Source organism: Armigeres subalbatus, chromosome 2 (assembly GCF_024139115.2).
Source record: "Armigeres subalbatus isolate Guangzhou_Male chromosome 2, GZ_Asu_2, whole genome shotgun sequence".
Taxonomy (NCBI): Eukaryota; Metazoa; Arthropoda; class Insecta; order Diptera; family Culicidae; genus Armigeres; species Armigeres subalbatus.
This window is the reverse complement of record NC_085140.1, coordinates 388,158,749-388,230,837: the sequence shown is the minus strand read 5'-3', so window position 1 is coordinate 388,230,837 and position 72,089 is coordinate 388,158,749. Positions and strand designations below refer to the sequence as shown.

Sequence of the window (72,089 nt, the reverse complement as noted above, 5' to 3'; positions counted from 1 at the left end):
TTTCAAATCTTCCTTAAGCAATTTCTAGAGATTTTTTTTCCGGATAATCCTTTGAAAATTCTTCCAGTAAATTCTTTAGTTACTTTAGGAAGCTACGCTACCTACAGACACTGACAAAACTACCTCGGTAAGGGGAAAGGTCGTTTGGCCGAAACTTATTCAGCCGAAAGTCATTTGGCCGAATTCCACTTGGCCGAACAAACCATTAGGCCGAAAGGGTCATTTGGTCGAACGGGTCATTTGGCCGAAAGGGTTATTTTGCCGAAAGGGTCATATGGCCGAACAGTCGTTTGGCCGAAAGGGTCATTTGGCCGTATAGGACATTTGACCGAATAGGTTATTTGAAAAGTGAGAAATTAGGAGTGAGAAGAGAGACGTCTCAATTCTTATTCCTCTGAGTGAGAAAAGAGACGTCTCACTTCACACCAAAAAATGAGAAGCGCGAAGTGAGTAGTGAGACGTCTCACTATTCACTTCGCGTTTCTCAATTTCTACAGTGAGAAGAGAAAAATGAAGAAAAAGAAGTGAGACGTCTCACTACTCACTTCAATTTCTCACTGTTCCCTGCAAAAAGTGAGAATTGAGACATCTCTCTTTTCACTCCTCGCTGTAAAAAATGAGAAGCATGAAATGAATAGTGAGATGTCTCACTACCCACTTCGTACAACTCACTTTTCACAGTAAAGTGAATAGTGAGACGTCTCACTTCTCACTCTTTATTTTTCTCTTCTCATTGTAGAATGTGAGACTTGAGACGTCTCGCTTCTCACTTTTCACTGTGAAAACTTAGTAGTGCGAAGTGGGTAGAGAGACGTCTCACTACTCACCTTATGCTTCTCACTTTTTACAGTGAGAGGTAAGAAATGAGGAATGAGAATTGAGACGTCTCTCTTCTCATTCCGCATTTGTCACTTTTCATTCGGCCAAATGACCTATTAGGCCAAATGTCTTATTCGGCCAAATGTTCTATTCGGCCAAATGTCCTATTCAGCCAAATTACTCCTTCGGCCAAACGACCTTTTCAGCCAAATGACCCTTTCGGCTATATGACCCTTTCGGGCAAATAACCGTTTCGGTCCAAAGGACCGGTTTATCCAAATGGCCCTTTCGGCTAAATGACCCTTTCGGCCAAACAACCTTTTCGGCCAACCGACCCTTTCGGCCGAACGATCCTTTCGGCCAAATGACCCTTTCTGCCAAACGACCCTTTCGTCCAAATGTCTTTCGGCCTAATGGTCTGTTCGGCAAAATGGTATATTCGGCCAAACAACTTTCGGCCAAATGACATTGGCAAAAAGATGCAGACTACCGCCATCGGGGGTGACAATGTGTCTGGGGGTGAGAATGGGTCATCGCTCTCACCGGCAGCCTAGAGGTCGTAGAGCAAAATCGTTCAAAAAGGTTTCTTATATTTTAGTCTTCTTGCCCTCAGACACATTCAATCCATTCTACAAGCATTCTAAGTAGTTGAAACAGTGACCCATTCTCACCCCCATTTGACCCATTGTCACCCCCGACGACGGTATCGAGTTCTCGAAGTATTTGAGCAGAAAATACTGCGCGGTGGAGAATAGTAAATGGCGCAGACGAACGAATGAATCACGGTTGCACCAAGTTTATAAAAATGCAGACCAAGGCAGGCTGATAAAATATGGCAGATTACAGTGGGCTGAACATGTACTGTGTATGCTGGAAGAGAGACCAGTAAAAAACCTTCCGAGAGCCTGGAAGAGGACGTTGGCTCCGGGGTAGACCCCGCACTGGGTGGCAATGCGCAATCGAGGAAGATGCTCGTGCAGCCGGTGTGCAGGGAGACTGACGACTGGCGGCCCAAGAACGAGCAACCTGGAATAGGAAATTAAATACGGTTTAACCAGAATAGATATAGGTAAATATAGAATGAAATTTTTGGACATTTTCCTCAGGAATTCCTTCACGATATTCCATATTTCTTCTATTTTTTTAGGGTACCTTCAGATATTCATTCAAAGCTCCTTAAAAAATTTATTCGGAAATTTATTTGAAATTATGTTAGGAATTACTTTGAAAATGTCTGTGAGGATTTCTTCGAAATTTTCCTGAAGGGTTCCTACTGATTTTTCTTTAGGAATTCCTTCAGTTCCCAAAGTTTTTTTTTTCTTCAAAAATGTTGCCGGATTGTCTTCATAAACTTGTTCCGACATTACTTCAGGAAATCCTTTGGAAATTCCATTGGAAAACTATTTTAGGAATTCCATCGGAAATTAGTTCATTGTTGAATAAATTTCCGAATGATTAGCTCTACTAAAGGAATTTCCAAATTTCTGTAGGAATTCTCATAGAATTTTACGAAGGAATTCCTTATGAACTTTAATAAGAATTGTCTGTAGAAATTTTCTTAAAAAAATTTAGTTTCCTCCTGAAATATCTTCAGGGACTACACCAAGAACTTTTTTGGCATATTTAACCAAATTTCAGGAAAAATATTAAATTTGGTTGGTCATCCCCAGTCTTACTCAGCTAGTATTTATTTTTATTCATGTTGAACATAACTTTTTAACATAAATAACATTTTAAAATCAGGTATTGATCATTGTCGCCGGCAATTGACTATTTTGAATGTAATTACTATGTCTGAAACTTGATTATGCATATGTACAACATGTGATAGATTTAGTTCGGAAAAGGTATTGGAGGGTAACCGCCCCTTCGGTGGGGTTTGATCCCACGACCCCAGTTCGCATGACAGGTGCTTTCCCTACTAAGCTACGAAGGACCTCCGTCGTCCACCGCAGCTTAGCGGGTACTGATGGAACCAAATTCCCAGCACCAGGTACCAGCCGATCTCTCGCAATACATTTTCAGAACTAACTCTCTCAAATGTATTTTTGTACACATCATGTCAACCAAGTAGGATGAGTATTTAGTATTGTCCGGCTCCTACACACTTGCTTCATCAGCAACGGCGCTCAATGAAGTAGGGTTGTGTGAGGTTGTGCCAGTTTGGTCGTCAGATCCCAACACGACCACACAAGCGAAGAGAGATCGCCACTCGAGGTCAGTACATTCAAAGTTAATTGCTTATATGCCGGTTATTAAGCCACTCGGGTATTAAGCTGCGGTGGACGACGGAGGTCCTTCGTAGCTTAGTAGGAAAAGCACCTGTCATGCGAACTGGGGTCGTGGGATCAAACCCCACCGAAGGGGCGGTTACCCTCCAATACCTTTTCCGAACTAAATCTATCACATGTTGTACATATGCATAATCAAGTTTCAGACATAGTAATTAATTTCCACCCGGGTGGCTTAATACCCGGCATATAGGCAATTAACTTTGAATGTACTGATCTCGAGTGGCGATCTCTTCGCTTGTGTGGTCGTGTTGGGTTCTGACGACCAAACTGGCACAACCTCACACAACCCTACTTCTTAGAGCGCCGTTGCAGATGAAGCAAGTGGGTAGGAGCCGGACAAAACTAAATACTCATCCTACTTCGTTGACGTGCTTAAAAAAATACATTTGAGAGAGTTAGTTCTGAAAATGTATTGCGAGAGATCGGCTGGTACCTGGTGCTGGGAATTTGGTTCCATCAGTACCCGCTAAGCTGCGGTGGACGACGGAGGTCCTTCGTAGCTTAGTAGGGAAAGCACCTGTCATGCGAACTGGGGTCGTGGGATCAAACCCCACCGAATGGGCGGTTACCCTCCAATACCTTTTCCGAACTAAATCTATCACATGTTGTACATATGCATAATCAAGTTTCAGACATAGTAATTAATTTCCACTCCGGGTGGCTTAATACCCGGCATATAGGCAATTAACTTTGAATGTACGTATTTTGAATGTGCTGGTTAATGATCGGCAAACGTAGAACTGGATTTTGTTTTTACACGATTTACACTTTCTTAATTTTTCACCCATCCTAAATGCTTAACGCATATTAATTACCATGTGATTTTTCTTTGAATTATTTAGGATTTTTTGAAACATGTTGCAAAGATTTTGGTGGCAAATTGAAGTCACACGAACAAAAATACGAGCGAAAAAAAATCCTGTGTATTGCAATTTTAATCCACTGAAGTCGATTTGTATACGGGCGATTCCTACCCCGTGAATCAAAACCGCATGAATCCAAAAATCCGCTTTTAATTGATTTTTTCATCCATTGATTTTTTCATTCAAGCCGGTTCACGCCGCCGCCGGTAAAAGCAAACGGTGCGCTGCCGTGACGCCGCCGCCGCCGGGGCAAAAGTGACCCCCACACCGCCGCCGCCGATGATATGACCGGCGCACAGGTCTAGCCAAAATACTATTTTGTATAATGCACGAGAAAGGCACCATCATCGCTAGGTGGATTAATCAGGATTTTTTTTATTTTAGGGTCGTGAAAAAATCATATCAAATCAAGTGTAACAAAATCAAGGGCGACAGAATTTGAACATGACCAAAATCGGTTCATCACTTTATCTTGTACATATTCATTTATGGAACGATACCATGGCAAATTTGAATGCAAATATTGAAAATAATCTTATTTAAAGTTGAATTATACATAAATAATTTATCACAAGCCTAAATGCGTGCATTTTTTGAAAAAATAGAAACCTAAAAATAGTGTTATTACATATGTTGCAAAATCTGAACAAAATTCACAGTATGTTAAAAAAAAAACTATTGAAAATGTAACTAAAACAATTTTGAGAGCCTACATTCCAACAGCCTAGATTCCAACTACAATCTTTATCAGGATAAGGCTATGATAACGAGTATCTTGATGTCGAAGTTGTTGTTCAACATTATATCAAGTTATAATTCTCATAACCTAAACAAACTATAAGCAGCATTATTACTTTCATCACTTTTTTAGAAAATCAAGAATGTTTAAACATGTGTAGAAAGCCTTTTTGCAAACAATATCCTATATAAATTATTATTTGGCTCTTCTTTATCATCATCATATAATAGTAAAAGAGTAGAAAATTAGATTACCTGATAACATTCCCTGAAAACCACAAATGCTCATTTCGATTTTTTTTTTTTAAGATAATTAAAACTACGGACAAATTTTTAGCTCAAATCACATTCACGGTTGTATATGAGAAGCTAGGAGTAGATAGATGTGGATTACACCGGAAACTAACTGGGTGACCAGATACCGCTTAGAAGAAGAGACCCCAAAGCACCCCCCGAAGCAACACGCCTTTTGTGGTTTCCCTCATATTGACCGTCATTAAGATATCCGTGACAAAACTAGATCTAAAGTTATGTAAGTTAGGCGAAAAAAGTTTCAAAATAGTGTATGGTAAGGTAGGAAAAACCGAAAATTTCCACACGCCCTAGTGGCACTAACCTACAATGTACTTGCGTCTCCACGCACTATCCATACCAGAATGCTGATTCGCCGACGCGTGGTGCTTTGTTCCCTAGGAGCTGCCAGCTAAAAGGCGTTTTGCCTCATGAGTTTTCCGGCAACAGAATATTACCACTTTTTTGAAATGTGAATATTATCAATATAATTGAGATTTTTGACAATTTTTGAATGACATCAGCTAGCTATCTTGAGAAAAAATATTTTAAGCTCTTTTTAGTGGGGCATATTGCCCCAGCTAAGTCTTAAATATGTCCAACGGACCGCCATCGGGGGTGACAATGGGTCTGGGTGGTGCGAATGGGTCATCGCTCTTACCGGCAGCCTAGAGGTCGTAGAGCACAATCGTTCAAAAAGGGCACATATATATTTTAGTCTTCTTGTCTTCAGATACATTCAATATATTCTACAAGCATTCTGTAGTTGAAACAGTAATCCATTATCACCCCCGTTTGATCCATTGTAACCCCCGACGACGGGAATTGAAAAACGCTCACTTCCACGAACATTGAAATAGCTCCGCCTTTTGCGTCAGGCAATATTCCTGTGCATGTGACTTAAGAAAATCTTCAATCTGTATTTGTCGATAACACTTGATATTTTATTGAGACTTCACTATAAAAACTTCAGCCAAGTTACGAATCCACATTTTTTCTATATTCATGGAAAAATACGTGACAACAGAATAGAACTGTTATCGACATCGCGGCCTTGCCTACTCAGATCTCTATTTGTGCTCGAAAAATAAGTTAGTTTTTAAAACCTAATATTTTGGCTATAACTTTTAAGATCATTTTCAATACAAAACAATGGGACAGCATCGTCAAATGCAACTTGTTGCAATAAATCGATAAGTTTTTGGCAATCACTTCTGAGCACTATATATGACCTATTTCTAATAAGAAACAATGTAATAAAACTCCTCGTGCTATACAGAAGGTTGTGAGTAAAAAGGTTGAGAAAGGTTATGCCACAGTCTGATCAGCCCGATTTTTTATAGGAAATTATGGGACAGCGGGCTGCAAAATGGTGGGTTGACATCAAGGAAAGAGCGCCCAAGAGAGCTCTGGTCCCACAAGTTCCTATCTTACGCTTCCACGGGTCGTCCGATGACAAAAGACCGCCAGCTAAGGGTTGTGTACTTAGCTGGTAGTGCAGCCTGGGCACGGTTGTCCTTCTGACATCAGCTAGAGTGAGAAGGTACGCCTCGAGCGTCTGTTCACTGGAGGTGCGGCTCAAACAGCGTTTGCCTGGTACCCAGCGGCTAATTAACGAAATACTGTATCGCGTCAGCTATACCTAAGGTGGCAGCCCCACCAGCCCGATGTAGGTAACGCGACCCCGGTAAGGTAGCTTACTGAAGCCTCTCAAATACCACGAAAAATGGAGATAGAAGAAAAAGAGAACGTTATTTTTGGCAACCGACCCGGCAACGAAATAAGGACTATGATTGGAAACTCGGTACCTGGAATGTCAGGACCCTAAATGAACCTGGACGAGTGAGCCTTCTGGCTCGTGAACTGCAGAAGGTTGGAGTGAACGTGGCCACTATTCAAGAAGTCCGATGGCCTAGATCCGGAGAACGTGAATTCCGAGCCGTGGACCCCACGACCAACACTGCATTCAAGTATAACATCTATCACAGCGGCGGCGGAAAAGCAGAGCATGGAGTTGGTTTCGTAGATATGGGCAAGCAGATGAAGCGATTGCGAGTGATGCGGTGGAAACCCATTAGCGAACGAATCTGTGTGTTGAGGATACGGGGCAAATTCTTCAATTACAGCCTAATCAAAGTTTACGCACCGACAAACGATAAATCCGACGACGTGAAGGACACGTTTTATGAATGTCCTGATAAAGCCTATGGAGAGTGTTCAAAGCATGACGTGAAAATTGTTATCGGAAACGCTAACGCTCAGGTCGGTAGAGAGGACTTTTCCCGTCCCATAATCGGTAGGGAGAGCCTTCACTCCGCTACCAATGACAACGGCCTACGGCCTGATGGGATGGCCATCAGTAGCACCTATTTTTCACTAAAGAATATCCGAAAGCACATCTGGAGACATCCAAATGGTGAAACTTGCAACAAGATAGACCATGTTCTGGTGGATGGGCGCCATTTCTCGGATGTTATCGATGTGCGGACATTCAGAGGTCCGAACATTGACTCTGATCACTACCTCATTGTCAGTAAAATTCGATCACGGTTGTCAACTGTATCGAACGAAAGATCACAGTGAACGATGCGTTCGTATCCAGCGATTGTCGGCGCAAGGAGTATCGGCTGAGTACCGCCAGAAGCTCGACGAACGGATAAGTGCAATCAACGTTAGCGACAACATCAACGATCTATGGGAGTCGATCCATGGAGCGGTGAGCACAACAGCACGAGAAGTGGTAGGCACTGCACAGATGTGACCCAGGACGGGTTGGTTCGATGTGAAGTGTCAGAGAGTGACAGACGAGAAGAACGTTGCCAGAAGCCGGATGCTGGTGTCGGATACCCGATCGAATACAAGGAAGCAAGATCGGTACAAGGAAGCAAGAGCAGCCGAAAAACGAACCCACCGCAGGAAGAAGAAAGAGTACGAAGAACAAGTTATTAGTGAGGCGCAGGAAAAAATGGAGCAGAACGATATGCGGAGGTTTTATGAGTCTGTCAATGGCGTGCGGAGAAAGTTTACCCTGAGACAAATCCTTGATAAATTCCGGGAGTACAACTTCAAGGCGGCGTACGATTCAGTGAAACGGAATGAATTATGGCAAATTATGCTTGAACATGGTTGGCAATCAACGTGGGTTCATTAGTGGTGGTGGTAGCGAAATGGTGCTGGATGGTGAAAAATTTGAAGTGGTAGAAGAATTTGTGTATCTTGGAACATTAGTGACGTGCGATAATGATGTTACCCGCGAGGGGAAAAGGCGTATTGCAGCTGCAAATAGGGCTTATTACGGACTTCGTAACCAGCTTAAGTCCCGTAGTCTGCAAACGAAAACAAAACTCGCGCTGAATACTACTCTGATTCTTCCGGTGGCTTTATACAGCCATGAAACGTTAAAGGAGGCTGATCGGAGAGCTTTCGGAGTGTTTGAGCGTAAGGTGCTGCGAACAATACTCGGCGGTAAACAGGAGAACGTTATCTGGCGGCGCCGCATGAATCACGAATTGTACCAGGTGTATAAAGGGCTGGATATTATTAAACTTATTCAACACGGCAGACTACGGTGGGCTGGTCACGTTGTTCGTATGCCGGAAGAACGCCAAGCGAAGATAATATTTAGTAGAGAACCCGGAACAGGCCGCAGGCTTCGTGGAAGGCCGCGTACGCGATGGCTTTTTGCAGTTGAAGAGGGCCTGAGGGCGCTCAATGTTCAGGGCGACTGGAAGCGATTGGCCCAGAATCGAGTCCAGTGGAGAAGGATACTCCATTCGGCGTAGGTTCATCGAAGAGCTGTAGTCCATCAAGTATCAAGTATCAAGTAAGCATGGGACAGCATTTCTCGTCGAATACAACTTGTTGTGATCAAATCGATTAACGATTAGTGCCTGAAAAGTTGGCGAGACGTCGGTGTAAAAAATATATATTTTGGCCATCACTCTTGATCCCATAGTCCGATCTGGCCAATTTTCAATAAAAAAAACCCAGATTAATCCACCTAGCGTTGGTGGTGCCTTTCTCGCATTTAGTGAAGACACCAACCTTATATATGGGGTTTATATGGTCCGATGTACCATTTTCTTCATAACTTTTAAACGCAATGACCGATCGTTATAAAATTCAATAGTGATCAACAAGGTTTTGTCCCCTGTCGAATGAAACTTGTTGCGAGAAAATCGGTTAAGGATTTCTATACGAAAAGTTGTCTAATGTTTTTTATAGCTTTTGTGCACACACATACACACACACATACACACACACATACACACGGACAGACAGACATGTGCTCAGCTCGTCGAGCTGAGTCGATTGGTATATAATACTATGGGTCACAGAGGCTTCTATAAAAAGTTCGTTTTCGGAGTGAAATGATAGCCTTTCGGTACAACTTAGTTGTACGAGAAAGGCAAAAAGGAACAGGATTCCCCATCGAAGGCAGCTTGTTATGAGTAAATCGGTCAACGGTAAGTGCCTGAAAAATTGGCGAGACTTTTTGCGAACACACATACATACACACATACACACACGCACAGACGTCACCTGATATCGTCAAGCTGAGTCGATTGGTATATAACACATTAGCACTATGAGTCTCCGGGCCTTCTATAAAAAGTTTAAATTTATTTTTGGAGTGATCATCTAGCCTCCCGCATAATCATGGACCATACGTAGACCGCATCTGTTATAATTGAAGAGAATAAGTGGTATTGTAGCGATGGTCTCACTAATAGTAGTCAACTATAAATGGACAGTCTCATATACTGTTTCAACAGTAGCTCAGATGGTAAACGGCCAAACTACCATATGAGTAATGGGCGGTTAAGTATAATTAACATTTAAATCTGGTCGTTTTTTTGAACAAAATTTTCGAAGTACCATACATCAGTTGATTCAAGACAGATTCAAGAAATATATAATTACACATCGACAGCATGTTATGTATTAACAGTAAGTGTTGATGTAGGCTTGGTATGGTGAATCAAGCTTAAAATTGTATGCTAACAATGAAGTGAATAGTGACAATATATCTTATAACACATATGTAATTTTGACTGCATGGCATGTCGTTTTTCATTATGCGGGCTATACGTACACTTTGCATACGAGAAAGGCAAAACTAGCATAAGTGCATTTGAGCAGGTTTGGATTACATTTCGATAGTTTCCATATTTTCCTGTCTACATTGGGGAGATTTGATCGCACAGCATATTAGGCTAAGGTTTGAGCCATATACCATTAGTGAACAGTTTTTAAGTTACCTACACGTGCATACGCACATACACGTTCACGCAAATAGGAACACATACATGCCACGCCACATGCACATGCATGCGTGTACACATAATATTCTGCTGCGGATTATATACGACAAAAGCTCCATTTCCGCAATCATCAAATACCTATTAGGCATTTGGCAAAAAAATTACCCAAACGCCAACATCGCACATAAAAAGCGCAAATTGAAAACAACCAACTGTTTTGAATGAGGATTGAAATAAAGCGGAAACGGAGCAGTTCGGTTGTTTCGTTTGCTCTTTGCTAAGCGGATATTTAGTAACGGAAGCAACGCTTCGCTATCTTATTCTGGAGAGGTCATAGTAAAACAAAATTGAATTTAATAATGAAGAAAATCAAAGGTGTAAAGGCCTCACTAAACCTATGCGATAGCTGTAACCGACACCGTAGTACTATCGCAAAACAAAAAGAATAAAAAGTAGACAACGCAAAGCATGCAGAGCCGCAGCGACAAGGTCACAAAGATGAAAAGATGACTATCGCGTAGGTTCGATTATACCTTGAACATGTGCTGGCAAATCGTTGCGGCTTATTACAGGACAGTTAGGGTGACCATTTGGAATGGTCTAAACAATGAAAAAGCTTCCAAGTAGTAACGAAATACGTCTCTGTTGAAGAGTTTTAAAATCTTATGAACACTCGATTTTTAGGTGAATTTGCTTTTTAAGGTGATTTTTTAGGTTAATTTTTAGGCCCGCCATTGCCTGAGTATGTATCTTGTGTGGCAAATTCAATAGATACACTATACTATCCCTAGGGAGTCGAGAATGATTCCCACCCAAAACCGGACCGAGAATCGAACACGCCATCTCCCGATTGACAATCCTACGCCTTTGCTCGCAAGGCTACTGGAGACCCCAGAAAATGTATTTATCTACATATTGAACACACGCTTAATAAGATACCACGCAGAATGATTTGTGGTTTGATTCTAGCGAAAATATGAACAAGATGTCCAACATTGGTAATCATCTTAAAATTTTGAAAAAAAAAATTAAACACTATAGTTCCTATATACAGTCTCTATCCAAGCTACGCGTACCTACCACAATTTGTAATCAAAGTGTATAGTATAATAGTGAGTAGCCACGATACAGATTTGTTTTGAAATGTGGAAAAATGCTGTTGCCTATGTTTTTAATAAGTTGATTGAGGATGATATTCAAAGCAAACCGAACGACGTCCAAAGATGGCAAAGGTTTTCTTCACCTAATTGAGGATACTATATGGTAGCCCGATGACTGATAGAATTGAAAGGACGGAAATTTTCCTTCCTTCGTAGCAGATCTCCAGCTAGCCCACGCGAGAAACCTACACACTTCTCCACCACTGCTTGTGAAAACCCAACCCAAGCACCTAACACGTAGCCCAAAAAAAACTGTTGCGAAGAGCAGATCACGCTATCAATATTAATTTTTAATGTTCTTTCAGTAGCACCTCAAAACAATCTCTGATTCGAGATTTACCTGAATTGTGAATGAGACAAAATGGAACGGATTGGCAAAGATTGCACGGCCACTATGCCGTGCATTATCGAGGCTACGAGAATGGGGCGAGTGCTTATAGTGCTTACTCAACAAACCACTTCCTTTTGAGCGGTATTTCCAACAACAACGCCACGATGTATTTTCTTCAATAGTTGATAAACCGATAAAATGGTTCGTTTCAACTGATAATGCTTTTCAGAGTAGAGAGTAAATCACCAAAAAATGAATGAATAAAAAATAAGGAGTTAATACATTGTATCGCGAAGGTTGTTAGTAAAACATAATGCTCAAGGCTTCTGGGTGTGCTTGGACAAGGTATCATTGGTGAGAAACAGACTAACATATGGAACAATCGACCAAACAGTCAATCGCCCGTTCATGCTAGGGAAGATCCATTAATTACGTAACGCAAAAATTGGGCATTTTCAACTCCCCTCCACTGTCACACCTTTTGTATGAAACATCTCAAAATTTTGTATGGATCGTCACACTTCACTTAACCCCCTCCCCCCTCTAAGCGTTATATAATCTGTGGACGCTCCCCTAGGTATTCACATTGTAATTCATGAGGCTATTGACTAAAGCTAAGAGTGAAATCAGTAGTGATTCAGTTTGGTTGCAAATTTTCGAATACTATTCTAGTTTGAATATGAGCCAAAATAGAACAGACTCACAGGCTTCCACAGCAGTGTTCTATTCATGTTTGATTTTTTTTCCATTAAATGAAATGATTATGTTGCTGCTGAGCAAGGTGCGGTAAATGCAAAGTGGATTGATCTGAACATAAAATGACGCATTCATACACCAAAACAATTGAAAAATATTTGAATCTCGTGATTCATTCGTGCAAATCTGCAGAAAATAGAACTGAGCGGTATAACAGTTTTAAGCTTTTGAATCTCGACTGTTATAAAAAATGAATCTTGAGCCACTGCTGGGAAAGTGCATGATACAGATTCATATTCAAACTGACAGCCCCGAACGATTTGAATCACTGCTGATTTTACTCTAAAATGGCTTCGAGTTCAATTTTTATTTCAGATTGCATAGTAGTAACGATTGAGCATAAAGATCCATTTTATCGAACGCGTATTGAATTGTCTGATACGCAGTAGGTACGCTACAGTCCTTCCATCTCAAGAACTATATAAGGTCAATGCTCCTGGACTTAATCACAATTTAAAATCTCTCTTTCATTTTTTAGATAACTTCAGCAGCGAACACGCATCACCACGCATGTTAGTAAAAGGAAGCAACGAGTTCAGTGCTAGTGGTTATTACTTTTACTCCGCAATGAGATGAATATATTTCCAGTCAGGTCAGGAGGGCGTGGGAACAGTTCACCGAGCTATGTTTAAACTTGAATACGACTTGTACGACAATCAATCAATCGGTTGTCAATCCAAAATATTAGTCACTCCATATTGATCATTTTTCCAAGGATCCGTTCCGTACTAAAAAATATGTTGGAACAAAACTACTTTGGTTCTCTATAAAACGGGACGATAAAGTGTCCTTACCTTCTCTTCCCACTGGCATCGTTTGAAAAACCGTTGATGAAGTCATGGTGTGTTCTCTACGTGTATCATTAAAGCAATTAAAAAGCCTATGCAGATTACACCATTTATGATAATAAATATCATCACAAAGAGTTATTTGATGCCAATTTCCATACATTCTACTTTCTTTTTAATATTTACATGATAATTGATATGATAAATGGAGTAATCTGAATAAGCTATAATGTTGCTTGAAGTAGAAGAAACAGAAACATGATATTCGAAAAAAAATGCATGCGAAAGGAACACGAAGAAATTATTAAAACTTTTCTTAAAAATTCTAAAAGCAATTTTATTAAAAAAGAATCAAATTTGATTATCAATTGTCTTTTTATTCTTCTTCCACAGCTCTTCATCCCGAAAGCATCTTAGGCAGGATCGAGAAACGAGCTCGCCATCTCCGGATTGACAATCCTACGCCTTTGCTCGCAAGGCTACTGGATTTTAACATTTATAGCGTAAACGCTAGTCCTCTTTAATATACTGTTGGAATTCCTGGAACATTCCCGTCGGAATCCCTACAGGATTCCCGTCGACATCCCGGGAAGATTTGGAATCCTAGGAACATGCCTGTTTGAATCCCTTGAGGTTCCCTTCGGAATGCTTAGAGAATTCTCGTCGAAATCTCTGGAGAATCCTATCGGAATACCTGAAACATTCCCGTCGGAATCACTAGAGGATTCTCATCGGATTTATTGGAGAATTCCCGTCGGAATCCCTGGAGTAATATTGCATTATTTTTTTCATTCGAGATCGAGATAGATTATGAAATATGCTAAATTATTCACTGCCTCGGTTGGAACCTGACATATTGTTCTTTGGATGTACGGGACAAGACCGAGCGCTACTACACTTAGACGCAACGGCCACACAATTTGAGTCGTTGAGTTGTAGTTGTAATCATCGGCAGGTAAGCAAACACCAGGGGGAGAAGGCGGAGCACTGAATCCCTACCCCAACATGTGCGACATCTGGATTTGGTTCTAAACTGTAAGCAACAGTGTTAATTCTCTACCACCTTTTTGTTATGGCGAGGCAATTTTTATGCACACTTTTCGATATTTTATCAAAATTAAACACTCAATCATGCAGCAATATAACGATGCAATATGCTTGAGATACCTGCTTGATTATAGGGACACAAAAATAATTTATTTGCAGTAACTAACCGAATATAAAAATGTTCACATTAACGATTGCGCCCTAACACCGGTTCTAAGCTTCGATGCAGAGTACACGAGCTTTGTTCGCCAGTGACAGGCGTATGAGGCCCTTGGCAAACAAGCTTCAATACTGTGGGCTACATCAGAAAGCAATAGCAATATGGATGAGAATGATTGATACGCAATTGGTGGAACCGGATCTATCTCATTACCACTAAGATAACTTAATGAGATGATCAAATGTTCTAGAATTTTTGGAAAGCAACTTATAATAGAGAAAATAGATGAATTGGCTATACACACCCATCCCACCCAGAGAATTACGAGTTATAATGCTAACTAATTTCGAAATATTTTAAAGTCATTTTTGTCATTATATTGTCAGAGTAAAATTATTTTGTCAGTTTTTATGTTATTTATAGACCGTTCCGATAATAATAAATACACTTTATTCATTGAATATTTCCATTTTTTTTTCAAGTAATCTACTATTTTATGGTTACACATGATCGAAAATTTTATTTACTTTTATATACCATCGAGTATTCGAGAATGTTTCGGATATTTGTCATGTTCTATGAATTTTTACTTCCCAATGTTTTGAGAATTTTTCACAATATGTTTTGTTAGCTATTACCTGAAATTTTTCATAAATATTTCTACTTACTCCATACGATCTGTTTTTGGCACTTATTTAACGAGCATTATGGATTTTGAAAATTAAATAATTGCAATCGGACGAGAATTAGAACAATGTCAAACTAATAGCGACTAGCCCCAAAAAACATTAAAAATTATTTCGAGCTCTCGTTTTCACTAATGCAACCAGTTTTTTTACTTTTTGGAGCAATGTGGTCTGTGTCATTAGTGTCCAGATCAAACCCCAAGATGTACCGTACCTGAAAATCGTCTGATTCTAAAGCTATTTCCGTACTCATGAGGGTTATCCATTTTCGAAATAATTTTTCAGGTAATTGAAATCATTCAACAACCAGATCTCATCGTTAATGCGACACTCAATTTAGTCGACCAACAATATCACACACGAACGGCCGAAGAGCCAACCTAAACACCAACCATCAAAAAAATATATGGGTGTTTGCGCGACTTCACTACAAACGCTCAAACATGTTCGGCGAAATTTGACTCCAACCGAGCCGCCAACTGTCAAATGGTTATTCAAACAACTTCACACAAGGTCCAACAAAGCAGCAACCGAAACATTTTCTTGGGTCGGAGTCAATGTTGGTCCAACGTGAATATTTGAGCGTAAGTACGCTACATAACACTTTCCTTTCCTTTCGTGTGTGATATGGTCCAATTAGGTTCTGCAGCGTCTGTATCTAACCTCAAACTGATGACAGATTAGTAGTACTTCGCGTTGGACTCGAGGGCAGCCAACCAATCACGAACTCGAACCTTGTCGGAGTCAGTGGAAAGTACTACTGAACTGTCAAAAAAGTTCATTTGACGAGGACCGAATTCATTCGTGACGTCATGCTGCAGAACCTAATGCACCGAGTTCATCATTGACGTTTGAGCGGTGCGCTGTTTACTTAGAATGAATACTTTTTCATTCATCGAGTTCATGCAAGTGTTCACGGAAGAAATAAACTACCCAATAGTGAGTTTAATTCACCCAACCTCGAACATCCGTACGGGAAGCCAAAATTGAGTAAGTAGGGTCGAAGTAGTTTGCCTTTCTCCCATGTTAAAAAAGTACCTAACGGAAAATTTATTTACCCAAATGTAAGTTTAATTCACTCAATTTCGACCTCAGGTAATAAAACTCATTGGCTTCCCGTATTGAACTAGCGTCGTTGGATTGTTTGGCTCTTTGTTTTTGACAACAAAAGAAAGAGTGGATGAAAAAGAAAAGAAAAAATAACTCAAAAGTAAGTTTAGAAATACTCAATTTTGGGTACTTTTTTTTCTTCCGTGTTCATTTTTAGTAAACAGCGCCCGTCTCAAACGTCATTGTGTTCATTCGGTGCATTGGACCATTGTTGGTCGGATAAATTGAGTGTTTGCGCCGCTGTTGGTGGTGCTTGTTGGATGCTTGACTAATGCAGCGTACACACCAGTCAAGCAGTTTGTCCAACATTGACTCCACCTCTCGTTTAGTCAAGCATGCACCATGTCCTACCAACTGCTAACCAGTGTTGCCACATATAAAGATTTATCTTATTTATAAAGATTTTTAAATATTTTTGATAAAGATATCTTTATATAAAGATTAAAGATTATTTTGAGGAAATAGGATTTTTAAAGATTTTTGTGCATTTTGAGTTTTAGTGTTCGGTTTTTTTTTCTCATTTCTGGCCGATACTTTAATCCGATATCTTGACCGATAAGGCAGTTTTTTTTTTTTAATCTTTATTTAGGTGTTTTTTTAATTCTAGATTAAGTTCAACACCGGCGGATAAGGCAGTTATCACTCAGTAAAATCCATTACCTACCAGATGGCTATAACTTGACTCAGTAGTCAAACAGAATGTTGATCGTTTTTCAAAGCTAATCATGTACTTTACGTTCTATTCGATCTGTGCAGTACTGGAAAAGTTCGTGATCGTCATAAGACAGAGAGCAAAGCGTCTTTTTCTATTTCAGACGACCAAATGAAAGAATCATGCACGGTTAGAAAAGTACCTAATTTTAGGTACTTTTTTCTTTTGCATCTCCTCCCTCTTCCCTTTGTTGTCATAAAATGAAGAGCAAAACCACTCAACAAGGGCATTAAAGTGTGGGAACCCAACGTTGAGTAATCTCATGTTTACAAAAGTTGAGTGAAATTTACATAACTTCTGGTTAGTTTCTACTTAAAATTAAGTATATTTTACTTAATATTAGGTGAATTTTACTTAATTTCAAGGAAAAATTACTTAATTTTGGTTCCCACGCTGAACCCCTGATTTGAGTGAAAAGTACCTAATATTAGGTACTTTTTCTAACCGTGTGGGTTCTTTGATCAATTTCGCATGAAAGCCAGTCATGATGTTGTGCTTTATTTTAAAATTAAAATTTCTAGGTTATTTTAAAGGATACATGCGAAGAATAGTGACTAGTCGATAAATTATTTATATTCCTTTAATCCACCGAGTTAAAAGTGGCAATAAACACAAAAATAAAGCATATTTTGCACACTTTCATGCCCTGTCACGGAACAATTATTTTTTGAGATTTTTGTAGCATGCCATTCATCCTTCGCGTTTCTATAGATATTGAAAGGGGCAGATATGTAAACATTGCGTGACATCTCTCATTGAAAATGAGAAATTACATTACTGTCTGTGACAATTATTGAACTGCCCAGCGCCACCTTCGTCACCTCAACGATCCCATCCCGGGTAGAAGTCATGAACAGATTAAAAAAACATTATATACAGATTTGATTGATTGATATAAGAGATAAAAGAACAGGCAACAGTATCAAAAATTTGTACTGAAATATCATGTAAATATAAAGATATGCTATGGATAAGAACAAATTAATGGCACATGATACTGATCTCTTATTATAAATAGCATAAATTGATCTTAATGATATTTTAATGCAAAATATTGATATTGTCGTATTTTCCAATCGGAAAGCCCTGAGTATACGAACATGTACAGTGAAATTAAATCGCTTTATCTGATTATCCTTTCCAGCATTTAGAAAGATGAATTTCTTAAAAATATCATAGACAATGGCTCAAATAATCAAACTCTTGAATGATCCCGTTCTTAAGACAGCTTAACTCATCGATCCAAATAATTTGGAGAACATTTCCAGTCCCAGTTCGACCCTGAAGAAGTTTCCAAACTTCGTATCGGCTTACGACGAAAAGTTGGGAGACATCGCTGGGCGGTAAACGGCGAGAAGGAAAGCTGGCATTTCCATTAATCCATTATTAAAAACCCAGATTAATCCACCTAGCAGTGATGATGCCTTTCTCGTGCATTTAAAATATATTGAAAAATCACTTTAAAAAGGTCAAAAAAAGCTCTTTGGGTGAATAGATCACATTTTTTCGATCATTTTAATATTTTGCCTTGCCACCATTCAAAACAATTGTTTTTTGATTTTTTTCCAAGGAAACCTGTGGAAAAACAATGATTTTCAATAATTCCGAAAAGCAATGATCGGGCCCATTTTCAATAGCAAACAATTCCTGTCGAATGCAACTTGTTGCGAGTAAATCGGATAATTCTAAGTTCTAAAACGTGTGTCTACAAAATTTGTACACATACACATATATACACAAAAAAAAACAGACATCACCTCAGTTTGTCGAGCTGAGTAGATCGGTATATAACACTATGGGTCTCCGGGCTTTCTATCAAAAGTTTTTTTGGAGCAATCATATAGCCTTTCGGTACAACTTTGTTGTACGAGAAAGGAAAAAATGCATATGTTACAAATATGCGATCGTGGGTAAATAGTACAATAATTAGCGCAGCGGCACGTTTTTAAAAATACATTATAAAATACAATATGGATTAACTGTCCAGACAGCGCGTCTACAATTGTTTTAGGGCCGATTCCCACGTAGTGTTTTTTCACCAATGTAATATTAAAGTTCAATAAAACTAGTTGTATGTCATACATTGATTTTGCATGCCTTTGTGTAATAATTGTACAAGTATATTTGTGAAAATTAACAACACAATTCACATAAATATCAATGGAAAAAAGCCGCATAATATGGAAATAATGAGGTGTATGAAAACGAACGTTATGTTCAAATCACCCAAAATTTGGGAGCTCTATCTGGAATAAGGGCGAATGTCGCAGAGAATTCTCTTCGCCGACTTCCCCTCTTTTAAATTACACGGTTAGATGACTTTACCCATTAATGGGTACTATGTTATTGTTGATATTACTCCCACCGTGAAAATTCACCCATTTTCTTGAAAGTGCCACTACCCATTTTAATGAGTAGTGGCGCTTTTAAAGAAAATGGGTGAATTTTTCACGGTGGGAATAATATCAACAATAACATAGTACCCATTAATGGGTAAAGTCATCTAACAGTAGAAGTGACAAGCAGATGATTTCGTTGCGGTTTTTCCCTCCGAACGAAAGAAAACAATGAAAACTTGCATTCTGAGGTGAAAAACTGCGATGAAATTCTCTGCTTGTCACTTTTATTTAAAAGAGGGAAGTCGACGAAGAGAATCCTCTCTGCGACATTCGCCCTTTTACCAGATAGAGCTTGAAATACCCAAACTACACCATCATTCCACCCAAACCACCCAACCCAATAAGCAGTTAGCCTCAATGACACGCCTCTTCTTTCCTTCCAAAGCAGGAAAAAAATGGCAGCAAACGTAACGAGCGCACGAGAAAGCATGTACGAATGCGATTTTTATTTCCAACGATGAAATTTTTACAACTGTGTTGATGCGAGCGGATAAAGTCATCGGCTTCGGTCTCTATAGCGCGTGTGTTAGTTTTCGTGTTCCACATTTGAAGCTTTGGAAAGCTTTGCTTGAGAGGTTAGCATCATCAATAAAGCACGAAAGAAGCAACACAAACTTTAATGCTGTCAGTATACACGGTGCGAAATTTATTCATTGAATGTGGAAATGCTACACACTTAATTTGTTTTACTCAATATTGTGCGGTTACTTGCTGAGTTTTTTACTATATTAAACTGTTTTTTAATCTACAGATTATATTCAACACCATACTTGCTAAATGGACACGGTCGGTTAAAGTGGCTGGTCCTTATTGCCTGATTTTCTCAAAATTGCACGCGGCGAACCTTTCATGAAAGGTACCGCCGCGCTTTCTGCACCGTTTACTTGATTCTTATGGATGAGGTGTATCGTTTGTCGCGGCCGTACCTTTCGACAGTCATTCGCCGCGTGCAGTTTTGTGCAAGTACCCATTTGGGAACATTACAAACGCCGCGCAGTGTATCATATCCAGAAAATCTGACAATAAAGTGTTCGTGAAAGTAGTCGTTAGATTATTCGCTGTTGGTTTGAGCGAGACAGAGTATATGACAAAAAAATCAACCAGCAACTTGCGGTTTTGGTTCGAAATGAACGTTAGTCAGCAATGGAATAATCCATCTAGATTTTCTACTAGATGGCTTTTTGCTGTACTATAAATCTCGCATAACTTTTCAAAGGGCTTAAGTAACATTTTTAATGAATTAATTTGAGTACTGCAATCAACAGAACAACATGAAACTATTGATTGCAGTGTTCAAATTAATTCATGAAAAAAATGTTACTTAGGTGCTTTTGAAAAGTTAAGCGAGAATTCATGAAAAAATGTTACTTAGGTCCTTTTGAGAAGTTATGCGAGAAATGTAATAGAAATGCATGAAGCCAAATAGGACTTTTTGGGAACTTGCAAGTGTTCTTATTGTTAAGTTGACTTTTTGTCAATTTATTGGTCAATACTTAAAAGGTGCTGTAAAAAGAAAAGTGCATACTTAGGTTTTCCAAATCTGATGCAGACTATCTTTTGAAAAGGGTCAAACTTGTTTTTACTGATTTTTTTCAAATGGATATAATCGATAAACGACGCTTCCTACAAAAAAGTGTTGTATGGGTGACTGTCGCAAAATCATTCAAACTTTCTAATAAAACTTTTTGAAAAACTCTAAATAGAACCCTACACTAAAAAAATCAATTTAAAAAATAAAAGTCAATTTGCAAAAAACGCTCTTTTGATTTGGAAGAAATTTTGTCTCAAGATAGGTGATTGTATTCCCTACCAACGTCCATACATCGCAAGCCGGGCACTTTTAAGGGAAAAAAGTTTTTCTAACAAAAACTTTTTCTTGACGGAATTGATTTTTTCAGTGTCTTTAAGGGGTGGATTTAACATATGAATACATATATCGACATAGTTGTTTCATAAGGGCCAATGTCGCAATGAGCTCGAATGGAGAAAAATGAGTTCGAATGTTCCATGACATGTTTTCAATTATAGTTCGAAAAGTAGATGGTATTTCAAATGCTAATAGTTTGCATGAAATACATCCATATCTAATCATAGAAGCCACATGTAAATAAAATTTACTTCGGATTTATTTCGATTTGAAAATGTGATTAAAGAACTAGTCGTCCTTTTTTATAACAGTGTACACTTGCGCCCTTCAGAAATGCGCCATAATGTTTTTCACAACATCCTTTTCGCCCAAATTCCACGCCCGGCTGTCAACCTATTTGTCATTATCGCCTGTTTGCATCGCCCCGTTGTGTTTTCAAAGTACCGTTTAGCCCTTTTGCTCACATGTGTTTTTGATGCAAGAACGAAGTGTCATAATGCGTAAATGAAAGACAGTTTAGCCCTTTTGCTGCCATGGAGAAAACGGGGCGCAATCGCACTAAGAAAAAAATGCCAACGGAAATGTAATATCGCCCTTCTGTATTTCTTCGTTTTTACAGCAAAAAAACAACATTTTGTACTATTTTTAATATGCTACATATAGTACATTTTCAGGAGGTTCGATCTATGACATAAACTCGATTTGTTTACATTTGCGACTTCGGCCCTTATGAAACAACTATGTCGATATACTCATATTAAGTATTCCTGTACAGTCAGGCAGAGTACAATGTTTTGGTCGTAACTGGTCGCAACTAAAGAAGCTAATAATGGAATATAATATTTTTTTGAAGATATAAACCACTTTTTAATATTACTCTTAATTTAAAAACAAACTATATTTAGTGACTAAATTAGACAATGTATCGTAAAAATAGATTTGCTTGGGGTTCTATAACGATGGCTTTCATTGTTTTAGTTTCAGATGAAAATACACTGAAAATAATTCCGACAAGAAAAAGTTTTTGTTAGAAAAACTTTTTTTCCTTAAGAGTGCCCAGCTTGCGATGTATGGACGGTTGGTAGGAACATAATCACCTATCTTGAGACAAAATTTCATTTAAATAAAAAAAGCATTTTCGCAAATCGACTTTAAAATTTTTAAACTGATTTTTTTCAGTGTGGGCTCAATTTGGATTGTTTCCGATATTTTCACTAGAAATTTTGACTGATTTTGCGATGGTCACCCATACAACACTTTTTTGTGGGATGCGTCGTTTTTCTATTATATCCATTTGAAAATATTAGCAAAAAATTTCAGCTCTTTTCAAAGGATAGTGTAGATTAAATTTGGAAAATATTTTGTTTTCATTTCGGATCATCTGGTGATTTTTCATTTCTCATTTTCATTTCTTACTTCTTACTTTTCACTCCTCACTTCGCACTTCTCACGTCTCACTTTTCACTTCTCACTGCTCACATCGGCCCATAGGGAAAGAAATGGCAGAAATGACGCTTAACTTTTAAAAGAACATATGTCACCTTTTTCATGAATTAATTTGTGTACCGCAATCAAAAGCTATCATATTGGTCTGTTGATCGCAATATTAAAATTCATTCATGAAAATATGTTCTTAGGTCATTTTGAAAAATAAACTAGAATTTTCAGTGTATACATGAAATCTTAAAATAGGTACTTTTTAACTCATTAATGGGTTTCTACGTTTCCTTGTGAATTTTTTTCTTCCGTGTGAGCTGTGTATTCTATGCTGTCAGTGTGCCGGTTTCGAATAAATTGTGTCTTGGGAGAACATAACCTAGAAAATCGATAGCTTATTTGTTTCGAAATAATGATGTCTCATAACTCTTTGAATATTTACTATTTTTTGAGCCGTGCCATCATTATGAAATTCAATAGCGAACAAGAAGAAAACATTCCCCATCGAATGCAACTTGTTGTAGCAAAATCGATTCAGGTTTAGTACTAGAAAAATTGTCTAATGTTTCAATGTGCACACACATACGCACACACACACACACGGACACACACACGGACAGACAGACATTTGCTCAGTTTGTCGAGCTGAATCGAATGGTATATAACACTATGGGTCTACAAGCGCTCTATAAAAAGTACGTTTTGGGAGTGAAATGAAAGCCTTTCAGGTACAACTTTGTTGTACGAGAAAGGCAAAAAGTTCATCAACATTTTTCATCTCATCGCTCATTCAGCAGCAGCTGTCAAAAGGCTGTTTTGGCCGAATAACTTTATTAAAACTTTGGTTAGTAACCGACTTAATATATATATGGTATACCAGCTCGATTAATGCTATTTTGCGTTAAAAAATGTTATGTTAAAAAGAAAGGAGTTGCCAAGATGGCTTTAACGTTGCAATTCAATTCAAAATGCAAAAGTCAAAATATTCACACTACAAACCTGAAAGGTTTATAACTTTTGATCACCTTGATTTGCAATAAATGGGATGGTACAAAAATACCTCGAAATTCGTTTCAAAATATACTCTCATTACAAATATCTAACTGCTTCTAAAAAACCTAACAGATTTAAAAACATTTGTATATTTAAAAAAGTGAATATTTCAGCTATTAAGCACCTATTCAAGTTTAAACCTGGAGCACAAAGACCCTTTCGCCAATCAACCCGTCGAATTTGACAGTTTATGCACGGGAAAAATGTCAAATTTGACGGGCAAAATGACGAACGGATGGCATGCGCTTCAGCCTTAATTACATAAAGATTTTATCAAGAATTTTTGCTCACAAATAAAGATGAAAAAGATTTTTACGCCTGAAAATGAAGGTGAGGTTCGAAAAATAAGTGGCAACACTGCTGCTAACTACCAACTACCAACTGATGAAAATGGTATCTGTGCCAGGGTTACCACATATACAGATTATTCTGTATTTTACAGATTTTTGGGGTAGAGCGATGACCAAGAATCTGTATATACAGATATACAGATTTTTAGCAAAATTAGCAAAGATTTTGCAGATTTCTTGAAGGGTACAGAACTGAAAATTACAATAAAAGCTATATATAAATAGTTTGCTATTAGTGAATACCTGTTTCCAACAAGATTTGATGCTTATAAAATTAGTTTCTTCGCCAAATTGATCTTATTACTGACCATTATCATATTATGTTAGATCCTAATTGCAAAAGACAGACCATAATACATCTAGCAGGGCTTACTTTTTATTAACAGTTCATGCATATCAACGATTTTGAAACCAGATAATCCTCCGTAAAATGTTCAGACTATATTTGAATACAGGGGTCTCAGAAAAAGCTAAAGCAATACTAAAAGAGAATCAGATCTAGCCTATATTAACATATCCAGAAATTGTTAACTGTTTAGCGTGTTTAGTGTGACTGAGCAATGTGGTTGGTCCACTAAAGTGGCTACAATAGTTGAAGACGGACTCTCGACAGATTTCATTCACAAATTATCAAATTTACATCTTTTTCAAAACAAAGTTTGTTCAAAAACCATTTTGATCTGCTTTAGATGGATACAGATTTTCAATACAGATTTTTCGACCTGACATACAGATATAAAGATTTCCTGAAGAAAAAATACAGATTTAAATGTGGCAACCCTGATCTGTGCCATTCCACTGCATCTTCAGTTGTCCTCAAGGAATGTAAAATAACAACATTGCCAATGACAACAACATTGTCCTCTCTTGTAAATGTTGGGACAAACTCAACTCGCAATAAGCGTTTGTCCCAAACTGCAACAGAATAGGACAATGATCGCTTGCCGTGCATTTTGAGAAGTAGTCGGTTTTCGATGATATTTTTGGTGAAATAACTATCAGTTATCATAGTTTAGACATAAACTTAACCATCTATTGCCATGATTTGTGTTTTACTTCTGAAATATACAAGTTATCGCAGTTTGAAAAGATCACAACAATTACCTCTCCATGTTTGTTGCAAATAAAATAGAGCGCAACAATGGCTTTATCCTCTGCATATAAGGACAAAGAGTTATCGCTATTCTCTTTTGTCGCTTGATTTTTGCATTTTTAAACGACAATTACATTCCTTGGTTGTCCTCAAAAATCGGAACAGGTTCTTGAAGCCAAGGTCACGCATAATGCTACGTACACACCAGTCAAGCAGTTCGACGAACATTGACTCCACCCCCAAGAAAACGCTTCGGTTGCTGCTTTGTTGGAACGTGTGTGAAGTTGTTCGAACAACCATTTGACAGTTGGCGGCTCGGTTGGGAAAATTAAAACGGTTTGATTTTGGTTTTGAGTTGTCGGGGTGGAGTCAAGGTTCGCCGAACATGTTTGAGCATTTGTAGTGAAGTTGCACAAACCCCCATATATTTTTTGATGGTTGGTGCTCGAGTTGGTGCTTCGGTCGTTCGTGTGTGATATTGTTGGTCGAATAAATTGATTGTTCGTGTCGGTGTTGATAAAAATTGATGAATGTTTGAATAAACGGGAGGTGGAGTCAATGTTGGTCGAACTGCTTGACCGTGTGTACGTTCCATAAGTCCTGCAAGCGAAATTGCTTCAGCAGCACTCAATGCCACGTTTTCCGCTTCGCTGGGCACCGTTGTCTATTTTTTACTGGACCACGAAACTGTACATTCGCACACCTGGAACATATAACCACTAATCGATTTTCGATCGGTGGTGTCAGTTTCCCAATCCGCATCTGCATAGTCGACAAGTGATTTTGCTTGTTCGTTTCTCTAAGGTTTCAGCACCGACGAAGTTTCAGTACCAAATCCTTCGAGCCTCGCAGATACCGCACTACTTGCTTCAGTGCGATCCAGTGATGCTGATCGGGTTCCTTTTGGAATCGGGCAAGATAGCCAATCGGGTAGCAGATATCCGGACGAGTGGACATCATGACATACACGAGACTTCCTAGAAAGTTCATGGTAGGGCCCCGAACAAGGCTCTTTTCCGACTGTTTCTAATTTCAATCCTGTTTCCATATGTGTCCTTGAGGGATTGCAATCAGCCATGCCGAATTTCTCCAGAGGCCTAGCAATGTTGGACGCCGGATTCAGCTGCATGACACCTGCGTCCCTATCATAGTCGTACGTACGTAAAGGCAATAGTCGTGGATTGAACGCACAAACCCAAGTCCATACCAGGCTTTTGCAGATAGCCCTTCACGACAAGCCGTGCCTTGCATTTGACTGCGTTTCCATTTTTATTTTATTTTATTTTATTGATATATAAGGGGGCCAGAAGCCAAGTCACCGATGTGAATTTGGAATTCATATCGTCCATGATACACCAGGGATTTAAGGATAAGCCTTCACAACATATTTACCCATGGGGGTTTTAAGTTTTGCGGGATATACTCATAATATATCGCTGCCTAAGGAGTTGGGGCAGGTTGGGGAGAGTTTTATGACGAACACTTAAGCTGTGGAGAAATATCAGTTATTATATATGATAATATGTTTTACATTTAGTTCTAATTAAAATCAATAGCGTTTGGATCATGTTCCCATCAAGCAACAGAAGCTCGAAAAGTACGTTATAAAATTAATTAGTTAATCATCAATCAGTCTATCAGTGTCAGTCTAAATATAATTATATTGATGATGTAGTAGGGAACTCTATAATGAAAACGTATTTTAACTATAACAAGGATGTTAACGATCATTCAGTAATTTGCATTCGATCATTTAGTAGTTTGTTAATAACACATTCCAGAAGCTGAATTTTAAAATATGTTGTATGGTGGACTTCTAGTGCGAAGGTTTTCTACAACTGCCTAATATTTCTTTGTTTGAATTCCACTAGTAACGGAGTTATAGCTATAGTTTCAGTAACTCTGACTAAATGATAACAAAATTCCAATCATTTAGTTTAAGTTACTGTAACTAGCGCTCTAACTCCGTTATTAGTTGAATTCTAATAACGAACCATTAGGCAAAGTTGTAGAAAAACCTTCGCACTAGAAGTCCACCACACAACATATTTTAAAATTCAGCTTCTGGAATGTGTTATTGACGAACTACTAAATGATCGAAAGCAAATTACTGAATGATCGTTAACATCCTTGGACTATAATGTTGCATTAGATTTTGAAGATTATTCAGTGAAAGCCTCTAAAACTGCATTAAAAGGCCAAAGCGGGCCGCAGTTTAGAACCGATGGATTGCAGCAAGCCATGCGCGCGGATGGTTGCTTTTAAATTTGCTGTCACGTTTTTGTTTGTTTCCGCAAGAAATAGATTTAGCTGATGTATATGTTTTGCATACGTATGCATATGTACTAGAAGAAAAAAGTTCAAGGTATCTGAAGCTTGAGATTTACGAGTTTGGTGACATTTACTCAAATGTATTCTTATTAGAGCGCGCGAAATCGTTTGTGTAGTTTGTATACGGGGGTGTCCGCAAGGCGGAGTGCTTTCTCCTTTGTTGTGGTCACTGGTGGTGGATGAGCTTCTAGACAGCTTAGAGAGAAGAGGCTTCGAAGTGGTTGGATATGCTGATGACGTTGTCATTATTGTACGAGGCAAATTCGAAAGTGTTATCGTGGAAAGAATGCAATCTGCCCTAAATCACACTTTTTCCTGGTGTCAAAAGTATCAACTAGGCATAAATCCTACAAAAACTTCCATTATCCCTTTCACCAAACGGAGAAAGGTACAACTGAAACCCCTTTTCTTGAATCAAACACAATTAGTTTATTCAAGTGAAGTAAAATATCTAGGTGTCATACTCGACGCAAAGCTTAATTGGAACTGGATATATAAAACCATTGTCCGTCCCAGGACAACTTACGCTTCCCTTGTCTGGTGGCCTAAAACTAATGAGGCTGCTGCAAGGGCTAAGCTCAACAAAATCCAACGCACCGCTTGCATAGCCATCACTGGTGCAGTTCGTAGTACACCCACTTTGGCCCTAGACGCAATGCTTCACCTGCCCTGGTTAGATCAATTCATAAAGCTGGAAGCGGAAAAAAGTGCTCTAAGGTTAAAGAGAACAAAAACACTGCTGTCGGGAGACCTTACGGGTCACCTCAGCATATTAAATGAATTTGCCATAAATCCCGCAATAGGAATTTGTAGTGACTGGATGGAAACGGTAGTCAATTATGACTTACCTTACGATGTGTTCATTCCTTCCCGCCAGGAGTGGGAAGGAGGTGGACCCAGCGTTCCAACAGGCTCTATAAATTTCTTCACAGATGGTTCGAAAATGAATAATCTGACAGGATCCGGAATCTATGGCCCTACAACAAAAATTTCTGTCCACTTAGGACAGTGGCCCTGATATTTCAGGCGGAAATATATGCAATATTAGAATGCGTGTTATTATGCCTGAGGAGAAAGTATAGATTTGCAAAAATATGTATTTTCTCTGACAGCCAAGCGGCACTTAAGTCGCTTAATAACTACACTTGTAACTCAAAGCTAGTGTGGGAATGCATTCTGGCTTTGAAAAACTTATCCATACGCAATCGAGTCTACCTATATTGGATCCCAGGACATACGGGTCTAGAGGGAAACGAGATTGCTGATGAGCTAGCCAGGAATGGATCTAATGAAAGGTTCATTGGCCCTGAGCCCTTCTGCGGGATCTCAGACTGCTCTGTAAAAATGGAACTGAACAAATATATGGTCAGTCAAATCACATCAAACTGGAATGCACTTCCCCATACGAGCCAATCCAAAAGGCTCGTAACGATTAACCCCAAGAAAACCCAACAACTATTAGGTCTCAACAAAGGGATCTCAACATCTACACCGGTCTAATAACTGGACACAGCCCTGCAGATACCATCTACAAAAGATCGGAGCAATCCAAACCTCAAATTGCCGCTTCTGTGACGAGGAGAGAAACATCAGAACACATCCTCTGCTATTGCAGTGCACTCACCCAACGTAGGTTCAAAGTTCTCAGCAAGCCCTTTTAGGGCCTGCTGACATATGGATCTTATCCCCAAGGACGTGGTTGGCTTCATAAAGCTAGTCTCGCCAGAATGGGGAGTCACATACTGTAACTCAGGATCTCTATTCATCAATAATAGATGGTCTTGAGTTCAGTCGATACCAAGGTATCTCAGTGACAAACATGTTACTGAGATAACTGCGTATTCTGAGTAAAGGGTATATCACAATAGTCCTAAAATCTGGACGCAGTGATCTTCACCCGACAAACGAGGAGGAGATACGCGGATGTATTTGATGAAAATATGTTTGAATGTGTAATAATACCAGGAAAATATGGATCAATAACGAATTGCTCGGAATAGCGCTGGAAAAGTAGTGATTTTTTCGTGGACACTAATTGTGGTCTTCTCTTTCTCAGTTAATTTATCCGAAATTTGATCAATTTGGTGAGATTGTTTCAATATGTTTTTATATTAAATACGCGCTGGATTTAAAAACCCGGAAGTTTGTTTATGGATCCATTATCCAATTGATAATGGTAGCATAAACAGGCGGGGCTTTTTGCAAGTGAAAGTGACCTCGGACTGCACGTGAGTTACCAGGGAGTCTGAAATGGGCCACTGGAGCTGCAGTAGAGCTAACACCTTCTAACTCCCGGGCTAAAGCTGACTTTATTAAAGACAGCTTTCTTACATAATACTGTCGGGGCCGAGCGAATATCCTTAGGACATCCGTCGAATATCTGAATTATCATGGGCTGTGTACTGACAAATATGCTCTGACAGAACTAGAGATGTCGCAAATTAACCGATTACTTCGAATAATCGATTCATCGTTGAGACAATCGATTAATTTTGAATCGATTATTACCAAACGATTAATCGATTCAATAATCGAGAGGAATCGTGAGTAATCGATTAGTTACTAATCGATTAATCAGAATTTTACGACATCATAAGGGTGTCGAAAATTATTTGATTATTTCGATTAATCGATTCATCGTTGTGATAATCGATTAATTTTGAATCGATTACTATACAATGATTAATCGATTCAATAATCGACAAGAATCAAGAGTAATCGATTAGTAACTACCCAACAAACAACGACAAGCTACAAATAAGCATCAAAGTCGAATTATTGTTTATTTGTATTCTTCATAGCTGAATAAAATGGATACTGAATAATTTGCTAGACAGATTTCATCTCAGCATTTAATCCAACTAATATTCGACTTGGCCTATTTATTTGTTTACCACCTTTATTTGAGGTCGAACTAACGTTTTAGTTTTATCACATTTCAGCACATTTGGGAAGTTTATCAATGTGCTGAACTAATGATTTTTTAAAATTCTCTGTTCGACTATGATGTAGTTCTCTAAAAGGGTGGTGGTTGAATAGTAGATTGATAAGCAAGAGTTAGACATTCTTCTTAACCGTTTTCCTTCTTACCCATTGGATTTTATCTTTGCCGGATTTATCGCACAGTGGAAGAAAACATTATAATAGTATATGCTTTTTTCGTTTGAAAGAAAATCGCGTAGGCCTGAATTGATGATATTTGAATAGGAAAATTATAATTCATTTTCAAGACATTGTTGGATTCATTGTCAAGAACACTCAGGCTTTTCGTGACACATAACTAATTCCTGATCTAGGTATAAAACTGTTGGAGACTACAACGAACAAAATTGCTAGAGCAATGAAGAAAATTCATGCAGTTGTTGTAAAGTTGTGCGGAAATGAACAAAAACAAACTCATGAAAATAGACCATATTGCATGCCTGTTACAGATTTCCTATATACTAGTTGTTTTTCTATATGTAAATAAATCTCGATATGTGTAGTAATTTTCTCGCTGCATGTGTGGTATTGATGGCACAATCATATCGCAACCGGTTATTCAGAGATTAAGAGCAAGGTCGAACATAAATTCATTAAATTTTCATAAACGCCATCATTGAAGACGAATTTTATTTTATCGTTTTGACATTATTTTTTATATTTTTTTCCCAGTGTTGAATGGTTATTACTGGTTCAACAATGGTTGTAATAAAAATCTTGTACAGTTGTTAACAAACTGTATTTTGACAGATTGACTTGTTGATTAAGAGTCCAATTATGATTCGTATTCAGCGATACGATAATTTATGTTTTGCATTGAGTAAGCCATAACTTACAAATCAAGGATGGCGCGGATGGCAACGTTACCGGCGGATGATCAAATGTCAGCAGTTCAAGACCCGACTTTTAAAATGATTATTTGGAAATAGCAATTGCAATACGTTCAATGGAGATCTTGGTGATGTTAATTCCCAATGCGTTATTATTTTCGAAGAATTTACATGTAGCTGAATTAAGGCTAAGTAAAATGCTTATTAAAGGTTTAACGAATTAGGTAATAAAGTTGTTTTTCAAAATGAGATGTTGTAGCTGTATAACTTTTCCAAAATTGTGTGAACAATGCCTGAACAGAAGTTGCGATAGTATAGTACGATAGTATTGCGATAGAAATAGTACAAACATAATTCAACACAGATTAATTGGGATTTTACGACATCTCTAGACAGAACGAGTAGCTCTAGTTATACATAGAAGATGTACCCAATATTCGAATTAGGATCGTCTCGTTCTTTGTTTCGTTCTGTCAATCGAGTTTATATTCGTGGGCTAATGGGCGCCTACTATTCGAACGCCGATTGCTTTGATTTAGAAATTCAAATCTCATTCAAATAATTCATGCTTTCATTTCGTATCTTCGATTATTATTTTAACACAATCCGCTACTACCACAAATACCACTGCCGGACAGTGGGGGTTAGATTGAAGATACACACACACACACACACAAAGCGGGCCGCAGTTTAAAACTGTTCATCAAGCATTCATCAAAAATTCTCTACTCACAATTTTAACCACTACATATTCTGAACTTCATTTCGAGAAATCGCCGAATACTATATATATATATATATATATATATATATATATATATATATATATATATTTTTGCCTTTCTCGTATACTAAGTATACGGTAAAGGCTATATGATCGCTCCAAAAACAAACTTTTTATAGAAGGCCCGGAGACCCATAGTGTTATATACCAATCGACTCAGTTCGACGAATTGAGGTGATGTCTGTGTGTGTGTGTGTGTGTGTGTGTGTATGTGTGTGTGTATGTGTGTGTGTGTGTGTGCGCAAAACTACTCAAAAAATGTCACTCATTTTTCGGGCACTTATCCTCAACCGATTTGCTCGCAACAAGTTGCATTCGACGCAGAATCCTGTCCCATTGTTTCCTATTTGAAATTGGCCAGATCGGACTATGGGATCAAAAGTTATGGCCAAAATACAAATTTATACGAAAAAATCGCGTAAAAAATGTCACTCATTTTTCGGGCACTTATCCTCAACCGATTTGCTCGCAACAAGTTGCATTCGACGCAGAATCCTGTCCCATTGTTTCCTATTTGAAATTGGCCAGATCGGACTATGGGATCGAGTGTTATGGCCAAAATACAAATTCATACGAAAAAATCGCGTAAAAAATGTCACTCATTTTTCGGGCACTTATCCTCAACCGATTTGCTCGCAACAAGTTGCAATCGACGCAGAATGCTATCCCATTGTTTTCTATTTGAAATTGGCCAGATCGGACGATGGGATCAGAAGTTATGGCCAAAATACAAATTCATACGAAAAAATCGCGTAAAAAATGTCACTCATTTTTCGGGCACTTACCCTCAACCGATTTGCTCGCAACTAGTTGCATTCGACGCAGAATCCTGTTCTATTATTTCCTATTTGAAATTGGCCAGATCGGACTATGGGATCAGAAGATATGGCCAAAATACAAATTCATACGAAAAAATCGCGTAAAAAATGTCACTCATTTTTCGGGCACTTACCCTCAACCGATTTGCTCGCAACAAGTTGCACTCGACGCAGAATCCTGTCCCATTGTTTCCTATTTGAAATTGGCCAGATCGGACTATGGGATCAAAAGTTATGGCCAAAATACAAATTCATACAAAAAAATCGCGTAAAAATGTCACTCATTTTCGGACACTTATCCTCAACTGATTTGCTCGCAACAAGTTGCATTCGACGCAGAATCCTGTCCCATTGTTTCCTATTTGAAATTGGCCAGATCGGCCTATGGGATCGAAAGTTATGGCTAAAATACAAATTCATACGAAAAAATCGCGTAAAAAATGTCACTCATTTTTCGGGCACATATCCTTAACCGATTTGCTCACAACAAGTTGCATTCGACGTAGAATCCTGTCCTGTTTTTTCTTATTGAAAATTGGCCATATCGGACTATGGGATCGAAAATTATACCATTTTTGCCTTTCTCGTATACTAAGTATACGGTAAAGGCTATAGATAGTAGAATCTATAGATGAGCGAAAGCATGGCTGAGTCGATTTTTTTGCCCGTGCACACGCGCATATGACGTCACAGCCCTTAACGTTTCCATTGAAATCGTGACGTCATGCTCGTTTGGAGACACGTTTGACAGTTCGTTTGGAGACAGAGGATTTATCTTCGCTCATCTATATATTCCACTATCTATAGTAAAGGCTATATGATCGCTCCAAAAACAAACTTTTTATAGAAAGCCCGGAGACCCATAGTGTTATATACCAATCGACTCAGTTCGACGAATCGAGGTGATGTCTGTGTGTGTGTGTGTGTGTGTGTGTGTGTATGTGTGTGTATGTGTGTGTGTGTGTGTGCGCAAAACTACTCAACAAAATGTCACTCATTTTTCGGGCACTTATCCTCAACCGATTTGCTCGCAACAAGTTGCATTCGACGCAGAATCCTGTCCCATTGTTTCCTATTTGAAATTGGCGAGATCGGACTATGGGATCGGAAGTTATGGCCAAAATACAAATTCATTTGAAAAAATCGCGTAAAAAATGTCACTAATTTCGGGCACTTATCCTCAACTGATTTGCTCGCAACAAGTTGCATTCGACGCAGAATCCTGTTCCATTGTTTCCTATTTGAAATTGGCTAGATCGGACTATGGGATCGAAAGTTATGGCCAAAATACAAAATCATACGAAATAATCGCGTAAAAATGTCACTCATTTTTCGGGCACTTATTCTCAACCGATTTGCTCGCAACAAGTTGCATTCGACGCAGAATCCTGTCCCATTGTTTCCTATTTGAAATTGGCGAGATCGGACTATGGGATCAAAAGTTATGGCCAAAACACAAAATCATACGAAAAATCGTGTAAAAATGTCACTCATTTTCAAGCACTTATCCTCAACCGATTTGCTCGCAACAAGTTGCATTCGACGCAGAATCCTGTCTCATTATTTCTTATTTGAAATTGGCCAGATCGGACTATGGGATCAAAAGTTATGGCCAAAACACAAAATCATACGAAAAATCGTGTAAAAAATGTCACTAATTTTCGGGCACTTATCCTCAACCGATTTGCTCGCAACAAGTTGCATTCGACGCAGAATCCTGTCCCATTGTTTTCTATTTGAAATTGGCCAGATCGGACTATGGGATCGAAAGTTATGGCCAAAATACAAATTCGTACAAAAAATCGCGTAAAAATGTCACTCATTTTTCGGACACTTATCCTCAACTGATTTGCTCGCAACAAGTTGCATTCGACGCAGAATCCTGTCCCATTATTTCTTATTTGAAATTGGCCAGATCGGACTATGGGATCGAGAGTTAAGGCCAAAATACAAATTCATACGAAAATATTGCGTAAAAAATGTCACTCATTTTCAGGCACTTATTCTCAACCGATTTGCTCGCAACAAATTGCATTCGACGCAAAATCCTTTCCCATTGTTTCCTATTAAAAATTGGACAGGTCGGACTATGGGATTGGAAGTTATGACCAAAATACCTTTTTTCATAAAAATCACAAAAAATTTTCGGACACCTAACCTTAACCGATTCACACGAAACAAGTTGCATTCGACGCAGAATCCTGTCCCATTGTTTCCTATTGAAAATTGGCTAGATCGGACTATGGGATCGGAAGATATGGCCGAAACACCATTTTAGCCTTTTATACGAAAAGGCTGTATGTTCGCTCAAAAACCAAACTTTTACAGAAGGCCTGGAGACCCATAGTGTTATATACCAATCGATTCAGCTCGACGAACTGAGATGATGTCTCTGTCTCTCCCACTTCATACGGGAGTTTGGCAGAAAGACGGTCATGAGATTTATATCATAACAAATATTGCCCTCCGCTCGCGTGATGGGAATGACATTTTCGTTTTCTTTTGTGTAGTCTGAGCTTCAGTTCAACTAACATCCAAAAGTGATATCCTTAAAATATATGACTGGGTGAAATAAAACAGGGTTATGTACGTCAAAAAGATTGGAAAAGGAAACAAAATGTCGAAATTCTTATTAGCATATTGTAGATCAAGCTGAAAACCGAACCGAGGTCCCGCGAAATCGCATTTCCGGATGTTGCAACTGCATCGCGAGTAGTGCGCAACTGTGCCATAGTCGGGCACCACTCGCGATGCAGTTGCGACATCCGGAAATGGGACAAAATATGATTTTCGGTTTTCAACTGGATCTACAATATCTTTGCCATAAATAATCTGATTTTCATAGAACGGACAAAGAAATTTGTCTTTTTACTCCTAGCCACTAGCTCATCTATTTTCAAGCACACACATTTTACGAAGGTCGAAAAAGGCACCACCAACGCTAGGTGGGTTAATCTGTTTTGCCTTTCTCGTATACTAAATATACGGTAAAGGCTATATGATCGCTCCAAAAACAAACTTTTTATAGAAGGCCCGGAGACCCATAGTGTTATATACCAATCGACTCAGTTCGACGAATTGAGGTGATGTCTGTGTGTGTGTGTGTGTGTGTGTGTGTGTGTGTGTGTGTGTGTGTGTGTGTGCGCAAAACTACTCAAAAAATGTCACTCATTTTTCAGGCACTTACCCTCAACCGATTTGCTCGCAACAAGTTGCATTCGACGCAGAATCCTGTCCCATTGTTTCCTATTTGAAATTGGCCAGATCGGACTATGGGATCAAAAGTTATGGCCAAAATACAAATTTATACGAAAAATCGCGTAAAAAATGTCACTCATTTTTCGGGCACTTATCCTCAACCGATTTGCTCGCAACAAGTTGCATTCGACGCAGAATCCTGTCCCATTGTTTCCTATTTGAAATTGGCCAGATCGGACTATGGAATCGAGTGTTATGGCCAAAATACAAATTCATACGAAAAATCGCGTAAAAATGTCACTCATTTTCGGGCACTTATCCTCAACCGATTTGCTCGCAACAAGTTGCAATCGACGCAGAATGCTATCCCATTGTTTTCTATTTGAAATTGGCCAGATCGGACGATGGGATCAGAAGTTATGGCCAAAATACAAATTCATACGAAAAAATCGCGTAAAATGTCACTCATTTTTCGGGCACTTACCCTCACCTGATTTGCTCGCAACTAGTTGCATTCGACGCAGAATCCTGTTCTATTATTTCCTATTTGAAATTGGCCAGATCGGACTATGGGATCAGAAGATATGGCCAAAATACAAATTCATACGAAAAATCGCGTAAAAATGTCACTCATTTTTCGGGCACTTACCCTCAACCGATTTGCTCGCAACAAGTTGCACTCGACGCAGAATCCTGTCCCATTGTTTCCTATTTGAAATTGGCTAGATCGGACTATGGGAACAAAAGTTATGGCCACAATACAAATTCAGACGAAAAATCGCGTAAAAATGTCACTCATTTTCGGGCACTTACCCTCAACCGATTTGCTCGCAACAAGTTGCACTCGACGCAGAATCCTGTCCCATTGTTTCCTATTTGATATTGGCCAGATCGGACTATGGGATCGAAAGTTATGGCTATAATACAAATTCATACGAAAAATCGCGTAAAAAATGTCACTCATTTTCGGGCACATATCCTTAACCGATTTGCTCACAACAAGTTGCATTCGACGTAGAATCCTGTCCTGTTTTTCTTATTGAAAATTGGCCATATCGGACTATGGGATCGAAAATTATACCATTTTGCCTTTCTCGTATACTAAGTATACGGTAAAGGCTATATGATCGCTCCAAAAACAAACTTTTATAGAAAGCCCGGAGACCCATAGTGTTATATCCCACTCGACTCTGTTCGACGAATCGAGGTGATGTCTGTGTGTGTGTGTGTGTGTGTGTGTGTGTGTGTATGTGTGTGTGTGTGTGCGCAAAACTACTCAACAAAATGTCACTCATTTTTCGGGCACTTATCCTCAACCGATTTGCTCGCAACAAGTTGCATTCGACGCAGAATCCTGTCCCATTGTTTCCTATTTGAAATTGGCGAGATCGGACTATGGGATCGGAAGTTATGGCCAAAATACAAATTCATTTGAAAAAATCGCGTAAAAAATGTCACTAATTTTTCGGGCACTTATCCTCAACCGATTTGCTCGCAACAAGTTGCATTCGACGCAGAATCCTGTCCCATTGTTTCCTATTTGAAATTGGCGAGATCGGACTATGGGATCGAAAGTTATGGCCAAAATACAAAATCATACGAAAAAATCGCGTAAAAAATGTCACTCATTTTTCGGGCACTTATTCTCAACCGATTTGCTCGCAACAAGTTGCATTCGACGCAGAATCCTGTCCCATTGTTTCCTATTTGAAATTGGCGAGATCGGACTATGGGATCAAAAGTTATGGCCAAAACACAAAATCATACGAAATTTGTGTTATATACCAATCGACTCAGTTCGACGAATCGAGGTGATGTCTGTGTGTGTGTGTGTGTGTGTGTGTGTGTATGTGTGTGTGTATGTGTGTGTGTGTGTGCGCAAAACTACTCAACAAAATGTCACTCATTTTTCGGGCACTTATCCTCAACCGATTTGCTCGCAACAAGTTGCATTCGACGCAGAATCCTGTCCCATTGTTTCCTATTTGAAATTGGCGAGATCGGACTATGGGTTCGAAAGTTATGGCCAAAATACAAATTCATACAAAAAAATCGCGTAAAAATGTCACTCATTTTCGGACACTTATTCTCAACCGATTTGCTCGCAACAAGTTGCATTCGACGCAGAATCCTGTCCCATTGTTTCCTATTTGAAATTGGCGAGATCGGACTATGGGATCGAAAGTTATGGCCAAAATACAAAATCATACGAAAAAATCGCGTAAAAAATGTCACTCATTTTTCGGGCACTTATTCTCAACCGATTTGCTCGCAACAAGTTGCATTCGACGCAGAATCCTGTCCCATTGTTTCCTATTTGAAATTGGCGAGATCGGACTATGGGATCAAAAGTTATGGCCAAAACACAAAATCATACGAAAAAATCGTGTAAAAAATGTCACTCATTTTTCAAGCACTTATCCTCAACCGATTTGCTCGCAACAAGTTGCATTCGACGCAGAATCCTGTCTCATTATTTCTTATTTGAAATTGGCCCGATCGGACTATGGGATCAAAAGTTATGGCCAAAACACAAAATCATACGAAAAATCGTGTAAAAAATGTCACTAATTTTTCGGGCACTTATCCTCAACCGATTTGCTCGCAACAAGTTGCATTCGACGCAGAATCCTGTCCCATTGTTTTCTATTTGAAATTGGCCAGATCGGACTATGGGATCGAAAGTTATGGCCAAAATACAAATTCATACAAAAAATCGCGTAAAAATGTCACTCATTTTCGGACACTTATCCTCAACCGATTTGCTCGCAACAAGTTGCATTCGACGCAGAATCCTGTCCCATTATTTCTTATTTGAAATTGGCCAGATCGGACTATGGGATCGAGAGTTAAGGCCAAAATACAAATTCATACGAAAATATTGCGTAAGAAATGTCACTCATTTTTCAGGCACTTATTCTCAACCGATTTGCTCGCAACAAATTGCATTCGACGCAAAATCCTTTCCCATTGTTTCCTATTAAAAATTGGACAGGTCGGACTATGGGATTGGAAGTTATGACCAAAATACCTTTTTCATAAAAATCACAAAAATGTCACCTATTTTTCGGACACCTAACCTTAACCGATTCACACGAAACAAGTTGCATTCGACGCAGAATCCTGTCCCATTGTTTCCTATTGAAAATTGGCTAGATCGGACTATGGGATCGGAAGATATGGCTGAAACACCATTTTAGCCTTTTTATACGAAAAGGCTGTATGTTCGCTCCAAAAACCAAACTTTTACAGAAGGCCTGGAGACCCATAGTGTTATATACCAATCGATTCAGCTCGACGAACTGAGATGATGTCTCTGTCTCTCCCACTTCATACGGGAGTTTGGCAGAAAGACGGTCATGAGATTTATATCATAACAAATATTGCCCTCCGCTCGCGTGATGGGAATGACATTTTCGTTTTCTTTTTGTGTAGTCGGAGCTTCAGTTCAACTAACATCCAAAAGTGATATCCTTAAAATATATGACTGGGTGAAATAAAACAGGGTTATGTACGTCAAAAAGATTGGAAAAGGAAACAAAAATGTCGAAATTCTTATTAGCATATTGTAGATCAAGCTGAAAACCGAACCGAGGTCCCGCGAAATCGCATTTCCGGATGTTGCAACTGCATCGCGAGTAGTGCGCAACTGTGCCATAGTCGGGCACCACTCGCGATGCAGTTGCGACATCCGGAAATGGGACAAAATATGATTTTCGGTTTTCAACTGGATCTACAATATCTTTGCCATAAATAATCTGATTTTCATAGAACGGACAAAGAAATTTGTCTTTTTTACTCCTAGCCACTAGCTCATCTTTTTTCAAGCACACACATTTTACGAAGGTCGAGAAAGGCACCATCACCGCTAGGTGGATTAATCTGGGTTTTGCCTTTCTCGTATACTAAGTATACGGTAAAGGCTATATGATCGCTCCAAAAACAAACTTTTTATAGAAGGCCCGGAGACCCATAGTGTTATATACCAATCGACTCAGTTCGACGAATTGAGGTGATGTCTGTGTGTGTGTGTGTGTGTGTGTGTGTGTATGTGTGTGTGTATGTGTGTGTGTGTGTGTGCAAAACTACTCAAAAAATGTCACTCATTTTTCGGGCACTTACCCTCAACCGATTTGCTCGCAACAAGTTGCATTCGACGCAGAATCCTGTCCCATTGTTTCCTATTTGAAATTGGCCAGATCGGACTATGGGATCAAAAGTTATGGCCAAAATACAAATTTATACGAAAAATCGCGTAAAAAATGTCACTCAATTTTAGGCACTTATCCTCAACAGATTTGCTCGCAACAAGTTGCATTCGACGCAGAATCCTGTCTTATTATTTCTTATTTGTAATTGGCCAGATCGGACTATGGGATCGAGAGTTATGGCCAAAATACAAATTCATACGAAAAAATCGCGTAAAAATGTCACTCATTTTTCGGTCACTTATCCTCAACAGATTTGCTCGCAACAAGTTGCATTCGTCGCAGAATTCTATCCCATTGTTTTCTATTTGAAATTGGCCAGATCGGACGATGGGATCAGAAGTTATGGCCAAAATACAAATTCATACGAAAAATCGCGTAAAAATGTCACTCATTTTTCGGGCACTTACCCTCACCTGATTTGCTCGCAACTAGTTGCATTCGACGCAGAATCCTGTTCTATTATTTCCTATTTGAAATTGGCCAGATCGGACTATGGGATCAGAAGATATGGCCAAAATACAAATTCATACGAAAAATCGCGTAAAAAATGTCACTCATTTTTCGGGCACTTACCCTCAACCGATTTGCTCGCAACAAGTTGCACTCGACGCAGAATCCTGTCCCATTGTTTCCTATTTGAAATTGGCCAGATCGGACTATGGGATCAAAAGTTATGGCCAAAATACAAATTCATACGAAAAAATCGCGTAAAAAATGTCACTCATTTTTCGGGCACTTACCCTCAACCGATTTGCTCGCAACAAGTTGCACTCGACGCAGAATCCTGTCCCATTGTTTCCTATTTGAAATTGGCCAGATCGGACTATGGGATCGAAAGTTATGGCTAAAATACAAATTCATACGAAAAATCGCGTAAAAATGTCACTCATTTTCGGGCACATATCCTTAACCGATTTGCTCACAACAAGTTGCATTCGACGTAGAATCCTGTCCTGTTTTTCTTATTGAAAATTGGCCATATCGGACTATGGGATCGAAAATTATACCATTTTTGCCTTTCTCGTATACTAAGTATACGGTAAAGGCTTTTTATAGAAAGCCCGGAGACCCATAGTGTTATATACCAATCGACTCAGTTCGACGAATCGAGGTGATGTCTGTGTGTGTGTGTGTGTGTGTGTGTGTGTGTGTGTGTGTATGTGTGTGTGTGTGTGTGTGCGCAAAACTACTCAACAAAATGTCACTCATTTTTCGGGCACTTATCCTCAACCGATTTGCTCGCAACAAGTTGCATTCGACGCAGAATCCTGTCCCATTGTTTCCTATTTGAAATTGGCGAGATCGGACTATGGGATCGGAAGTTATGGCCAAAATACAAATTCATTTGAAAAAATCGCGTAAAAAATGTCACTAATTTTTCGGGCACTTATCCTCAACCGATTTGCTCGCAACAAGTTGCATTCGACGCAGAATCCTGTCCCATTGTTTCCTATTTGAAATTGGCGAGATCGGACTATGGGATCAAAAGTTATGGCCTAAATACAAAATCATACGAAATAATCGCGTAAAAATGTCACTCATTGTTCGGGCACTTATTCTCAACCGATTTGCTCGCAACAAGTTGCATTCGACGCAGAATCCTGTCCCATTGTTTCCTATTTGAAATTGGCGAGATCGGACTATGGGATCAAAAGTTATGGCCAAAACACAAAATCATACGAGAAAAGCGTGTAAAAAATGTCACTCATTTTTCAAGCACTTATCCTCAACCGATTTGCTCGCAACAAGTTGCATTCGACGCAGAATCCTGTCTCATTATTTCTTATTTGAAATTGGCCCGATCGGACTATGGGATCAAAAGTTATGGCCAAAACACAAAATCATACGAAAAAATCGTGTAAAAAATGTCACTAATTTTTCGGGCACTTATCCTCAACCGATTTGCTCGCAACAAGTTGCATTCGACGCAGAATCCTGTCCCATTGTTTCCTATTTGAAATTGGCCAGATCGGACTATGGGATCGAAAGTTATGGCCAAAATACAAATTCATACAAAAATCGCGTAAAAATGTCACTCATTTTCGGACACTTATCCTCAACCGATTTGCTCGCAACAAGTTGCATTCGACGCAGAATCCTGTCCCATTATTTCTTATTTGAAATTGGCCAGATCGGACTATGGGATCGAGAGTTAAGGCCAAAATACAAATTCATACGAAAATATTGCGTAAGAAATGTCACTCATTTTTCAGGCACTTATTCTCAACCGAGTTGCTCGCAACAAATTGCATTCGACGCAAAATCCTTTCCCATTGTTTCCTATTAAAATTGGACAGGTCGGACTATGGGATTGGAAGTTATGACCAAAATACCTTTTTTCATAAAAATCACAAAAAATGTCACCTATTTTTCGGACACCTAACCTTAACCGATTCACACGAAACAAGTTGCATTCGACGCAGAATCCTGTCCCATTGTTTCCTATTGAAAATTGGCTAGATCGGACTATGGGATCGGAAGATATGGCCGAAACACCATTTTAGCCTTTTTATACGAAAAGGCTGTATGTTCGCTCCAAAACCAAACTTTTACAGAAGGCCTGGAGACCCATAGTGTTATATACCAATCGATTCAGCTCGACGAACTGAGATGATGTCTCTGTCTCTCCCACTTCATACGGGAGTTTGGCAGAAAGACGGTCATGAGATTTATATCATAACAAATATTGCCCTCCGCTCGCGTGATGGGAATGACATTTTCGTTTTCTTTTTGTGTAGTCGGAGCTTCAGTTCAACTAACATCCAAAAGTGATATCCTTAAAATATATGACTGGGTGAAATAAAACAGGGTTATGTACGTCAAAAGATTGGAAAAGGAAACAAAAATGTCGAAATTCTTATTAGCATATTGTAGATCAAGCTGAAAACCGAACCGAGGTCCCGCGAAATCGCATTTCCGGATGTTGCAACTGCATCGCGAGTAGTGCGCAACTGTGCCATAGTCGGGCACCACTCGCGATGCAGTTGCGACATCCGGAAATGGGACAAAATATGATTTTCGGTTTTCAACTGGATCTACAATATCTTTGCCATAAATAATCTGATTTTCATAGAACGGACAAAGAAATTTGTCTTTTTTACTCTTAGCCACTAGCTCATCTTTTTTCAAGCACACACATTTTACGAAGGTCGAGAAAGGCACCATCACCGCTAGGTGGATTAATCTGGGTTTTTATATATATACATATATTTATCATTGTGGGCTACGATAGTCTCAACGGCATCGGAATTGCCTCCAAACAAGATTCGACAGTTCATGAACTTCAATTTGATGATGGGCTTAGGAAGTCTTATGATTGATCTCCACGTCTATGTTTCTATTGTCAATCTTTTCGTATCCTCAGTCATACTTATGTCAAATGTTTAGTATGATGTCATATCGTCCTACAATGTTTAATTCTCCTATCATTTTGTCTGTCTTAGTTAATACATGTTTCGTACGTTATTCAATTTAAATCTATACTAGTTGTAGATTATGTTGCGTATAACTGTCAGTAAATGGTCTCCATTTGTTTATCACTAAAGGTCAGCTTTGCTTAGACGAAAAACCAAGTTAAAGCGTTAAGCGAAGATGAAGAAATGGTTAAGCAAGAAATGTAAAAGCAAGCGTAACTATAATTGTGTGGGTCGTGGTCAGAGCTATAGATTCACTTTTCGGCGGCAAAGCAAGGCTTCATCACGCCTATTCCCTATCTATTAGTAAACATTATCGAGAATGAAGCCATTATAAGATTGTTTGCATACCATCGTTATAATTCGTGGTATTTTTAATTATGGTTCTTCAAAGTTGTCGCGACCGTGCAGCGTCGTCTCCACACTCAAATTAAACTGCTGATATATTCTATGTGCACAAAGCGCATAGATTATAAGGTAGGGGAAGAATTTTCATTTTATGTGCGGCTAATAAAATATATGAATTGAATTTTTAAAGTATATTGTGTACAAAATAGATTTGAAGTGTACCAAAATAATAAACATGAACACCCCAATATTTTTGATTGTAGCAAAATAAACGAGTTCAAAGCGCGAACGATACCAGTTATGATGATAATGAAGAATATTTAACTTCATACACATTAAAATTGTTGTGGAATGCTGTTGACGCCTCTAATGAAACTACTCTAGGCTCGATTCTAGGTAATTAATTATATTACTATTTCTGTTTATAACATCATTATTCATACTTCTGTAATTGTATTACAGGCAGAATTACAGCAACGGCATTCGGATACATTATTTTTTTATAAAGGGCTTCTGCACAAATTCGGCGGAACCAACAGTTTTGACCTGATTGACCTGATGGCGTAGTTAAAATCAACCTTAGGACATATATGGGGAACTAATGAAGAGGGACTCAGGTACAACGATCGAAATGTTTCTTGAAATCATCAGATCACCTCATCCGGGCCGGTACAATGGAAGTGCCAATAATTTTTACGAATGTAGCCAGCAGGATGGGATTCCAGTCGTGGAATTATCATTAAACTAAGAGGGCTGTCGTACATCAAACGTATCCTCCGTGCCGTACTTGCACTTGGTGCCATCGCCCCTTCACAGAATAATCGACAACTATCGATTTTTTAAATTTTCGTCACCACATTGAAATAATCAAAAGGTTTTACTACTATGAATAAAATAACACTATATTCAAATGTCTACACTCAGAAATAAAATAAAACCGTGTAGGGTTAAAAACTAATCTTTTAGATCATTTTTGCCTTTCTCGTATACAAAGTATACGTAAAGGCTATATGTTCGCTCCGAAAATGAACTTTTTATAGAAGGCCCGGAGACCCATAGTGTTATATACCAATCGACTCAGTTCGACGAATTGAGGTGATGTCTGTGTGTGTGTGTGTGTGTGTGTATGTGTGTGTGTATGTGTGTGTGTGTGTGCGCAAAACTACTCAAAAAATGTCACTCATTTTTCGGGCACTTATCCTCAACCGATTTGCTCGCAACAAGTTGCATTCGACGCAGAATCCTGTCCCATTGTTTCCTATTTGAAATTGGCCAGATCGGACTATGGGATCAAAAGTTATGGCCAAAATACAAATTTATACGAAAAAATCGCGTAAAAATGTCACTCATTTTTCGGGCACTTATCCTCAACCGATTTGCTCGCAACAAGTTGCATTCGACGCAGAATCCTGTCCCATTGTTTCCTATTTGAAATTGGCCAGATCGGACTATGGGATCGAGAGTTATGGCCAAAATACAAATTCATACGGAGGAAAAATCGCGTAAAAAATGTCACTCATTTTCGGGCACTTATCCTCTACCGATTTGCTCGCAACAAGTTGCAATCGACGCAGAATGCTATCCCATTGTTTTCTATTTGAAATTGGCCAGATCGGACGATGGGATCAGAAGTTATGGCCAAAATACAAATTCATACGAAAAAATCGCGTAAAAATGTCACTCATTTTTCGGGCACTTACCCTCAACCGATTTGCTCGCAACTAGTTGCATTCGACGCAGAATCCTGTTCTATTATTTCCTATTTGAAATTGGCCAGATCGGACTATGGGATCAGAAGATATGGCCAAAATACAAATTCATACGAAAAAATCGCGTAAAAAATGTCACTCATTTTTCGGGCACTTACCCTCAACCGATTTGCTCGCAACAAGTTGCACTCGACGCAGAATCCTGTCCCATTGTTTCCTATTTGAAATTGGCCAGATCGGACTATGGGATCAAAAGTTATGGCCAAAATACAAATTCATACGAAAAAATCGCGTAAAAAATGTCACTCATTTTTCGGGCACTTACCCTCAACCGATTTGCTCGCAACAAGTTGCACTCGACGCAGAATCCTGTCCCATTGTTTCCTATTTGAAATTGGCCAGATCGGACTATGGGATCGAAAGTTATGGCTAAAATACAAATTCATACGAAAAAATCGCGTAAAAAATGTCACTCATTTTTCGGGCACATATCCTTAACCGATTTGCTCACAACAAGTTGCATTCGACGTAGAATCCTGTCCTGTTTTTTCTTATTGAAAATTGGCCATATCGGACTATGGGATCGAAAATTATACCATTTTGCCTTTCTCGTATACTAAGTATACGGTAAAGGCTATATGATCGCTCCAAAAACAAACTTTTTATAGAAAGCCCGGAGACCCATAGTGTTATATACCAATCGACTCAGTTCGACGAATCGAGGTGATGTCTGTGTGTGTGTGTGTGTGTGTGTGTGTGTGTATGTGTGTGTGTGTATGTGTGTGTGTGTGTGTGCGCAAAACTACTCAACAAAATGTCACTCATTTTTCGGGCACTTATCCTCAACCGATTTGCTCGCAACAAGTTGCATTCGACGCAGAATCCTGTCCCATTGTTTCCTATTTGAAATTGGCGAGATCGGACTATGGGATCGGAAGTTATGGCCAAAATACAAATTCATTTGAAAAAATCGCGTAAAAAATGTCACTAATTTTTCGGGCACTTATCCTCAACCGATTTGCTCGCAACAAGTTGCATTCGACGCAGAATCCTGTCCCATTGTTTCCTATTTGAAATTGGCGAGATCGGACTATGGGATCGAAAGTTATGGCCAAAATACAAAATCATACGAAAAAATCGCGTAAAAAATGTCACTCATTTTTCGGGCACTTATTCTCAACCGATTTGCTCGCAACAAGTTGCATTCGACGCAGAATCCTGTCCCATTGTTTCCTATTTGAAATTGGCCAGATCGGACTATGGGATCAAAAGTTATGGCCAAAACACAAAATCATACGAAAAAATCGTGTAAAAAATGTCACTCATTTTTCAAGCACTTATCCTCAACCGATTTGCTCGCAACAAGTTGCATTCGACGCAGAATCCTGTCTCATTATTTCTTATTTGAAATTGGCCCGATCGGACTATGGGATCAAAAGTTATGGCCAAAACACAAAATCATACGAAAAAATCGTGTAAAAAATGTCACTCATTTTTCGGGCACTTATCCTCAACCGATTTGCTCGCAACAAGTTGCATTCGACGCAGAATCCTGTCCCATTGTTTTCTATTTGAAATTGGCCAGATCGAACTATGGGATCGAAAGTTATGGCCAATACACAAATTCATACAAAAAATCGCGTAAAAATGTCACTCATTTTCGGACACTTATCCTCAACCGATTTGCTCGCAACAAGTTGCATTCGACGCAGAATCCTGTCCCATTATTTCTTATTTGAAATTGGCCAGATCGGACTATGGGATCGAGAGTTAAGGCCAAAATACAAATTCATACGAAAATATTGCGTAAGAAATGTCACTCATTTTTCAGGCACTTATTCTCAACCGATTTGCTCGCAACAAATTGCATTCGACGCAAAATCCTTTCCCATTGTTTCCTATTAAAAATTGGACAGGTCGGACTATGGGATTGGAAGTTATGACCAAAATACCTTTTTTCATAAAAATCACAAAAAATGTCACCTATTTTTCGGACACCTAACCTTAACCGATTCACACGAAACAAGTTGCATTCGACGCAGAATCCTGTCCCATTGTTTCCTATTGAAAATTGGCTAGATCGGACTATGGGATCGGAAGATATGGCCGAAACACCATTTTAGCCTTTTTATACGAAAAGGCTGTATGTTCGCTCCAAAAACCAAACTTTTACAGAAGGCCTGGAGACCCATAGTGTTATATACCAATCGATTCAGCTCGACGAACTGAGATGATGTCTCTGTCTCTCCCACTTCATACGGGAGTTTGGCAGAAAGACGGTCATGAGATTTATATCATAACAAATATTGCCCTCCGCTCGCGTGATGGGAATGACATTTTCGTTTTCTTTTTGTGTAGTCGGAGCTTCAGTTCAACTAACATCCAAAAGTGATATCCTTAAAATATATGACTGGGTGAAATAAAACAGGGTTATGTACGTCAAAAAGATTGGAAAAGGAAACAAAATGTCGAAATTCTTATTAGCATATTGTAGATCAAGCTGAAAACCGAACCGAGGTCCCGCGAAATCGCATTTCCGGATGTTGCAACTGCATCGCGAGTAGTGCGCAACTGTGCCATAGTCGGGCACCACTCGCGATGCAGTTGCGACATCCGGAAATGGGACAAAATATGATTTTCGGTTTTCAACTGGATCTACAATATCTTTGCCATAAATAATCTGATTTTCATAGAACGGACAAAGAAATTTGTCTTTTTTACTCCTAGCCACTAGCTCATCTTTTTTCAAGCACACACATTTTACGAAGGTCGAGAAAGGCACCATCACCGCTAGGTGGATTAATCTGGGTTTTTAATTTTATACTTTACACAGTATAAAAAGTATACTATGCAACATTACGGTTTATACTAAACCGGAATAATGCGGAAATATTTTGGTTTGCATACTGTCTTTGGAAAAAGTTAACTTTTTTTCATTGTCTTCGTTATTCCAGTCAAGTCACAGTGATTTTCAGATTTTAAATTAATTTTCAAGCAGTCCCAAACCAACGCCCAAACCACTAAATGAAATAAAAAACCACATCAATAAAAGCGTAAGTATCTGTAGGAATAATTGCAAAACAAGAGGTTATTAATTTCAAATTTTTATTCTTTTTACAAATTCAGAATGACGACTCCATCCATCTATGCGCGGATCAAATTGACGCAATCGATGACACGTGGCATGCCCCGGAATAACGTGCTGAAGCATGTAAGTTGGCCACCCGATAACGGATTATCTAACGTCGAAGCAAGAAGATGTCGAACGGATATCCTCAGTATTCACAGCAGATCATCTGTTCGAAAAATTGCCTCATCGGATTCAAATTGAAAACCAAGCACCCGAGCGGGCACCCTAACTTATGGGAGACAGAGTTGCACCGGTTCAAGACGAGACGCATAAATTCACTTCAAGTTAAATTCGGCCCAAGCTCCGTACTCTCAGGAAAAGTCCCCAAGTTATAACCAGCGGAACATTGCAAGCACCAACGATCATGACTGCCCCGGAAAAAGACGGAAGGCAGAAATGTATATTTAGGCTCATGTCCTAATCGAATTCAATACCTTCGTGGCGACTTATGGTGGCACCAAATCGCATGCCATGTTTCAGTTTTTCTCGATCTGCATGGATAAACCGTTTTAACCCAATGATTTAATTTTTGGTGTTTAATAAAAAGTAATGCATAATGATTATACTTACGTTATGATTTTATATTTTTATTAAAGGAAAATAAAACTGAGAAATTTAATAAAAACAAACAAACATAACCTAGAAACCATAATGAAAAGTTAAATAAACTAATCAATAATAAAGTCCATTTATACTATAGAACGATTTTCTTGAAGTTATACTATGCTGGTATTGATGGGCCGAATACGAGCTCGGGGTCAACCAGGTGAATAGCCATTTAGAATGACTTTTAAGCTATTTAGTATAAATTTATTTCTGAGTGTACATAATATATCTAGGAACTTTTTTCAAATAGGCGTAACTGTGTTTGACCTTGAAATTTGAAATGGTTAATACTCTCTTAGGGTCTGTCTCATTTGGAGAATTAAACTTAAAAGTGACAGTTCGAAAATTAAAAAATCACCCGTTATAAGAATGGCTGGTGCTACCCAGCAATTCCAACAGGACATCGATGGAAAATGATTCGATATCTGTCAAAAGTAATCTTGCTCTGCGAGCAGGGTTATTTGATAATTATTGAAATGTCACTTTCAAGTTTAATTTCAGTTTAATTATCCAATTGAGACAGACCCTTAATTCAGCATATTTCGTTCAGCTAACGGTTCTACCAGATAGATCGGAATCTATTCCTTCTGTTAGGCACATAAGTTCACCAAAACAGTTTAATTTATGAGCACAGTCGCCGTTCCAAAAATCAAGCTTAGAATCATGTACGCCCATTTGAAAAAAGTTCCTAGATATTATCAACATTATTAGGATAATCACTTGTTTTTCATATTACCAATGCTATTATAAATAGCAATTTAATTTGGAGTATAATTTATCTGTTCCTAATCCGAATATAGTAAGGCCATAATACTATTATTTCCATTACTCTCATAAATATCATTCATTTAAGCTTCTTAATTTGATTCAAAAGGCTGCACTTAAAATTCATCTTGGTGATTTTGGCAATAATTCATTAGCGTTGCACATAGTTTTCAAGTATGAAAGTAACTGGTCATATTCTAAGTGCAGGGCATATATATGTAATGTGCGTTTTTATTTGAGTGCATGTTTCTGCTGCAGCAAGGAACCCCTTAAAACCTTACTGCAGTAGAATGGCGAGACGACTATCTGCGATCAACTAGCTTGGCGATGTCAGATGAGCACTCGGCTAAAAAAAGCCCGGCTGCCGCTGCTGATGAACTGAAAGTCGAATGGGCGCTCGGCCCGACTGCTGCTGGTGGACGCCGGATAGGCGTTCGGCTGAGCAAGCCTCGTCCCGGCTGCTGGTGGTGGAATGGAAGTTGGATGGGCGTTCGGCTAAACAAGCCTCGTCCCGACTGCTGCTGATGGGCGCCGTCTAGGCGTTCGGCTGAACAAGCCTCGTCCCGGCTGCTGCTGGTGGACGCCGGATAGGCGTTCGGCTGGGCAAGCCTCGTCCCGGCTGCCGCTACTGCTGAAGGAAGTCGTATGCGTGTGCCTCGATGCTGCTCTCCTGAGCTGTTGCTTCCTCTGCGTCCGCCGAAATTCTCCACGATTCTCTGCAATGCACCCGTATTTATAGGTCAAATCTTCATTTTCCTTTTCTTCTTTTTTGTTTTTTTTTTTGCGGCGTCGGAAAGAATATGAGGGAACAAGACAAACGTTTTTAGCATTGCGCGATCAATTTTATTTTGTCGATATACTTAAATATGTATGAGTTTTATGATTTTTACAATTATTGGTTATTTCAATTTACTGTCTCTATTACTACAAAAGTGAGCCATAACAAAATAAAAACCCAGATTAATCCACCTAGCGGTGATGGTGCCTTTCTCGTTCGTTCAAAAGGTTTGGAAAAATCTCAAATAACACCAATATGTGCCTGTCATAAGACGAGTTTATACAATCCCATTGAATTCCACCACTTAATTGTATCTTGACAGATACGTATTTCGACCTCAAAAGTAGTCGTAGTAGTCGAAGTCGAGTCAAGTACGAGACACTGAAGACGGCCTTACTTTTGAGGTCGAAATACGTATCTGTCAAAATACAATTAAGTGGTGGAATTCAATGGGATTGTATATACTCGTCTTATGACAGGTGAAAACATTCCACTAAAAAGCTCAAAATAATTTTCTTACCAATATGTGGATTGGTCTTATTTTTCATATTTGTTTATATGCATAAAAAAATTCTCGCCAAACGCAATTTGTTGCAAACAAATCGGATGAGCATAAGAGCAAAAAATGGCATTTTATTTAGTAGTCTTAAACTTAGTATTTTCGCCATAACTTTTGACCCAATTGTACGATCCGGCCAAGTTTCTATAGGAAACAATGGGACAAGATTCTGCGTCGAATGCAATCTGTCGCGAGCGACCTGAGAAGCACACATATTGCACATCAATCACAGTAACTTATAAATGACCGGATTCAGTCACAATATGGTTACTGCAACCAGATTTGTTGAAATTGTGTTGCTTGGGGAATAGATGAAGTATAAGTGCTAAGAAAGTGAGCTAGACTTTTTTGAACTCTTTTTCACAATAAATAGTAATTTGACCATAACATCTAAGCCCATAGTCCGATCTGGCTAATTTTCAATAAGAAAATATGAGACATTCTGCGTCGAATGCAAATGCGAGCAAATCGGTTGAGGAAAAGTGCCTGAAAAATGAGTGACATTTTTTAGCGATTTTTTCGTATGAATTTGTATTTTGGCCATAACTTCTGATCCCATAGTTCGATCTGGCCAATTTCAAATAGGAAACAATGGGACAGGATTCTGCATCGAATGCAACTTGTTGCGAGCAAATCGGTTGAGGATAAGTTCCCGAAAATGAGTGACATTTTTACGCGATTTTTCGTATGAATTTGTATTTTGGCCATAACTTCTGATCCCATAGTCCGATCTGACCAATTTCAAATACGAAACAATGGGACAGGATTCTGCGTCGAATGCAACTTGTTGCGAGCAAATCGGTTGAGAATAAGTTCCCGAAAAAAGAGTGACATTTTTAAGCGATTTTTCGTATGAATTTGTATTTTGGCCATAACTTCTGATTCCATAGTCCGATCTGACCAATTTCAAATAGGAAACAATGGGACAGGATTCTGCGTCGAATGCAACTTGTTGCGAGCAAATCGGTTGAGGATAAGTGCCCGAAAAATGAGTGACATTTTTTGAGTAGTTTTGCACACACACACACACACACACACACACACACACACACACACACACACACACACACACACACACACACACACACACACACACACACACACACACACACACACACACACACAGACATCACCTCGATTCGTCGAACTGAGTCGATTGGTATATAACACTATGGGTCTCCGGGCCTTCTATAAAAAGTTTGTTTTTGGAGCGATCATATAGCCTTTACCGTATACTTAGTATACGAGAAAGGCAAAAATGGTATAATTTTCGATCCCATAGTCCGATATGGCCAATTTTCAATAGGAAACAACAGGACAGGATTCTACGTCGAATGCAACTTGTTGTGAGCAAATCGGTTAAGGATATGTGCCCGAAAAATGAGTGACATTTTTTACGCGATTTTTTCGTATGAATTTGTATTTTGGCCATAACTTTCGATCCCATAGTTCGATCTGGCCAATTTCAAATAGGAAACAATGGGACAGGATTCTGCGTCGAATGCAATTTGTTGCGAGCAAATCGGTTGAGGATAAGTGCCCGAAAAATGAGTGACATTTTTTACGCGATTTTTTCGTATGAATTTGTATTTTGGCCATAACTTTTGATCCCATAGTCCGATCTGGCCAATTTCAAATAGGAAACAATGGGACAGGATTTTGCGTCGAATGCAACTTGTTGCGAGCAAATCGGTTGAGGATAAGTGCCCGAAAAATGAGTGACATTTTTTACGCGATTTTTTCGTATGAATTTGTATTTTGGCCATAACTTTTGATCCCATAGTCCGATCTGGCCAATTTCAAATAGGAAACAATGGGACAGGATTTTGCGTCGAATGCAACTTGTTGCGAGCAAATCGGTTGAGGGTAAGTGCCCGAAAAATGAGTGACATTTTTTGAGTAGTTTTGCGCACACACACACACACACATACACACACACATACACACACACACACACACACACACACACAGACATCACCTCAATTCGTCGAACTGAGTCGTTTGGTATATAACACTATGGGTCTCCGGGCCTTCTATAAAAAGTTTGTTTTTGGAGCGATCATATAGCCTTTACCGTATACTTAGTATACGAGAAAGGCAAAAAGGCCATTCTGGTACAACTGTGTTGTACGAGAAAGGCAAAAACGCGCAAGAGATAACCCAAGTGCATTTAACTAAAACACATGGAAACATCAAAGTAATTTATTATTGAATCCTTCTTTAGCTTTAAATCATTTACCTCAAAATTGGATCTGTGGCATAAACTCGAATAAACATAAAACTTATAATTTGTGTCATAACAATATCTCAATTTACAAAACATGTCGTATCGGCATAATGTTTTAATCGGTTGCAACTGCTCAATAAATAATATTCTTTTTTATAGTCATTGAGCACAATTTGCTTGTTTATAAATTAACTGTCAATTCATGCCCCGAAAGATGCCAACATGCTACACGCAGCTGAAATTACTCTTATTCTCTCTGTTTACTCACATTCGCCATGCGCTGAAGGTTGTCTCTCCAGCGGGCGGCATAAATACTAAACACGGAGACAACTATCTCTTATTCTCTCTGTTTACAATTCGTTTGACAGAACATACTCGATTGAGCTAGTACAGCACCATTCGAAATCTTGTACTGCGACTGAATGGAGTCGAACGAAATTCGCGAAGTCGAAGCAAAATTTTTCACACAAACAATGACAGTTCTTTATGGGTTTTTACAGTAGAGCAACAGAGAGGAGGAGATAGCGGCCATGTTTCACTCAAACTCTGACAGATTGCAATGGGATTTCTCATAGGAGGGAAGAGCAGAATTTGCTTCGACTTCGCGAATACATAATGCCGCAATTTTTTCGAAACGAATACAAAAACGTACGATTCGAGTGATTCGATTCGAGATGCGCAATGCCACCCCAGGATTCACGGTAGTCTCGATCAGCAATCTCGCTATACGTGCACGGTGGTTCTGTTCAAGGGGAAATATTACCAGCGGCCGTTGCTCTAAATCCAGTAAAGAAATCCATTAACTTACTTTGGAGATTGCGCTCCCGTTCGCTTTGCCTCGTGGCTGACTTCTCACGGTATCCACTTCTTGATTGCGAAGGGAGCGCACCAGGATTGTGTGCACCGGGTGGTGTGTATAATCGAACTCATTGACGCTTGCATCATTATTGTGGATTGTGTCTTTTGGTGAGAGAATCAGTCTCTCAAAATTTCAGCCTAACACGATGTCCGTTAGATCACCAAACAAAAATAGTCACCATGTGATACTATCACGACAGAATATGTCTTTGATTGCCATCGCTGTGCTAATGGCGTAAGCCCACCAATCGCATCAAGCTAACATATCCGAGAGGAGGGAAAGTTTTGGGCAAAGTTTATGTGTATTTTAAAAAACGTGTTTATGCAGCCCGACGTGCGCGACGCTCACACAGATTTAGGGCATATCATATGCTGTCCTGTTAGTTGCATAACACACGATGTAAACTAACGCATCCGTTGGCTTGACATATATCTAATTATTTATTATTAAAAACGAATCAGATGGAATCTAAAGAAAAAATTATAACTTATGACATACACTACTTAAAACGTAGATATTTGATTATTATCTAATTGAAACACTTCCAATTGTGAAGAATCTCGGAGCTACTGGTTCCTTCGAAATGCTTTTTTTGCTTTCTTTCCCTCGCCATGCATGTCCCGCTGGTGCCGACCCATTGAGCTCCTATCAGTAAAACTTTTGCCACATTCACAATCAAACGTGCGACCGTAATGCGAAGACATATGTCTGCTAAGTCCAGAGGGGTGTTTAAACTTTTTGGTGCACATAGAGCACTGGTGGAATGTGACTATAGGAGTTACCGAATGTACCATGTTCACGTGGTACTTCAATTGATCTTTCTGGTTGTACCGGTTTGGACAAAGCTCACAAGAGAAAGGCCTTTCCTGAAAAAAAAAACGATAATTAGAAAATGACCTCAGTGAATGTGAACTTTTGAAACATACATTGGTGTGAATCAACATGTGCCGTTTAAGGACTTCCTTTTGAATAAAAGCTCTTCCGCATTCTCCACATACAAAGGGCTTTTCTCCTGAAAAAAAAGACTTGATTAGATTCAACAAATAAGGATTAATAGCTGGTTAGTAATAGGCGAGGTGCGCGGTGTGTAAGAGGAAGAATGCAGCGGGAAGGACCGATACCTTCGAACGAATGCGATTCGTACGAACCGATTCTTTGTCCATTTTGCTGGCGTAAATGAGAATGCGCATCGGCAATTCCGTTTTATGGAGTTTCCATACGTAAACTTGAATATGGGTGAGTGTAAACTTTACGTACTGCCTCTTCAGACTAGTCTACTCAGTGGTTATGCTACCTTTTCTCGAGTACTACCACGTAATGAAAAACCCTGATTTGACTTGATTCCGTCGCATCGCAACGAATGGTCAAAATCCTGGTAGTAATTTCTACTGCTAAGTAGGATACTACTAAGTAGTTGAAACCCACAGTTAGCCTTGCTAGCAAAGGCAAATGTTAATAGAATACAGAACCAATTGAGAAGATGGCACTAATAAGTGATGAAATAACAGCCCAAGGACTAAACAACCTACCAGTATGAATCCTGTAATGTCGTTCCAATCCACTTTTTGTCGAACACCACTTTCCACAAACATCACAAATGTGTCCTTGCTTTGGATGCTCCTGATGAACATGATTCTGCAACAATTTGGCACTCTTGCAAACTGTAACGCAAAGAGCACATTTGAACTCCTTTATAAATTTATCCTTAAAGGATCTCAAAGACTCCAACTTTTTCATCGGCTCTGTACTGAATTCCATGCAGATGATTGATCCGTCTTTGGCACGAACTTCCACTTTGGTTAAATCGTTATCTTTCTCTACTTTCATGATACAATTTTCCCCTACATTGAATCCCGGCTGTTCTGCAAGTTCCGCTTTAACTGCGTTGGTAACCACCTCAAGGTCTTCGTCAGAGTCATCAGTTATGTCGTACAGTTTGCGTTGCTCTTCGTCTAGTTCTTCGTCCAAAACATATGTTTCCGAATCAGACACTTCTTCAGTGATAACAAAACGTTCAGAACCTTCCGGCAAATCTTCGGAATCGTCAATAAGAATAGTTGACTGCTTATCCTCGTTCGGAGTAGTGACGGAGCCGGCCGCATCTTCCACCTCTTCGATTGCATCAACTTCCATCAACACTTCTTGGTCTGAATTAAACACAGTTTCGTGCTCTTGCGTATCTAATTTCATCTGCATGGTCCTTCCAAATGTCTGCTTTACATCGTCATCTCTGATGACGGATTCGTCATGCTGTGAAGAAAGGTCCTCTTCAATCGTCGCATATTCGATTTCAGCAAACTCATGTTGCATATCACTGACTTCGATTGTTTCAACTTCTGTCGATTCAGAAAGTGCACAACTTTTTTGATCTTCAATGACGATAGTTGATTGAATCTGCATAGAGTTGTTTTCATATTGAACAGCAGAAATTTCATTTGTAGTGCTTAAATTACAAGTTTCCACTTCAGTATCCACCATATCATTACGTTTTTCCAGCAGATAGTTTCGTATAGCTTCCTGTGAAAATTGCTTCCTGTGTTCTTCCCAGTGTGCTCGTCGCTCTTCGTCGTATACACAGATTTTCATATCCAGTTCCTTCTGCCGCTGTGCTTCCTCCGCTTTATCGACTAATTTGATAAACTGCAAACTAGAGCTAAATTCATCTTCATCGTCATCCTCCAAGTCATCGAGCATGGTACTTATTTTTCCCGCGGCCAGCAGTTTTACGTGGCGCCGTAATCGGGTGTCGTTCTCTCGGCATCGGCTTCGGAAGATGTACGTTTTTTCCAGTTGGTATCGACATGGGGAACAAATTTTCTTTGGTAAATTGTCAGTTTTGTGCACCTGGAAGATGGTTACTATGGAAAATTCCAATCTGATACATAAATGGAAACAACGTACCTCCAGTGAAACGCAAGCCATAATTCGTAAAACCAAAGAACTTCCGTCATTTGCAAATATGTCTTCAACTGATTCAGAGTTTTTCAAACATAGCCGGCACAAATGGCCCAGCTTTACAGGTGGAACCATTTTGACTTCAAGCACTGAATAAAATAGGTAATTTTATGGTGAATAATGAATATAAAAAAATAAAATATTTTTATGTTTTCATACAAATTTGTTTGGAGTTCGGGGATTGATGATTACTGTATATGACAGCTCGTTTATTGCCACAGTTGACTATTTGTTTTGAATTAAGTCAGGGTGACCAGTTCAACCAATGAGTTAGATAGAAGGTGAGGAAGAAGACCAAATGCAAGTGGATTAGTGGATAATGGAAAATGTAAACAGCAAATGGTGACGTACATATTTGCACGGCTTCTTATCCCGGATAAAAATGTACACTGAGGAAAATGGACGTATGATTTTCAATAAAACGCCTTATGAAAATTTGCCACAAGAAATCGGTATGAATTTCAATATGTTGCCTTAATAAAAATGTTGCCTCAATAAAAATTAATAAAGTCATGATTGAAAAACCACAAAATGCTAATTTATTCATCAAAATAATCGCACCCCTTCAAAAATAACTGCATTTAACATTTTCCACCATGCATCTCGGACTGTATTACATCACGCTCTCTTACATCGCTACACAGAAAGAAATTTCATTGGTATTATTGAAAAAACCATTGGTAAAAATAAAAAGTTGCATTGGTTCTTTTTCGTAGAGAGTTGTGTATCTTTAGAGCAAAAGTTAGAAAACTATTAAAAAAAAAGTTGATAGTCACTCGCCCGGATAAAAATGTACTATTGGTTCAAAAGTGTAAACAATTGAATTACCATACAATGTACAGTATACAATAGGATATATTGTTTCTTGATGGTTGCACAGGTTGTATCAACACTGAGGATACAATACATCAACATATATCTCTAATGTAACAATACTTGCAATTGTTTTTGAAACGTTTTCGTACATAAGATTCACATTGATAACTTTTGAAACGTTTCTTTACATTGCATATAAACTATATAACAATTTTTGCCTCATAGCGCCAAATATGCATTTTTTCCCTTTAAATAGCATTGTTGAACAGTAAAGCTGTCACCACTGAGAAATCAAAAATCGTATTGTTTTACTATACAAATACAATACAACCCATTGTATTTTGAACAGTTTTGCTCGGATATTTCAACAATATATTAACCATACACTCTATTGTGTGACGAAAAAAATGTATAGAAAAATCTCAGATTTTGTATAGTTACGATACTTAACAACCCGTACATTCTATTGCTAAAACTTCATTTACATTTGAGTAAATGGTTCATAACAGTGCATTCTAATGTATTTCTATGGTTTCATTTACAATATAATCTATTGCTTATTGAATGTTATTAATAGTAGTGTTACAATAAATGTTATTGTTATTCTACTGTATTTTTTATTCGGGCGGTACGCAACCCCTGAAATAAAAGTTTTTGTACTTTTGAAATAAATTGTAAAACTGTCAAACTTAAATAATAACACTGTTAGAATAAAGATTGATTTTTTCAGAGAATTGCCAAAAACCACTCCCTTTCCCACCCCGTTTCTCCTACCCAGCTTATATTTCTGGTTTTCCAGACAATTAACTTTTTGCCAAAAAAAATTGTTTTTTTAGAAAACATTTATTACTGTCGAAATTATTGTTATAGCCTTATTTAGGGAAGAGCTAGCCTTGTCGAACCATTCCAACCGATGCGATGATTCTGATGCCCTCTAATTTGATGATAATTTCGAATACATATGCGTGCGAGGATGCGTGAGCCATTTCTAATCCGTTAATGGGCGAACGGGTACAGGATCTGGTACACAAAGTAGACGAAAATTTGATGGTGAATCAGTAAAGCTCATGTGCAAATAAAACACCAATGAATACAAGAATGAATATTATGTTTCGAAAACTTACCTCTGTCCGCGATGGCAGCAAGAAGACCCATGTTTAAAAACGTTGGAATGACAATGGTGAGTTGTAGGCAAGACCAAACAAGAAATCCATGGCAGGCCGGATCTAGCAACGGCAAACAATTTGCTGGAAAGATACGAAAGCTCATTATGTATACAAATCGAATTCTGATAAGAAATCGCTGGTAAATGATAGGATATTGGAAAAACTTACTTGCGACAATATTCTGCTAGAGGCAGTGGGGGAAATATTCCACACCGAGATCCATCCCGAGAATCATTTCGCATCGACTGATGTTGGACCAGCCGTGATCCTTTCCAGACTTCGCGTTACAGCTGCAGCGCTGGCAAACAAAAATCTGAGATCAAAAACCTGATCCCAGACAAAAACAAACACGAACTCTGACTCTGACACTTACAAAACAAAACATTTTTTTCCAATGATCTGACACTTGTACAATTTTTGTGTTGAAATTTACAACTTTTAAATGTACACACTAAATCGTGAAAAAACACTTTTTAAATAAATATATCATTTTCACGCTTAAAAATTTTACTTTTATTTTCACTAAAATTGAATACTTTTTAAATCAAAAGGACAAAATATTTAATAGAACCATGTTTGTTTTTTCTGTGTATATGGAATGTGGGAATAACTGTTCTATTATTGGCAAGGAATTTTCAAAGATGTTTTGACCTCAAGATTTCTCAATTGTATAATGAATTTGTTAGGTAAAAATGAGGTACAGATGGTTCCTTATCAATAAAAGGAAAACACTTGCCGAAGGCGCTGTTTATCTGTGTTCGTATGTGTTCGTATTCGCATAACTCAAAAACAGCTGGATGGATTTCCTTCATTCATTCAGCAGATACATTCTTTATAGCTTCCGCCGGGTTTATACAATATTTCCTTATGCAAAAATCAAAAGTTAAGTTGTAAATCGTGAAAATTCAAAATTTGCAAAGCAGTTCACAACGCGCATTTTTGCCTATGCAGGACAAAGTCTGCCGGGTCAACTAGTTATACCTATGTCTAATTTTCGATTTTGTTTTAGGAAACTTGTGTTTACATACCTCTTAGCCCAGCTCCCCTGCTCTGATTGGGAGCAACTGCAGGTCTATCAATGAGCGTAAAGTTGAGGCCTGATACTTTTGCCGAAAATTGGTCCTTTCCTAACTCCCCTTACAGTAAACTATACCATATTGGATCCTCCGGTAACTCCGGTTGGCTTTGTTCTGCAAGTTGTTCTTCATGGTTGCGGTTTCGTCATACAGAACTGCAAAATCCTGGAACGAAAATAGATCAAATTAATCAAAATAAAATAATAATCTAACAGAAATATACTTACACCTTATACGGCTCCGCATCCTTCATATATTTTACTTTTATTCCTTTTCAGGTAAATACTGCTAGTACCCACACTGAAAATAATCTACACGCTTGTTCAATGTTCTTTCCCACGTAGATCTAACGTGTTATAATACCCGCTATTTTCATCGATGATCCACGTCGATTTCAATATTCCTTCTCATGTGTATCTAACGTGTCTTATTATTTTTCATTTTCACTTGCGATCCACGTTAAACTCATCGTAAATTTAATTGAATCGGCACCACTTGCCGATCCTATTCAATATAACGTGTTTTGAACATCGTTTCCTATTTGTGTAGTATATTGAACCCTTCTGTGAAGTAGAAAAAGAAAAACCATGATGTGATGTCACTGCATCAGACTAATGCTCATAATTTACCGGACAGGAGCATCGACGCAAATTATTTTACTAGAAAGGTAAGTTTAATGCCAGATATTTCCTGCATTCTTATGGATTATGATCGAATTTGTACACGTAAAAAAATCAATTATTTAATTTATTAAAATCAATTTATGTTACAAATTAGACATCGAATATATTTTTCATTTTGCTCTATATAATTCTCATAATAAAACTGAATCATTCTCATTTAGAGTGTGTATATCGATTATTGTCGTACTGAATGAAAAGTATAAGTCTCGCTTAAGGCTGCCTCACACCTCGGGAAAATTTTCCAGCGGATTTTGAGCCCCGTGTATTTTAAATGGGGCCGGGATTTTGATTTTCCGTGTCCAAATTCCGAAAACATCGCATATGCAAAAATGCATGGGGAAAAAATCCGCGAACCAAATTCCTGAGGTGTGAGGCTACCTTTAATGGCAAAATGTATTAAGCGAAACTTATACTTTTGATTTAGGTTGTGATATGGAAGAGCAGCTGTCAGTTATCTTCATCCTGTGGCAAAGCTGCAAAGAAAAATGTTAAGTTTTGCTGCTGTTAACATACGCACGCTTCATCGTTTTGATATATGTTTTATTAACAAAAAAGCTCCATCGATAATATGGTAATATAATATAAAAGCCCATCATTATATTTATTCAATTCAACGATGTTCTTTTTCAGTATTCCGGAACTAATCCCATCTTTCGCCAGGCGGCGATTGCGAGGCCATGTCGATTCGGTTCAATATGTAAAATTGAACGAAGATTTTTCGGGGGCGATTTCGCCAGTGCATCGAAAACATGGCCATACGTTGGAAGATGTGGGGATGATACATAAACATGACCCGAAAACAACTGACGGAGCATTTTTCGCTGGACAGGTAAATCAGGAAGTATGACCTCAAAGCCCAAAAAAAGCGAAAACAACTGCGACACGGATGGAGTTCCAATTACATATCTGGTTTGAATTACCGATGCACTGTTCTTTCTGATGGCACATCTGGAAAATGTGATCCGGCTGATGGACATCGCCACCGGAGAATTAATTTCGAGCGGAGAAGTATAAGCGCACCGCGGACCGCACGAAACAGCATGTGTTTACCCTGAAAGATAAATCTACCAACCTTATACTAGCGGATACCATTTTAGTGGAAGTTTTCTATGAAAATTATGTCAGAAAAAGTATGGAAAACAAATATATTCCGGTTTCGAATTTTAAAATGATTTCTCTAATTTTAAATTGAAAAACAGAACTTCATTACAGGAATGAAATATATATTATATCCCTAATAAAATCATACACTAACCTTGTACAGATTATTTGACATCCCTAATTAAGCATATGAGTATTTGACATGAAATGTATAAGTTTTGTGTTATGATTTCCTTATGCACCACCGCATAAGTTTCATTTCAATTAGATATATATTCCATTAAGAAACCACAATGGCAAAAATATATGTGTTTTGCCAAATATATTCATTGTGAAATTTTTTTTTCGTGTAGGTACAGAAGAACACCTTACACGAGTGATTGCAGCCAATCGGATATACCAGAACGGTCTCGAGGAGAATGTCATGCTTCCTGAAAGAGATGGCATATTCGCATATTCCGATAAAAGACGGCATATTCTGTGCAAGTTTTGCAGCAAAAACATATTTGCTGTTTCTGCCTCATTGTGTGCTTTGTACGTTAAACAATTAAAAAGCACCGCAATAATTACTTTTGCATACGATTCAATAGTTTTTCCGTGGGAAAACTGACAAAACGTATAGGCAAACGTATATCCATTGTGACTCTTAAGGTATCCATCAGATTCATGCAAAAATAAATAAATAAATAAATAATGGTAATTCTAGCTAATTCTAAAATGTGTTTTATTTGTATTCGTATTGCTCACATATTGCTTCCATTTAGGAGCTAGTAAAAAAACGAGCACCCTTCCAGACGTTTCCTACAAAAAGAATTCATAAAGATTTAACGTGTTTTTCATTTTTATTCTTTATGTTCTACATATGCAAGGAACGTTTAGTTTTTTGACATTTGGAACTGGAATCACACGTTAATGTCGTATGAACTACAACTAGTGAAAATTCATGTGTGGAACCAGTAGTATGGGCGTGTAGAATGTTTTCAGTGTAGTTAAATATTTATCAAAACTAAACAATTTCGCGAACTCAAGATTAGCAGCTCAAGATCGATTTCAAAATGGCACCCATACGTCGTCTGTCGGTTGGCTCTGCTCAGATTGAGATGAGAAGTGCAGCCAGATTTAATATTGCAGTATAATTCAACGCAATGTTGCATAAAAAGTGTGTAATAATACACACGGATATTGGGATCAGTTGGTTGCACATGTTTCTGTGTAATAATACATTTTTTCGTATGTTTATATATGGCTTTTTTTCTTCCTGTGTAATTTTTACGCGATGTAATCATACATAAAATTGATGTAATTTTGTATCTATTTTCTGCAGTTACATAGCTTTTTTACTACATCGTGCAAATTATTACGTCGTTGTGTTTTACAATAATTTTTGCTGTGTACTTTCAAGTTAGTTATAATTTGAATTCTTTGCGGTAGCATATTACAATAATTGCAATAGTGGTTCAACAGACGGTTATTGTCGGCGTAGCATCAAGTTAGAATTCGGAAGTCGGGACTTCCGAACCGAACTTTCTTCCAATGTTTTATTTGTCAAACTAATTGATGCGTTGTTTAGCGCATCTTTAGGCGAATCCAGCGCACTACTTCCGAAGTTGGGGAAGTTGCCTGTATCGGGAGAAAAATCCAACTTCGGTATAAAAAGCGGTATAAATTTATTCCGGATAGACAATATTTCCAAGTTTCATGCATTTAGATGAAGCTTGGAATAATAATAGATATTGTAAAATATTTGACATCACTGCTCAAAGTGCGATCTATGATTTTCCCAAAAATCCATCGAGAGCTGGAAATGGCAATATAGTTACGATACTTAACAACCCGTACATTCTATTGTGAAAACTTCATTTACATTTGAGTAAATGGTTTATAACAATGCATTCTAATGTATTTCTATGGTTTCATTTACAATATAATCTATTGCCAATTTAATGTTATTAATAGTATTGCGATTCTTTTCTAAAATTAGCATACTGGCTCACCAGTTACGCGCCGGGTCCCATGCGCCGAGTTGTGCGCCTTGCAAAAAGTAAATAAACCAATGTCAAACAGATGTGAGCTTTCGGTAAGCTTTTCGACATTTGCTTTTAAGGTATGCAGCATATTGTCGTCTCGTTACGAAAAGATATTGTTTAGTAAAATTGTTCAAGGTTTAGTAGTTTTTTGCTTTTCTTTCGCAAGCGTTGCGTTCGGTATATTGTTTAAGTGGATCTTAGTAGTGCAATTGTGTTTAATTTGTGATGTAATATTCTACATTTAAATAAAGTTAGTACCACAATATGACAAAATACCTTAGCGGCGCGCAACTAAGCGAGGCAGAGGCGAATAAGCAAAATGCTATAATATCTCGAGAATCACAATACACTGAGGAAAATGGACGTATGATTTTCAATCATACGCTTTATGAAAATTTGCCACAAGGAATCGGTATGAATTTCAATATGTTGCCTTACACACAAAAAAATAACGTTAATCGAATTAAAAAAACCGTTGGTTAAAACAAAAAGTTGCGTTGGTTCTTTTTCGTAGAGAGTCGCGCATTATCAAAATAAAAGTTTATTAACTTTCGATTCAAAAACGGGCTGCCATATCTGAAATTAAAAGTTTGTACTTTTAAAAATAAATTGTAGAACTGTCAAACCGAAACTACGAAAAATGAAAGTACGAATACTTCTAAATTGAAAAATAGTAAGTTTCATTTACAAGTTTTTAATATTTTCAAACCATGATAGAAAAAAATTGGAAACTTTATGGATTCTTTAAATTGTTTGCCTTTATTTTACATTATATAATATTTTAACTTAAATAATAATGAATGTTCAGGAGTTTAGTTCTAGTTTTCCATTACAGTGATCGTTCGCTAATTGGGGCACGACCTCACCCCAACTAGCAAATGCCGTTCGCTTATTGGGGCGTTTTGACAAGCGTCAATGTTGTTTACTTTTTGCATTGAACAAAGAAAAATTTTACGCGTCAGAAAATATCGATCCCGCCAAACACGGAAACAAAACGTCAACTCGTTTTTGACATCACATTCTGACGTTTAGCTGCTTTTTAATTGGGTTTCGCCCCAATTAGCGAACCCCCAACTAAAAAGCGCCCCAATTAGAAACACCCCAATTAGCGAACGTTCACTGTACTTACTCCGCGGATATGTTGATGAAATACACTGCAGGTAAGGCGGCCGGTGCAGAATAGTTTGGCGTTCGATTTCGCCATCCCAATCACAGAATGGAGCAAGATTTTCTGTCCGAGACGAAAAAGAAATTAGTCACTGCTACTCTTGTATGGCATCTCTAGACATAATCTTTGAACAGTTCAAAATAAATGACGACTTACCTTATAATTGCGTTTCCCGCCGATGTTTTGGAACTATTGTTAGCACTGATGAATATGTTTTGACATCTGATCTGTGCAAAGATTTTTGTTGAATCTCTTCGATCGATTCGACAGTTCTAAAGTTTTGAAGCTGAAAGGAAGAACTTTTAATTTCATATTCAGAACAGACGTGAAATACTTTCAAACCAAGCACAACACTTTCATGGAAAGTTTTTCAACTTTTATTTCCAAGAATATGTACAACTTTTCAGTAGTAAAGTGCATAACATTCAATTATGCCAATTTTCGTTTTTTCTGTGTATGAATGATGATTTTCATTTTAAAAAAAAGCAAAGTGCGGCAGACTGGGTTCGAACCATGGACATCGGGGTCGGGAGGCCGGTATGTACACCACACGCCCATCGACGCTTGAATGCTGGGGAAGGTAACTGCGTATAAAAAGCACTGTTGGTGGAATAATCAGTCGAAGATTCATAAGACGCCAGTTATGAATTTCGATAGTCCAGTTCGCTGAGTGTAGTGTTACAATAAATTGAATTTTTTTTTTTAACTGGGGGGGGGGGGGGGGGGGGTGGATACTGTAATTGCATTTACCCATATCCAGTTTTCCGCGAGCGGTAATGGCCGCCAACTTGTCTGCGGGTTAGTCTCTGATTTGACGTTTGTGGAGGTCAACTGCACCCACCGCTCCGAGCGTTCTGACCAATGTGGCATATAAGAAGGTGCTGATTTAGTGAATTCAAGCCTTCTTATATACCACATTGATCGAAATGCTCGAATGGTGGGTGCAGTTGACCTCCAGAAACGTCAAATCAGAGACCAACCCGCAGGCAACCTGGCAGCCATTACCGCTCGCGGAAAACTGGATATGAGTGAATGAAGTACCCATAAATAGGTAAACCAATCTAAGCGTGTAACCGTTTCAAACCGTTTCAAAATTAATCGATTATCACAACGATGAATCGATTAATCGAAGTAATCGAATAATTTGCGACATCTCTATCAGAGAAACGTCATCATAAAACAATAATTATTTTGCTTTGCGGCTTTTACGGTGGCATTTTTTTTTGAAAAGTGGAATTTTAATAAATTTGGTTGAAAAATGTCCGTATCAGCTAATATAAGTGTTGAGGCACCCATCGAGAGTCAAATTCAGGAGATTGCATATGACGGAACGGAAATTTACCAGCTGTATGAGACAGACCCATAATAATTAATAATAATAATGCACATAATAACAAACATCAATTTTGTTTGTAGGCCACCAACGTTGTCGGAACATTTGGCAAAATGTGCGGCCAAGATAGACTTCAGCAAAACGGTAAATGATTTGGATCTGGTCAAACAGAGTATTAAAAAAGAGGATGAGAAGAAAGATGACGATTCCAAGGATGCGGCGGCGCACTTCCAGTCCAGTCTCTGGCCGTGGGATTCCGTGAGAAATAAGTTGAAGGACGCTTTTACGGAGGTTTGCGTGTTATCGGATGTGTTGGCCATTGCCAAAGAGAAACGTTTTATGGTATTAGACCCGATTCCCCAAGAACCGCCAGAGGTAAAACAAATGGTGCAAGTTTATGCCCGCAAGAAAGCGTTGGCGAGTGCGGCAAATATTCTACTAACTGGTGCGGAACGTCTGAAGACAGCTCACACGGATCAAGGTGGAAGCCGGAGCGCTCCTGACTTCCACATCGAACTTTTGAGACTGCGCAGGAATTGGCGACTGAAGAAGGTGTCCAATACAATTATAGGTGATTTGAGCTACCGTACGGCCGGGTCAAAATTCATGCATCCAGGAATGTTCGAAGTGACTAAAGCAGAGGATGACGACAATAACGAAGAAGGTGCTGTTGGAGCAATGGGAGCAGTTGGCGCAGGCGGAGTTGTTTCTGTGCAAAAATTAAACTCTGCTCTAAGAGTAAATGTTCCAACTGAATTACAAGGAGTGGCATTCATCAAAGTGATTACTCAAAAAGATCAGGGAGATTTGTGCACTGCTACTTTAAACATGATGGGATCGACTCAAATGTGTCCGCAAGCAGGTGCCTGGCAGCAAACCCTTGAGTTCGCTCAGAATGTACTGTTTTGTAAGGAATTGTTCAACCAACTCGCGAGAGAAGCTGTACAGTTGCAAGCACCGATTCCGCACGTTGTCGTTGGGAATCAAATTCGTGCAACTTTGCTTCCAGGCATACAATTAGTCATCTCGCTCTGTCATTCGACTTCATCGGATTCGAACTACAGTTCAGAACCCATCAAGGATCATGATCATGTTTTGGAGCACTCTTTACACCAGCTGTTGCGTGAGTTTCATCACAAGAATACTCATCATCCCTTCCCACATCCGGCTAGTGCACCGTTGGGACCAAGCAAGAAACGTATGTTAGCTGGGCCTTCGGCATTTGATCGGTATGAACTGTTAGAAATGACAAAGTCTCAAACCCTCTTAGAGCAAATCATAGCTCAAGCACAGCACATATTTCTGAGGCGCCGTGCTCAATATGTCCTGGACACTTTGGCTCGTGAAGTAAAAGATCCTCAGATAACGTCTCACTGGAACGCCATGAACAGCCCAACGATGTCTTGCGTAAAGATCAACATCACTTCCCATGGGTACGATGCAAACCTGCGCACATCGTTGGTGATTCACGTAAAAGAACGTTCGCTGAAATGCATCTGCAGAGATGGCCGAATTATGCACATGTCATATGAAATGCAAGAGCTGCGGGACCTAATTCTGTATCAGATAAGCCAACACCAAATAATATGTCTGCAAAATTTGGCTAAATGTATGGCCTGGCAAATATTGTCCAACAGCAGTCACTTGGGAATAGGGTCGGTAGAGCCGCTGGGAAATGCCAGCTCCTGTGTCCTGGCGTCTCCCAACAGTGATCGCCTGATAGCAGTACAGGTTCGATGCGATTCTCAAATCGATGTCAAAGTGTACATCGCTCAAAGCCCAGGAAAGGATTTTTTCCCAGGATCACTGGTGCAGGGTCGACACTGGGAACACCTGGCAGGACATTTCAAGGAGGTAATTTGAATGAACATTTTATAGATTGCTTATTCATAATGATTCATTCGCAGCTGCGGTTTGATAAAATGGAAGGAAAAAACTTCCACAACAAGCTGGAATTCCTGATGGCAAGTTTGACAAGCCAGACCTAACCACTGGTGTTCAATAGTATTTTCGCCCAATCGGAAGCATGCGGCAATCCTTCGTCGGGTTTGGGACATTTTTCTTTCGACAGCAACGAGCGCCTGGCTGGAAATCATTAGAAAAGGTGAGATTGATACTTTTAAAGTTCCCATTCACACATCTCTCATATTTCGATAGATCTAAGTAACGATAGGTAACTGTGTGTCTATTTACTATTGCTCTATAGTAGATTTTTTTTGTAATAAATAATCATGTCTATCGGATGGACAAAGAAAGCGTTGTAGAATCGAAAGAACTGCCATAGACAACACTAAAGTAGTATCTAGGTGGGTCATTGTTTCGTTTTTTACCAATCAAATACAATTCATGCCTTTCGAAGGCAACCATCATCTTTTATGTTTTCTATTGGGCTCTTGTATACATACGGTTAAGCATGTTTGACAAACATTAACTTTGCTCCTATGCTATTATACAAGTTTTACACTATGATGGTTGACGAACTGTGTTGACCAGCTTGATCCATCAAGCAACAAACAACACAATTGAACCACAGACAAACAGACGTAACAGCTTGAACATTTTTCTGAAAAATCCATCGCCTAACTCCTCTACCAACAATGTTTCGTATGACATTGTCACCCGAAGGTGCTAGAGTGAAATGTCAATCTCGAAGGATTACGATGCTAGCGACTCTATTGTTTACTCTCCTGGAGCGGAGTCAATGTTGGTTTAAAGTCAATGTTTAATTAAAGCTAAATATTCAACCATAACTGATATTCAAAATGTTCAAAAGCATGAATATAAATGTTATTCACACTGCAGAGGGTTTAAAAATAATCAAAACATTTTCAATGTAGCGGACATTTTCTTTTGCGATTAAAAACGATCAGCAACCGATTATAATATTTGTTAACTGCTGTATTTTTCATCGTACTCCAACTCGAACAGCAGCTGTTGTATCCGCAATCGGGCCAACTGATTCTTCTTATTTGGTAGTCTACGAAGAATAGGCGCGCACGACAGTAAAAACCGCTCATCGGAATCCATACAGCTGGAAGCTGAAGGCTTGTTGTCCGGTTCTTGGATCGAACTCTTTGAATCATCTTTCGGAAGCGATGCGGCAGAAGATGGGACGACCATAGGGACAGCGGGCTCTGGTTTTTCAATATGCGATGGCGATGAGAGAGCAGAGTTTGTGAGTGATAAGGGAAGAGGAGCTTTCAGATTAGCGGTGGTTTCGCCCGCTTCATCAACAGGTTCTAAAATGTCTTCTATTGGAGTGGGTTCTGGTATGCTGGGTGGATTCATAGGCATCGCATCCATGCGATGTTGCGTTTCGGATTGCGTGTCAGTCTGATAGTAATCGTGCTGTTCTGATATCAGCGATTCCATTTCTAATTCTTCTACGTGTATTTCTGATTCATCAGCCTCTGAAAGTGCCTCTTGTTTGACGTTTTCCTCTCTATTTTCAGTAAATAACTCTTGCTGAGTAGATTCAAATGCTCCTTCCAATTCAAGCATAGTAGAATCCAGCCGTTCTTCGTACATATAGCTGGCAGTGTGATTTTCCTGCGATTGTATAGACTCGTTTGGTGTCATCTCTTCCGGCCGATGTACGACTGGAAAAATCTCTTCGCTTTCTTCACCCTCATCTTCCTCTTCAGTTTCTTCGATTCCTATAACTGCACCTTCCGGAATAGTATCCGGATCTTGCAACTAAAATTGTCGATGGATAAAAGTTTCGATTAAAAGCCACATATTTCAATGGTTTCTTAAAAAGAAACAATTAGCATAATACGTCGTACTTGATGTCATAGAAATTTAAAGAACGTACCATTTGAAAAACTTCTTTGCCATCTTCAGTTACGTAGGACACGGTGATAGGCTCTCTACTCTGCTCGAAAATGTCCATGTCTTCTTCAATCTCGACATACTCCGTATCCTCATCATTATCGAACCCATCCATCAATTCCACGGCTTTGGACGATCGTCGAGATCTTCAAAATAAAAAAAATTAGTCGTAATGTTGATTTATTTTTATTTCAATTTTTTGCAATACCTGTTTCCAATATATGGCAGCAGAAATTCCAGCAACCTGTAGTGTAACCAAGTTTTCCGCTCTTCTTCATTCTTATTCCGTACAACCTTCATGAAGGCATCTCTCAAACTTCGCCATCGCTTTTTGCACTCACCCTCGGACAAATTAATGGCCAGAGCTACCTCAGCCCAAGCTTCATGTCTAATACTAAATTTCTTGTAATCTTTCAGGTACGTGTTGTAAAGGATCGGTCGTTTTTTTATCTCGTTGACAAACATTTCTTCGTTCACCTTGACGAACTGGCGCTTTCCGCCTGCACTTAGTTGAGTGTATGCCGCGGAACTCAAAACCATCGGCGGTGGGGATGGACAATCATCCCCCGGAAAGTTCACATAATGGAGTCGTGACTGTTTTGAGCTCGACTTCGGATGTCCAGTTTTGATTATTTGAAACATAGTACTCTTCTGGTAGGACGATTGCAAAACAGAACTTACCGACTACCTGAAGATGCTGAAGATCCACGCCAAAACGAGCAGTGTGTACATAATCACGCGAACAGAACAAAAACACCAGCGAACAAGAAAGGCTAGACTCTTCGTATACGAAAATACCTAAGGATTGCCGGAAAGAATATGGTATTTTTCGTAATAATACGGAATAATTATTGTGCTTCTTCGTTGTTTGCAATCGCGAAGTCTTCTTCCTTTTCCTTCTCCTGCGATGTGTCAAATTAACTAGCAACCCTTTAATCAGAGACTGGCGGAGTGAAAAACTGTCGAACTGGCAACTTATGAAAATGATTGGAATCGTGAAAATCAATGAAAACTAGAGGCCTGAATAAGAGAAACGCGGATAGGTATATGTGCCGCCAATCGAACCGTCAAAAAACAGCAGCCAATCGAGCAGGAGACCTGTCAAGCAGCCAAAATGTTGGCTCAAATACTGAAAACGGCCAAATTAGATATTATGCCATTTTTCAA

General features: G+C 38.8%; 4 protein-coding genes across 5 annotated transcripts; 1 reads left to right on the top strand and 3 right to left on the bottom strand.

Annotated features, from left to right (window-relative positions):
- Positions 1 to 55,182: 55,182 nt before the first annotated feature.
- On the bottom strand, positions 55,183 to 57,947 carry LOC134217354 (zinc finger protein 892-like). The gene is made up of 5 exons (XM_062696090.1): positions 57,881 to 57,947; positions 57,668 to 57,810; positions 56,296 to 57,610; positions 55,693 to 55,778; positions 55,183 to 55,632 (listed from the first exon to the last, which is right to left on the bottom strand). Exons 2-5 carry the CDS (start codon positions 57,794 to 57,796, stop codon positions 55,333 to 55,335), a joined length of 1,830 nt encoding a protein of 609 aa, XP_062552074.1. The 5' UTR covers positions 57,797 to 57,810; positions 57,881 to 57,947; the 3' UTR covers positions 55,183 to 55,332.
- Positions 57,948 to 59,373: 1,426 nt separating this feature from the next.
- LOC134217353 (uncharacterized) lies at positions 59,374 to 60,090 on the bottom strand. Its single transcript, XM_062696089.1, has 3 exons — positions 59,872 to 60,090; positions 59,662 to 59,784; positions 59,374 to 59,557 (listed from the first exon to the last, which is right to left on the bottom strand). Exons 1-3 carry the CDS (start codon positions 59,943 to 59,945, stop codon positions 59,425 to 59,427), a joined length of 330 nt encoding a protein of 109 aa, XP_062552073.1. The 5' UTR covers positions 59,946 to 60,090; the 3' UTR covers positions 59,374 to 59,424.
- A 6,828-nt stretch (positions 60,091 to 66,918) lies between these two features.
- LOC134213190 (mediator of RNA polymerase II transcription subunit 17) lies at positions 66,919 to 69,346 on the top strand. The gene is made up of 3 exons (XM_062691898.1): positions 66,919 to 67,105; positions 67,175 to 68,945; positions 68,999 to 69,346. Exons 1-3 carry the CDS (start codon positions 67,017 to 67,019, stop codon positions 69,077 to 69,079), a joined length of 1,941 nt encoding a protein of 646 aa, XP_062547882.1. The 5' UTR covers positions 66,919 to 67,016; the 3' UTR covers positions 69,080 to 69,346.
- Positions 69,347 to 69,968: 622 nt separating this feature from the next.
- LOC134213191 (uncharacterized) lies at positions 69,969 to 71,840 on the bottom strand. Of its 2 annotated transcripts, XM_062691900.1 has the most exons (4): positions 71,604 to 71,840; positions 71,131 to 71,531; positions 70,906 to 71,068; positions 69,969 to 70,787 (listed from the first exon to the last, which is right to left on the bottom strand). In XM_062691900.1, exons 2-4 carry the CDS (start codon positions 71,460 to 71,462, stop codon positions 69,981 to 69,983), a joined length of 1,302 nt encoding a protein of 433 aa, XP_062547884.1. In that variant the 5' UTR covers positions 71,463 to 71,531; positions 71,604 to 71,840; the 3' UTR covers positions 69,969 to 69,980. The 2 variants fall into 2 exon arrangements, with proteins under 2 accessions (XP_062547884.1, XP_062547883.1); XM_062691899.1 differs by having other exon boundaries at positions 71,131 to 71,840.
- Between the last annotated feature and the right edge of the window lie 249 nt (positions 71,841 to 72,089).

Excerpts from the sequence above, each read along its gene's own strand:
- LOC134217354 (XM_062696090.1), bottom strand. The coding sequence starts at position 57,796 with ATGGTTCCACCTGTAAAGCTGGGCCATTTGTGCCGGCTATGTTTGAAA. Across the intron at positions 55,779-56,295 it reads ACATTACAGGATTCATACTG|GAGAAAAGCCCTTTGTATGT; the intron begins GTAGGTTGTTTA and ends CTTTTTTTTCAG. Across the intron at positions 55,633-55,692 it reads ACATGTTGATTCACACCAAT|GAAAGGCCTTTCTCTTGTGA; the intron begins GTATGTTTCAAA and ends TTTTTTTTTCAG.
- LOC134217353 (XM_062696089.1), bottom strand. The coding sequence starts at position 59,945 with ATGCGAAATGATTCTCGGGATGGATCTCGGTGTGGAATATTTCCCCCA. Across the intron at positions 59,785-59,871 it reads CTAGCAGAATATTGTCGCAA|CAAATTGTTTGCCGTTGCTA; the intron begins GTAAGTTTTTCC and ends GTATCTTTCCAG. Across the intron at positions 59,558-59,661 it reads TGCTGCCATCGCGGACAGAG|ATCCTGTACCCGTTCGCCCA; the intron begins GTAAGTTTTCGA and ends TTTGTGTACCAG.
- LOC134213190 (XM_062691898.1), top strand. The coding sequence starts at position 67,017 with ATGTCCGTATCAGCTAATATAAGTGTTGAGGCACCCATCGAGAGTCAA. Across the intron at positions 67,106-67,174 it reads GGAACGGAAATTTACCAGCT|GCCACCAACGTTGTCGGAAC; the intron begins GTATGAGACAGA and ends TTTTGTTTGTAG. Across the intron at positions 68,946-68,998 it reads TGGCAGGACATTTCAAGGAG|CTGCGGTTTGATAAAATGGA; the intron begins GTAATTTGAATG and ends ATTCATTCGCAG.
- LOC134213191 (XM_062691899.1), bottom strand. The coding sequence starts at position 71,564 with ATGTTTCAAATAATCAAAACTGGACATCCGAAGTCGAGCTCAAAACAG. Across the intron at positions 71,069-71,130 it reads CTGCCATATATTGGAAACAG|ATCTCGACGATCGTCCAAAG; the intron begins GTATTGCAAAAA and ends TTTATTTTGAAG. Across the intron at positions 70,788-70,905 it reads GCAAAGAAGTTTTTCAAATG|TTGCAAGATCCGGATACTAT; the intron begins GTACGTTCTTTA and ends CGACAATTTTAG.